General features: G+C 54.2%; 7 protein-coding genes across 7 annotated transcripts in view; 3 read left to right on the forward strand and 4 right to left on the reverse strand.

Moving 5' to 3' along the window:
• Positions 1–2,396: 2,396 nt before the first annotated feature.
• On the forward strand, positions 2,397–11,465 carry FBXO41 (F-box protein 41; the record flags this gene model as incomplete). The annotated part of the gene is made up of 12 exons (XM_079534445.1): positions 2,397–3,118; positions 5,532–5,742; positions 6,269–6,348; positions 6,450–6,760; positions 6,926–7,167; positions 7,583–7,698; positions 7,892–8,044; positions 9,256–9,351; positions 9,619–9,737; positions 9,964–10,122; positions 10,560–10,675; positions 11,403–11,465. 12 exons carry the CDS (start codon positions 2,397–2,399, stop codon positions 11,463–11,465), a joined length of 2,388 nt encoding a protein of 795 aa, XP_079390571.1.
• A 5,147-nt stretch (positions 11,466–16,612) lies between these two features.
• CCT7 (chaperonin containing TCP1 subunit 7) lies at positions 16,613–24,566 on the reverse strand (the record flags this gene model as incomplete). The annotated part of the gene is made up of 11 exons (XM_079534447.1): positions 24,419–24,566; positions 24,193–24,299; positions 23,673–23,798; positions 22,794–22,846; positions 22,152–22,323; positions 21,024–21,188; positions 20,436–20,624; positions 19,764–19,861; positions 19,189–19,321; positions 17,835–18,041; positions 16,613–16,837 (listed from the first exon to the last, which is right to left on the reverse strand). Exons 1-11 carry the CDS (start codon positions 24,444–24,446, stop codon positions 16,613–16,615), a joined length of 1,503 nt encoding a protein of 500 aa, XP_079390573.1. The 5' UTR covers positions 24,447–24,566.
• A 1,808-nt stretch (positions 24,567–26,374) lies between these two features.
• Positions 26,375–28,485, forward strand: PRADC1 (protease associated domain containing 1; the record flags this gene model as incomplete). Its single annotated transcript, XM_079535001.1, has 5 exons — positions 26,375–26,474; positions 26,914–27,014; positions 27,233–27,342; positions 27,981–28,148; positions 28,365–28,485. 5 exons carry the CDS (start codon positions 26,375–26,377, stop codon positions 28,483–28,485), a joined length of 600 nt encoding a protein of 199 aa, XP_079391127.1.
• A 2,038-nt stretch (positions 28,486–30,523) lies between these two features.
• On the reverse strand, positions 30,524–37,683 carry SMYD5 (SMYD family member 5; the record flags this gene model as incomplete). Its single annotated transcript, XM_079534570.1, has 13 exons — positions 37,526–37,683; positions 37,339–37,447; positions 36,142–36,281; positions 35,817–35,938; positions 35,041–35,110; positions 34,500–34,604; positions 33,961–34,023; positions 33,686–33,756; positions 33,268–33,374; positions 32,866–32,922; positions 31,753–31,847; positions 31,428–31,498; positions 30,524–30,662 (listed from the first exon to the last, which is right to left on the reverse strand). The coding sequence occupies exons 1-13, from the start codon at positions 37,619–37,621 to the stop codon at positions 30,524–30,526; spliced, it is 1,245 nt and encodes a 414-aa protein (XP_079390696.1). The 5' UTR covers positions 37,622–37,683.
• A 2,528-nt stretch (positions 37,684–40,211) lies between these two features.
• Positions 40,212–42,448, reverse strand: LOC306945727 (homeobox protein not2-like; the record flags this gene model as incomplete). Its single annotated transcript, XM_079534521.1, has 3 exons — positions 40,212–40,370; positions 40,724–40,932; positions 42,301–42,448. 3 exons carry the CDS (start codon positions 42,446–42,448, stop codon positions 40,212–40,214), a joined length of 516 nt encoding a protein of 171 aa, XP_079390647.1.
• An 8,799-nt stretch (positions 42,449–51,247) lies between these two features.
• Positions 51,248–53,218, reverse strand: LOC306945564 (homeobox protein Nkx-6.1-like; the record flags this gene model as incomplete). Its single annotated transcript, XM_079534303.1, has 3 exons — positions 51,248–51,490; positions 51,863–52,047; positions 53,008–53,218. The coding sequence occupies 3 exons, from the start codon at positions 53,216–53,218 to the stop codon at positions 51,248–51,250; spliced, it is 639 nt and encodes a 212-aa protein (XP_079390429.1).
• A 9,783-nt stretch (positions 53,219–63,001) lies between these two features.
• RAB11FIP5 (RAB11 family interacting protein 5) overlaps positions 63,002–69,211 on the forward strand; it is a gene marked incomplete at both ends in the record, with an annotated part of 23,015 nt that continues 16,805 nt past the window's right edge. The window contains one exon of the mRNA XM_079534188.1: positions 63,002–63,390. Coding sequence (XP_079390314.1) covers positions 63,002–63,390 — 389 coding nt within the window. The remainder of the gene's footprint in view (positions 63,391–69,211) is intronic.

Consider the following 69,211-nt stretch of genomic DNA (forward strand, 5'->3'; position numbering starts at 1 on the left):
GAGCGCTGCTCAGCTTGGGGGGGGGGGGGGGGGGGGAGGAAGGGAGGGAGGAGGGAGTGAGGGATGGTGGTCTCCTTCAGTCTATTTTTCATCGTTATTTTGGGGTGGGAAGGAGGAAGGTTTGTACGGACTCACGGCCGTGCCCAGGGCTGGGACCATGCGGCGTTCAGAGCAGCCTGGGCTGGATGGTGGCTCAGGGCTGGAGAACACAGAGCGAGGCGGGTCGGCACCCCGGGAGACACGGGCAGCGATCCAGGCCTGGAATATCAGCACTGCACGATGCTGTGGCCCCGGCCCTAAGGGTAGAAAAATGCTTTATCATCCCACCAAAGGCGACCGATGGAAAGCAGGTTGGCTTTGTGCTGGGTGGGCTCAGCCAGGCGGGGTTAACATGAGGGGATGCGTTTTGTAACGACCCCAAAATACAAACCAGGCCAGCAGACAGCTGCAGGAACAGCCAGGCAGCTCCATACATCCTCCCAGCGCATCTCTGATGTGGTTTATTATTACTGTCATTACCATCATTGTATTTTTACGTGGATTTCTTTCCCTTCCTGATTTTTCCCTAAAAGAAAAACGGTTTGGAGGGGTGTGTTGAGCCACCCTGGGGATGGGTGAAGGTTTAGTGATGGATTATCCCCTCAAAGTTCCATGGTTTTGGGGTACGGAGGGGTCTTAGGGCGATGGGATTTACCTTTTGCAGGATATGGCTGGGGATGTTGCCACACTGGGTCCCCTCGGTGCTCTGGGGAGGGAAAAACCACCATGGTGTCTCTTTGGGGTAGAAACACGCTGTTTTATTTCAAGCTGGAACACCGTTGCCAGGCCAGTGGTTTCACGCATGGTGACGACCTGAAATAATTAAACCAAATTCCTCGAGAGAGAGAAGGAGGCCATAGCTGGATGCTCCCAGCCCTGTGCGGTGCTGGTGGCTGGGTTTCAGCTGGCTTCTCCCATTTCCCAAAGGCTTGGTTGCCCCCTGATACTTTGGAGGGTTTGGGAGCAGTGGATAACCCCACGGAGAGCCTCCCTGCAGCACTGCAGCGTAGGGGTCCCACAGCCCTGGAGGGGGGTTTTGAGACCCAAAACCTCATGGGGAGAAGGGATCCTTCGTTTGTGGATGTCGCATCTCCGTATCACATCTTTGGGGTGAATCTGGGTGTTTATGCCCAAGCAGCAAACGGGCCAAACCTGATGGGTCTGGGTTGGCCTGGGGGGAAAATGGGATGGAGGAGCATCGGCTGAGCCTGCAGCAAAGAGGGAATGGGAGAGGGACAGCCCAGCAACCCATGGGGTGATGTTATCATAGGTGTGAAATGGGGACACCCCCAAGGCAGTGATGAGACTTAATGGTTGTGGTGAGGAGCAGAAGAAGTAGCTGTGGGAGACAAATTCCTGATGTGAAGCTGCATGATGTAAAATGGCTGGGTTGCCCTGTGCTGGGAGGAAATGAGACTCATCTGGAGACAGGGATGCTCCTTGGGCTGGAGATCCCTGCTACCACAGTGGCTCCTCGCAGCATGCTTGTGCAGGAGGCACATGAAACACCTCTCAGCAGCAAGCTGAGGGCTGATGCAATGGACAGAGATTTCCCATGGGTTGTATGACTGTGAATCCTCCCAATGACTGTGAGCTTTCACAAGGGTTGTGCACCTCCCAAAGAGCTTTGGATTTTCCCAAGGGTTGTGGATCTTCCTAAAGCTTGTGGGTCTTCCCAAGGGTTGTGGATCTTCCCAAGGGTTGTGGATCTTCCCAAAGGTTGTGGATCTTCCCAAGGGTTGTGGATCTTCCCAAAGGTTGTGGGTCTTCCCAAGGGTTGTGGATCTTCCCAAGGGTTGTGGGTCTTCCCAAAGGTTGTGGGTCTTCCCAAAGGTTGTGGGTCTTCCCAAAGGTTGTGGGTCTTCCCAAAGGTTGTGAATCTTCCCAAAGGTTGTGGATCTTCCCAAAGGTTGTGGATCTTCCCAAAGGTCATGGATCTTCCCAAGGATTGTAGATGTTCCCAAAGGTTATGGCTCTTCCCAAGGGCTGTGGATCTCCCCAGGTGTTGCACACTTTCTTCAGTGCTGTGCACCATTCCCAGGGTTGTGTATGAGTGGGAAAAACATGGGAGGGATGCAGACTGGGAACTGAGAAGGACCAAGGAAGGACTTTTGGGGACCCGTCATCCCCGTGTCACTAACACCCCTCTCCCTTCCAGTGCCCAGCACCACCTGATGCCGACATTCCACAAGACTTGCCGGAATCCCGCTCCTGCCCCAGCACTCCCACCCCGCCATGTGGAGCTGTGACCCCATCGCCCAGCATTCCCCAAGCCATTCTCCGCTCCACCCGTCCGTCCGTCCCTCGCCATGAGCGATGCTGCACGGTTTCCCTGCGTTGGGGCACGTAGCTGAGGGATGGCCTCGCTGGACCTGCCCTACAGGTGTCCGCGGTGCGGGGAGCACAAGCGTTTCCGCAGCCTCTCCTCGCTGCGGGCACACCTGGAGTACAACCACACCTATGAAACCCTCTACGTCCTCTCCAAGACCAACAGCATCTGCGATGCCGCCGTCTTCCCGCTGGCCGCTGACGGGGCCTTGTTGACACCGGCTGCCCGGCGGGATTACTTTGAGAGCACCTCTTTCCAAGGCAAAGAGCAGCGCTTCTCCTGCGACCTCGTCCCCGCCGAAGAGTTGGAGCCGGCTCCATCTTCCTCCCCTTCGCCTCGTTATGTCCACGAGATTGAGATCCCACTGACTGAGATCTTCACCCGGGGCAAGGCTGTGGCTCCAGCCCCAACGCCGCCAGCCGCTATGGATGCAGCCTACGAGGAAGGCTTGGCTCGCTTGAAGATCCGCGCCTTCGAGAAGCTGGAGGTGGACAAGAGGCTGGAGAAGCTGACGGAGGAGGTGGAGCAGAAGATCGCCTCGCAGGTCGGCCGGCTCCAGGTGGAGTTGGATCGCAAGAGCTCGGAGCTGGAGAAAGCCAAGCAGGAGAGCCTGAGGCTCAGCCGGGAGAAGCAGGAGCTGGAGGACCGTGCATCCGAGCTGTCCCGCCAGGTGGATGTCAGCGTGGAGATGCTGGCCTCGCTCAAGCAGGACCTGGTGCAGAAGGAACAGGAGCTCACCCGCAAACAGCAGTGAGTTCTTTGTTCCTTCTCCGTGCTGTGGGGTGGGAGGAAATGAGTCCTGGTGGAGAGCTGCAAGGAGCCCATTGCTGTCACCAAACAATGCTCATTAGCACCATCCCTCATTAGGGTTTGCATCTTCCTCCACACGTGGAGGAAGTGTCCATATAGATCTGAGCTCCTCCATGTTCATGTCCAAGCTCTCACGAGAGATTGCGTCCAAAGGCACCAGAGTCCCATGGCCAAACTGGGGATGCTTATGGCCATCCTGCTGGGGATGCTTGTGGCCAGCTGCAGGACACAGTAGTGCCCACGCTGTTGCAATGAGTGTCCCCCAGATCAGGGCTGGATCACCCCTGTGGCCCCACAGCTGAGTCATGCTTATGCTCATGGTTATAAAGACGAAGAGGACAACTCGGCCATGCCTAATTCAGGATTGTTCTCCCAGAAGGAGTGGTGTAACCTGAGTAGTAATACCTCAACTCGCTGTTTAAGACTGTGGCATTGCCCTCTTCATTTTCATCCCATGTTGCCCATTCAAACCCCTCTTTCCACTCCAGTGCTGTTCCAGGGATTCCTCCAGTCAAGCTTGGGATCCTTTTGTCCATCAGAGTCTATCACCTACACAGGACCTTGTTACAAAAGAGTTTCTTAGCAAAGCTGGAGGTCGTGGCAATGCCTATAAAGTCAGTGAGGATCAGGTTAATGGAGGCAGTCACAGTTGTGCTGGACTGGTAGCACTGGTGGGATTCCTCGAGGACCTGTCTTGATCCTCAGTGTCTTTTACACATTCATGAATGATTTTGACTCCAAAATAATGACTGTGGGTAGGAAAAAGTGCTCATGTCCATGGGATTTGCTGGTGTTAGGGATGGTCCTGGGGTGCAGAGCAGGATGATGCCAGGTGCTGGATAAGGACAATAACTCTTGGTTGGGAGGTGTGTGTGTGCAGAGCAGGAGATTCAGGGGCTGCCATCAGCTGCCCCATGAGTGTCCAGAAATGTCCAGGGGCATTTCTGGGGTGGGCAGCAGAAGGACAAGAGCCAATGGCATGGACAACTGAGCAGGGCCTGGAGGGATGTGAAGCAGATGGAGTTGGCCAATGGTTCAGATGTGGCTCATTTGGTTCATGCACACTGTTGCCCGTAAGAACCTAGTTATGCACCAAAGACACCTCTCGGATTTGCGTCCCCTTAGAGAAGTCCTCCTGCCCATCCACCATCTCATAGGTCTTCTATGACCACAAGATCCCCCTGGCTTAAATGACTCATTTCCAGGAGGATCAGCTAGGAGGTAGGAAGCTTGTAGCACCCAGTGACATCCCAGAGCCCTCGCTGCAGGCTGGTGACATCTATTGCTGGCAGCCTGTTTGCACCTCAGCTCTGCTGGCTTTGCTGAGGGTGTTTTTCCACCCGTTCCATGGGAATGAGAGATGCAAGAGATAGCCATCAGCATCTCCTTACAGCACCAGCCACGTGCCAGCACCCTATTTGCTCTCCAAAGCTCTGGGGCACCTTGCCAGGAGCCTTCCCAAATTATTGCTGCTGAGCTCACTCTGCAAGCAGCAGGGTTAGGGGCAATTAATTGGTCATCGAATGGCAGTTAATAATCGATGGCACGAATTGCATCTCTATGGGCTGCTTCCTTCTCTTCTTCCTCTTCGTCCTCCGGTTCAGCTCAGTGCACGAGTGTGGCCGGGTGTATTTCTGTTTCCATGGTGCTTCTGCATGCAAGTGTGGCTCTGCATGTGTGTGTGTGGGTGTGCTCAGCAGCTGTGCATGCCTGAGTGTGCAAACGTGCATTTATAGGGCACATGCATTTGCAGGGATGTGACGGCAGTGTGTTTGATGCATGCGTTTATAGGACTGAAGCAGCACCTCAGCAGGGCCAACCTCATTTGCCTGAGTCCGTCCATTGGCTCAAGGCTCCCAAGCTCCTTCTAATTAACACATTAACGACAGTGCCTCTGAGGCTCTGTACCCGCTGGGCATACCAGGATATAAAGCTGAGCAGGATTCAGACTGCCCATAAGGCTTTTTCCTTAAGTCTGCCCTTCTCACACGAGGCAGCGTGCTTTTCTCCATCATCATGCTATGCCGTCACCATCCATGCTACACTGTCACCATTCTTCTCCCTCTGCTCCATCGCATGCCTGGCCCCAGTCCTGGCAACGGGGGCTTAGGCTGGGCTGTGCATCCCAGCAGAGGCATTGGAGATGCTGGATCCTCCAAAATGAGGCGGTCACATTCATCCTGCATGCAAGAGCACCTCCTGCTGCCCTGTATGCCCAAATTAGCCCCAGACCAGGCTAGATTCAAGGCACATGGGCATCCCTGGCCAGTCGCATGATGGAAATGGAGTGGGGTTGAGTGGAAGAAGACGCACTGAGTGTGGATGAGTGTCACTCGCTGTCCCTCTCTCACAGGGAGGTGCTGCAGATCGACCAGTTCTTGAAGGAGACGGCCGCCCGCGAGGCCAACGCCAAGGTGCGCCTGCAGCACTTCATTGAGGAGCTGCTGGATCGGGCGGACCGGGCTGAGAAGCAGCTTCAGATCATCAGCAGCAGCTGTGGAACGACTCCGAACGGCAGTTTGGGACGCTGTGGAACGCCAGGCGCTAAGGCTGCCGGCCGAGCGGTACCCACACGGGCACAGGCACGACCATGTGGCTTCTCTGGTTCTGGATCTAAAAGGGTTCAGTGGGGAGGGATGGGGGCACCCGTGGGGATGGGGGGGATTCATTAATGGTCTTGGTTGGTGTCCGGTTGCTACATGCAGTGAACACGGGCAAGGCACGGGGGACGATGCCGGAGATGCACTTGGGACAGCCCAGAACATTGGGTGGGAGGTGACGGCTTCAACCAGGGGAACTTCAGGTTGGGTACTAGGAGAAATTTCTTCTCTGAATGAGTGGTGGGTTAGGATCAGGGTTAATGACAGGCTGCCTAGGGAGGTGGGAGAGTCACTGTCTCTGGAGGTATTCCAGAACTGTGGAGATGTGGCATTCAGGGATGTGGTTAGTGGGCATAATGGGGATGGGCTGGAGATCTTGATCTTAGAGCTCTTTTCCACCATTAATGACTCCATGAGCCTAAGTCCACCTGCATTTCTCACATCTAATGTATTTCTCCATGTTAGCTCCTTTTCTCATCTATCCCCACAGAGAGACCGGCACCCAGGGCTGGGGGCAGCCGTGCATGGCCCCTATGCCATTCCCAACCAGCGCTCCTCTTCCAGCACTGGGTGAGCGTTTGGGTTTTTAATGGGACAACGGGCTCACGGGAAGGGGACACCCACCCTCGGGGATGATGTTGAGCACTGAGGTTGGATATCATCAACCCCAGGGCTTCGAGCCGGGCCAAAGCGGTGTCGCAGAGCTCGGGCTGCTACGACAGCGACAGCGCAGAGCCGTGTCCCACCGACGACACCGCCGATGGACATCCGTATGCGGCGCGGGACGGCGGTCGGGGCTCAGGGCTGCGGCGCCAAGCCATCCAAAATTGGCACCGCAGACCCTACCGCAACAGCACGGAGGGCGAGGAGGGCGATGTGTCCGACGTGGGATCCCGCACCACTGAGTCAGAGGCTGAGGGCTGGGAGCCGGAGGTGCCTGGCATCGCCGCATCCCGGCCCGCTGGCAGCTGTCGGCTGACGGGTGAGAGTGCACTGGGGGGGCTCAAGGATGGGGAGGATGCATGGGGGGACGGGATGTCACTGTGATGGGCAATGGCAACACGACACGTGGTTTTCGGTTGTCCTTTTCCTCAACTCCACGCGGAGCATCCGTTTGTCCATGGCACTGATGGCCCCTGTCCCACAGCCAGGTCCGAGGGGGCTATGAGCAAGGGGGGCCGGATGGAGAGGGGCAGCCCGGGTCACTGCAGCGAGGTGATCAGCCCTGAGATCCTCAAGATGCGGGCAGCGCTCTTCTGCATCTTCACCTACCTGGACACCAAGACCCTGCTGCGGGCGGCTGAGGTGTGCAAGGACTGGAAGTTTGTGGCCCGGCACCCGGCCGTGTGGACGCGGGTGCTGCTGGAGAATGCCAGGGTCTCCTCCAAGGTATGGGGACAGGGGTGGCACAGTCTGGGGTGAGACCTCAGAGTTCTTTCTTTCAGAAGGACGAAGCCATTCTCCTGGCTTGCATTGTGTGCCCATGTGTGCAGGGTTCCTGGTGTCACCATCAAAGGGACATCAGTACGCACACTGATGGGTGCACTCGTGCATGAGTGTTTGTGGGCATGGGCCCACCTGTCCTCACATTTCCACAATGTATTCACATCCACCCATAGCTCTATGCATAGTTCTGTCCACGCATGCCCTTACGTATGCATTGTCACCAACTTATGGCAGAAACACCCATGTGTGTGCACGTGTGCGCTGCAGGGTGTCCACAAAGGCCCCCCAGATAGCCAAGGGTGGGTGGTTGGGACATCACCGAGGATATCCCCCCGTGACGGCCACCCCTGTCCCCCAGTTCCTGGCCATGCTGTCCCAGTGGTGCACCCAGATGCACTCCCTCACACTCCAAAACCTCAAGCCACGCCAGAGGGGGAAGAAGGAGAGCAAGGAGGACTACATGAAGAGCACGCGGTGAGTCCCCGCGGCCCCGGGCACCCCCAGCACCCCTTCAGAGCTGATGATGTCCCGTGAGCACCGATGGCCCCTCTCCACCATTCACCACCCAACGGCTCCTGCTGAGGGTTTTGGGCACCGACACCAACACCCACGGGTCACATCACTCTCCGTGGATTTCCAGCACCTAATTCTGCCTCTATCCCTGCAGGGGCTGCCTGGAAGCCGGCTTGGAGTCCCTGCTGAAGGCGACGGGCAGCAACCTGCTGATCCTACGCATCTCACACTGCCCCAACGTGCTGACCGACCGCTCGCTCTGGCTGGCCAGCTGCTACTGCCGGGCCCTGCAGGCTGTCACGTACCGGTAAGGATGGCCCACACAGACCCTGCAGTTCCCCACTGGGAGATGACAGGGAGTATCCCTGCAGTGTGCTGGGACCCCTCTGTTGCCCTTGGCTGTGTCAAGCATGACACAGACTCACTTCTCCGTGTCTCCAGTCCGTGTACTCAAGGAACAATGAAAGGTTTCCTATAACCATCACGCTCTTCTCGCACGTTCCCATGTAGTCATTCCCCTTGCTGGTCCATCCCCACCATCCCGTTACCCATCTTGCCCACCTGGCCCAGCAGGGGTCTTGGTACAGGGACACTGCTTTGTGTTAGAGATGGGCAAAGGAGAAGAGCATCAAAACTGAGTCCCAGTGAGGCTTCACCTGATGAGGTCACCATCTGACTGTCACCATCTGATGAGGTTTCCTAATGGGGAGTAGAGAACTTTCGGTCCCTCTGTCTGGGGCTGGAAGCAGATGATCTTTAACAGACCTTCCAACCTGAGTCATGCTGTGGTTCTATGATAATTCTGTGACTCTGTCCTGAAAAGGAGGAATGGCTCTGCTACGGAATCACAAAGACCTGACTTGGAGACCTTGCCCAACAGCAAGGACACAAAGTCCATGGCAGTGCTCAGGTCCTGGAGGATATCACAGGCTGCTCCTCAGGCTTGGCCACTTCTCAAGGCCTTCCAAGTGTGCTCAGGGGGCTGCCTTGTGTTGAACCAAGTGAGCTTGGCTGCAGCTCTTGTAACCCCACGCTGCGAGACAGCCTGGTGCCGCCAGGTTTAACCCAAAGATTCAGCCATTGCCCTTCCAAAGGCGTTAGAGCGAGTCCAAGCTCCTGGCACATCATTAACCTGTGATTCTGACTCATGCTCTAATTAACCCGTCACACTCATGAGGGGCTCTTGGCAGGCGCCTTCAGTGGGTACGTGTGAAATGGTCACGATAACACCCACCACTTATTTTCAGGCTTGTCTGAAGTTTCAAAGTAGGTCATTCCAAGTTAGAAAGCGTGGCCTCTGTCTTCAGGATGGAACAGTAAGGAGAGGCCTGGGTTGGTGATCTCAGGACTGCTGTCTTTGACACTGATCCTCAGTGCCTCTTGTCTTTCTTGACGTTGCACATCTGTAAGCACCATTCCTGATGACAATGGTTGTGTTTTGGTTATACATAATGACCAGCTCCCAGGGCAGCATCACTGCCAGCTGGGCCCACCAGGTATGTTCTGTGTTCATTCCAGGAGCTCTACAGACCCCGTGGGTCATGAAGTCATCTGGGCCCTCGGGGCAGGCTGCAGGGACATCATCTCTCTCCAGGTTGCACCTCTGCATCCCTGGTAAGAGCCACACTGAGCTATTGGGGTTTGTGCTGAACATGAGGGGATCACTGGGATGGGGAGAAATTGGGTGCCAGATCCACATTGGCTTGTGGGATCCTTGTGAGTTGAACAGTGATCGTGGAGGTCAGCTGGGGGATCAGGAGCTTAGCCCTATCCCCTGCTGCAAAGATGGGGAGCTGTTGAGTAGAAGCACCTCCTTCCCAAGACAGAAATATTATGAGGAGACTGAACATTGAACATCAAACACTTTCTTCCTCTCCCCAGCCAGCAGCCAACACGTTTCAGCAACCGCTGCCTTCAGATGATTGGGAGGTGCTGGCCACACCTGCGGGCGCTGGGCATTGGTGGGGCAGGCTGTGGTGTCCAGGGCCTGGCATCCTTAGGTAGGTGGCTCTCCTCCAATGGGACAGGAGAAGGGAACTTTGCTGAGGGCACTGTATACCCCTGAGAGATGCCCTATGAGGATCTCAACGGGCAAATCCACTCCAGTGACCATGGGTGGGCTTTGCTCCTCCCTGCTGCCCCCCATCCCTCCTAACACCCCGCTCCCATCAGCTGTCCCCAGCCCTTCCCCATAGGGTGCCGACAGTGGGTTCTTTGTCCTTCTAGCCCGAAACTGCATGAGGCTGCAGGTCCTGGAACTGGACCACGTGGCAGAGATCAACCAAGAGGTTGCGGCAGAGATGTGTCGAGAGGGGCTGAAGGGCTTGGAGATGTTGGTGCTGACCTCCACACCCGTCACCCCCAAAGCCCTGCTGCATTTCAACAGTGAGTAGCAGCGCTGGTGGAGGAGGAACACAGCGTTGTCTGCTGACCAAAAGGCCATGAGATAAAAAAGATCCAGTGGGGCTTTCCAGCCCTACTGGGAGGAATACCGCATTGACACTGGGAGGTGCTGGGAACTCCGTGATGGAAGGTTTTTAAGGGGAGACTCAACACCCTTCTCTCAGGGATGGGTCAAGAAGAGCTGGGAGAACGCCCATGTGGATGGGATAAAGTTTCACAAGGAAGAGGTGGGGTTGATGAAATGAGATAGGACAACTGGAATCCATCATGGAGGTGGGTCACCCATCCAGAGTAGGTCTACTCTGTCATCAGGATGAGGTTTCCCCAACTGTATAACGATGGGTTGGAAGGTAAATCCCAGATGTTGGGGAAGCTGTCCCCACAGTCATGGCAAATCCAGGTTGTGTCTTTGCTCCCAGGTGTGTGCCGGAACCTGAAGTCCATCGTCGTACAGGTGGGCATTGTGGACTACTTCAAGGAGCCCCACAGCCCCGAAGCCAAGAAGATGTTTGAAGAAATGGTGAACAAACTCCAGGTAAAGGACGCTGGTTCCAGGACACTCATGTGCCTGCAGCTCCCTTCCTGTGGGACCCGGGGACAAATTCTTATCCACTGCTGAAGTCACTCCACACAGAACCTTTTAGCTCACTGGGGATACCTTGAAGACGTGCTCTGCTTCATACACGTCCTGCAGTCAGCTGGGTTCCACAAGGGCACAAGGCACTAGATGCAGGGCAGGACATGGGGACATGTTCAGCAGCACAGCTAGGTGAGCTGAGATGGTTTATGTGGTCTGTGCTCTGCTGAGCCCACACGCAGGAGCAACGGTGGGCAGCAACCCCAACCCACATCCAGCCCCAGCCTCAGGGACACTCTATGGAAAAGGAGTTTTGGAAGGTCCTTCCCTGCCCACCACCACGCCATGCAAACCCTGCACATCCATGTCATCTGTCACAAGCTATCAGTGTCCCCTGGAAATGGTTGGACTCGATGTGGTCTTTTCCAACCCTAATGATTCTATGATTCTACGAGGTTCTATGAAGGATGTTTTTCACCAAGCAGAAAACAAATCCAGAGTTGGCTTCAAGGGCATGGGATTAGGAGGCATTGAGGCAGTCCTGTGAGGAACAAGGTCTTCACAGGATGTAGGTGGTGGGGATGGGACCCGTTCCCATAGTTGCATGCCAGATGCTCTCCCCTTGCTGGCCCCATAGGACCAGTGCTGGCTCCCACACCAACCCTGCCCTCTGCTCCTCTTCCAGGCCCTGAGGAAAAGACCCGGCTTCTCCAAGATCTTACACATCAAAGTGGAAGGAGGCTGCTAGACCTTCAGGGAACCACAAAGCACATTCCCTCTCTTGCCCTGTGGAGCCAGAGGCCCTGCACAACCAAACCCATCGCTGCTGCTCCTCCGTTGCCGTTGGAGCTCGGAGATGCCAGCCCATGCACAAAACCCCAAACTCTTGCAGGCCTTAGCGAGCAGCCGGCGCTCGCCCCAGGGCCGGCTCATGGACGTGTCACGGACAAGAAGGTGCTACTTATGGAAATTTTCCAGCTGCCCAACAGGTCCATGCTGTTTCCCAGGAGGGAAGATGGCTTCGAAGCCCACGGCTGCTCATTGCCAAGGATCCTTTGTTTGGGAATGCCTTTTTCTTGGAACTCTCTTTTTTGGGGGGGCTGTTTGTTGGCATGGAGGCTGAGGATGGCCCAGCCCATCCCATGGGCTCTTTGCAGAGTGCTGTGCTCAGTGCATCACCACTGGAGTGTCCTTGTTCCTTCCATGGGCCGGTGGATGTGGGGTGGGAAGGGCCACTGCTGCAGGGCTCCCGTTCACTTTCATTTCATTCATTTGAGAGGAGCACCCAAATGTGGGTAAATGCTGCTCAGAACCAGCAGCTATCACAGCACAAGCCCAGATGGCAGAGCTGCATCCTGAAGCTGCAGGAGTCAGAAGACACTGGAAACAATGGTTGCTCTCCAGAGATCTCCATCCTCTCCACTCAACCCTTCTGCCAAGGCAATAAATCACCACATCCCACATCCTCGTCCACCAGGAAACATGGATCACTCTCCTGCACCCATCAACATCCACCACTTGCTCTCTGGAGCGAGTTGTTGTGTGGAGAGAGGAACTGGCCTGGGCTTCACCTTTGTCACCTCATCGGGCAGCTTGAAGGAGAAACCCTGGCCAAATAATCCTGACATCCAATGCAGCTGGTTGAAGCACCAGCCCAACTGCCCTGGTAGAGCCCATATCGATATCCACAGCTTATTTTATTTCTGGTTTTTCCTTCTGGCTATCTTCTTCCTATAAGGACGTTACCCCATCTCCCCTCAAACACTCATCTTTTTTTCCAAAGGAAAAAAGGCTCTTGAAAGGCAACCAACAGGGTAAGGTGTCTCCATCCTCTGCCCTGGTGAGAAGATGCCAAAGGTCCCCAGGCCATGGGGAACACTTGTCAGAGCACTGCCAGCAGCACGGACATGTCCTTAACCACAGTTTCCTCCACCCAACCAGGTGTGCTCAGAAGCTGAAAGAAGCCAACTGGGAAGAGCAGATCTGGGGAGGATTTTCCCCTTCTCCTGGGACACTGCTGAAGGTTTTGGTGCCTGTTGGCTACAGGGCTGCCCATGGTGCATGCACGGCTGGGAGGAGCCAGCTTTTCCCAGAGCATCTCCCCATCCTGCTGGGTGATGGGCTGCCGTGGAGCATCTATAGACTCATTTTGGTACCACCATCCTCAACCACATCATGAAAGCATCAGATTTCAGCCTGGAGCTCCCACCATGCTGGGAATCAATAGGAACCTTGAAAACACCCAAATCACCGAGGCTGGTGGTGGGCTGGGGGCAGCTGCTGCCTCTCCAACCCCGGAAGACCATTCCACCCACTCCTCACCCCATCCACGTTGTCCCCCCACCAAAGCAGGGTAGGGTTGCATGCCTTTTTTTGGCTGTAACCCCTGATTTGAAGCACCTGAAGTCCCCCACTGACAGCGGCCTTCCAGGAGAAGGCTGCTCCCTCTACGCACCAAACTCGGGAACCCAAAAACTGCCTGTGAGAAACTACCACGTCCTAGGGATAAGATCCACCAGGGGTTACCTCCACCCCAGGGAGGCCTGGACACACATATTCCAGGGGCAGAAGAAGCAAGGGATGTCTTGACCAGCAAAAAAAACACCAACCACCAAAGCTTTGGCCCTGTGTGCCACTTTGTCACCATCCCACGAGCGTGGCCCCGGTGGACGTATCACCATTGGAAGCGGCCCAGAGACTCTGTGAAATCCCCTTCAAAAGAAACAAAGTAAGTATTTATTTCTATAAAAAACAAAGAAGAAGAAAAGAAAAAAAAAAAGAAAAAAAAGATTTTAAAGGAAAACGATATACTCCGCATGTTTATACGCTCTATGCTTAAAGACTATCCCATGGGAGAGCCGTGTCTGAAGACTGCAGCCACGGAGCATCGGAGGGTGACTCGGCCACATGGGATGTCCCCATCCCCCATCTCCACGAGGGTTTTGTCACAACAGAACAACCTCACCCCACATCGGTGCTGAGATCAGACCAAGCCATCCGCCTCCCCTCGGTACCTTCCCAAAAAAAGTCAGATTTCTGGCTTTGCAAAGCCACGTTTTTACCAAAATCCCGTGTCGCGAGAGGATCTGAGCAAGTTCAAGGCTCTGAAGGTGGGAAATGAGCTTTTTCTCCACCTTTCTCAGTGCCTGGGTTTGGTTGTCTCCCTTCCTCCTCCTCCTCTTCCTCAGCTGGGGATGGAGGTATCTGACACAGTGACAGTGGTGGTAATGAGCCCTGCGTCTCTCCAGCCCTCCCAGTGTCCCCTCATTGCCCAGGTTGGTAATGGCAATTAGCTCGTTAATGGCTCTGTACTCCTTCCACTCATTGATTCCCTCCCCATCCCACCAGCGTGGCCCCACTGGGTGCCCATGGCCATGGGTTTCCCCACCACAGCATCAGCTCAACCCCACACCAGACCCCAGAGAAGCCCCTCGGGGGCTCTGCGATGACAATCCCCAGCAAATTCAGGGGTCCCAGGGTGAAGAAAGGCAGTGATAAGCTTTAGCTTGGGATCCTGGCAGCTTCCCACAGTTTGGAGGAGCTCTTTCTTTTCTTGCCCAAAGTTCTTCCACAGCCAATGTTAGCAGCATTCTCCTTCTCCTGAACTTTGGGGCTGGACAGGGGTCTCAAGAGGAACAACACCAGCAAAGCTTGGGGGCCAAATCCATCCCAAATCCATGTTTTTCTGCCTCTCTTGAGTGTTGGGTTTTGTGTGCACCCATCAAGGAACTGGTGGCATGGAGCCCTGGCTGGGGTTGGCTCCATCTAAGGATTTCAATGGTCAAGCAAACAAGGCAGGTGGCAAGAGAAAAATATCCAAAAGGTCAACGGGGCTCACAAGTCAGAAGGCACAGGACTTACGTGGCCAAAAAGGTCTGAATTCAGTTTAAAAACAAAACGAAACAAGAAACAAAAAAAGCCACGAGAAATGTTGATAAAGGCTCCTCTCAAAGCAGTTCTTTCAGCTCTAAGAGGAGCCAAGATGAAGCTGGCAACGTGGGAGTTTGCACATGGCTTCTTCCTATCATTTTGGGTTGAAAACCTGCAGGTTCAGGTGGAGTAAAGCATTTGGGAGCCGGTGCCAAATGACAAAATGCTTTAAAAAGAATTGAGGAACGGGGAGCAGGGTGACATTAGCAGCTGGAAATGGCTTGTCGCAACCAAAGCGCAGCAGGATGGTGGCACAAAGGAGAGCAGTGGCAATGAGCGACTGCCCCACGGCAGCAAAGAAATGGGAGAACTGCCCAAAAGCAGGAAGATGGGGTTTTCTGATCCAGCCCCAGGCTGGGGCCGGGGACAGGCATGTGCAATGGTAGGGGTTGGTGGAATTGCTCTAGGGAGCGAGCGCAGCAACGCACATTGCTTTGAGATAATCAGAGAACACGCTCCCCGACGGACAGCTATCCAGAACGGCAATCGTTTCCCTCAAGCACTTCTCCTGGTGGCAGCTCAGCCCCAGAGAGCCGTGTCTGAGGCGCCCTGTACAGCCTGCCCCCTCCTGGAAGGTAGCGAGTTGGCCTCCTAAGTTATTTTTTTAACTCTATATAAATCTAGGTCTATTTTAGTCTTTCGCAGCGATGTGCCAGTGTCTGGAGAACCAAACGTCCCTACCCCCCATCCCACGGTCACCCTGACCCCAATGCTCAGCGTGCTGGAGAAGGGGACACGGGGGTGGCCTTGGGGGCAGCAGAGGTGTCCCCATGGAGCTGCTGCCCACCCGTGGTTTTAGCACTTTGGTTGGTACTATCACCTGTAGACGCACTTTGATGTTGTTGCTTTGAAACTTTGCCGAGTGTAAACAATGTGTATTTAAAGAATTACAGGAAAAAAAAGAAAAGAAAAAAAAAAAAAAAAGGTGTAAAGAGCTATTTTATGATTCGGTGTTGAATAAAGGCTCTCGAGAATGAGGTGGGGGTCTTGGCTCACACAGGTGGCACAGCGAGCACAGGACAGTGCTTGTCCTGAGTGCTCAGCAAGAAACCAGTGGCACCAGTCACCCACTCAGGGCTTACTGGAGGCAGAGCCCTCCTCCTAATTTCCTTTCTCTTGAGGGCACCACCTCCACTCCCCAGCTCACGAAGCGAGTTGAAATATCACTGAGCAGCATCAAATAAGTGCCAGTTATAAATGGGAAGGTGGGGATGGCCTCTTCTCCCAACAGGCAATGGGGTTAAGTTGCACCAGGGGGCATTCAGGTTGGAATTAAGAAACTTCTCTGAACAAGCAGTCAGGCACTGGCACAGGATGATGCTCAGGGAGCAGGGGGGTCACTGTCCATATAGATGCTCCAGAACCAAGGGGATGTGGCACTTGGGGACACGGTCAGAGGGCACAGGGGGTGGGTTGGGAATCTTAAGAGGTCTTTTCCAACTTGAATGATTCAGTGACTCTATGAACAAATGCAGAGATGAAGCACTGTCACGCACTGGAATCAGTCCTGCTTCCCAGCACCATGAGTTTTAAGAACAGGAAACAGTTTGCAAGCTACCCGAACCACAAGCTGTTACCTCAGAAAAGAAGCCAAGCTGGCCACCAAAACTCTGCATTGTTTTATTGTTTGAACCTGGGTTCAAAACCCCCAGCAGAAAGACATATAAATATCAACCCACCGCAGGCACACCCACCAGCATCAGAGCGGGCTCTGCTCAGCACGAGGTGAGCCTAAAGGCATCAGTGCTGTGCACGAAGGGCTGGGCCACGACACCTCACGGGAGGCTGCCGCCGCCAACGCCAAGATTTGACTCGAATTAAACAAGGCCAGCGGTCGCCCGCGAGCCCTCAAAACGACCATCTGGTAAACGACCTCTTAATTAAAACTAGGAACCAACTCTTTCCCAATCTGCACGTCGGAGGTGAGCGCCAAACCCCGTCAGGACAGAGCCACGAAACGGGGTCTCAGTGGTTGTGGGGTCTGCCCCGACCCCGGCCCCGACCGCCGGCTGGGGCATCCACTGTGGAGCGAGGGTTCTTGATGGTTTCATCTACTGACACAATAAGACAGGCGGCCTCGGAGGCGGCCGTCAGCGCGTTGATGCGCACAATGGCCGGCTCCCACACACAGGCCTCAAAGTTATCGGCGATGTCCTCATTGTTGACATCCACACCGTACCACATGCCTCCCTGTGAGAGAGGAGGGAAGAGGGTCTGGTTACACGGCACAACGGGACCCGAGGGCAGCGCACCGGCAAGCAAAGGCATGCAAATACTTCAGGAGAGGCAGAGAGCAGCTGGCAGCGTTCCTTCACACGAGGGGATGAAGCGACAGCAGTTAGAAAACAGGGCTTAACATGGGAAGTTTGCTCCACTTCACAAAGAAGTCGTACAAGACTTCGTGACTGCTTTCCACCTCAGCACTGAACCACAGAATGGCCTGGGCTGAATAGGACACAATGATCATATATATTTTCAACCCCCCTTGCTGTGTGCAGGGTCACCAACCAGCAGACCAGGCTGCCCAGAGCCACATCCAGACTGGCCTTGGATGCCTGCAGGGATGGGGCATCCACAGCCTCCTTGGGCAACCTGTGCCAGGGCTTCACCACTCTCTGAGTGAAAAACTTCCTCCTCATATCCAGCCTAAACCTCCCCTGTCTCCGTTTAAAACCATCCCCCCTTGTCCTATCACTATTCACCCTCACAAACAGCCATTCCCCCTCCTGTTTCCCTTTCCCTTTAAGTATTAGAAGGCCACAACGAGGTCTCCCCAGAGCCTTCTCTTCTCCAAGCTAAACAATCCCAGTTCCCTCAACCTTTCTTCATAGGAAGGAAGACCTTCATGAAGAGACAATGATCTCAAGCATTCAGGACCTTCAGTCTGCAGCTCCTCTGGAAAATACACCACAGAAGCAACTTTTATACTAATTACCTCAATGTTTAATATAGAAGCCTCCCTCCTGACAAACGATGCATTTTTAAATAGCAAATGAGAACTCCCAGCTCTAAAAAAGTCATCCGACAGCTGTGATCAAAGGGAAAACATATCACTTCCTTTTATAGAAACCTGCCTCAAGCCTACACTGGATCTGAAAACAAACCTCGGCATTTAATGAAGGAGGACAGGAGCCCACCACAAATCCAACCGCAGGACACCAGCTCTGCAGGCTCTCCCTGCACCTACCTGTGCATGCTTGGCTCGCAGCTTGTTCAGTATGTTGGTGGCATCAAAGCCAGCGTTGTCACAGAGCTGGCGGGGAATGATCTCAAGGGCTTTAGCATAAGCACCGATCAGCAGCTGCTGCTTGCCTGGAATGGTCCTGGAATAGTCACGGAGGTATTTGGAGAGCTCCATCTCTATGGCACCGCCACCAGCGACAACTGAGTCGTTCTGGAAGAGAAGAGGAAAACAGGCCACGCTCACTCTTTGTTCCAGGAAGGGGGAGAGCAGGAAAGCTCCTTTCCCAAGACCCTACAGCACGCTGGGGTAATGCACATCCACCAGGCCCAGGGGAATCCATCCTGCCCAGGCCGCTGCCATCCCTGCTGGGAGCACCTGCCAGCTTTGCTGGGTGCTTCAGAAATAGGTTAAAAACCTCAGGTGGCCTCTGCCAGCAGCTCCTCCCTGCCACCTGCAAGCTAGGGGGATGGTGTGCACTGCTGTGCTAGCAGACCTCAGCCTCCCTTGTGCTGGACAAGCTCCCCTCATTGTTGTGAAGCATTCAGAACAGAAGAGATTTGCAGCAGCACTCAGCGGCCAAGTTCTGCTCCTAGTTCTTTTTTCCCTCCCTATCTGCTTCAGCAGAGAGATCAGGATGTTCTTTCTGAAAGCAAAGCAGTTCCAAAAATCTTGACATGCTTCTTCCCATCCCCCCAGGGCATTTGAGCTTAAAGAAAAAAAAAATCATCCCCACACATTGCGCACAACCCAGAAATACCCACATGCAGAGAACAGCCATCACACAGGACCAGCAGCTCTGCAAGTACAGCATGGTCACACGGGCCTCAGGCTTCCCTCTTGGTGCCACCTGCCCACTTCCACAGCAAGGGGACAGCTGCCCCTGCCAGAAGTCACCAACAGAGGCAGCAAGCAGCATGAACAGGCACACAAGAGATTGAGAAGCTAACAGGCACATTAAATCAGCCCTGCTATTCCCACTGCACACCCACCCAGCACTCCCAAAAGATTCCATTCCCCTTCTTGAAGGTGTTTACAGAATACACAATCCAGCAAGCACAGTTAAGTTACAACACTTTAACAGAGGAGACAAAACCAGGCGTGCCTGAAAAGCAGATGGCAATGCTGCAGAGAGAATTCTGCCACAGCCAGGAAACAGCACTTGAGTTAATCAATTAGACACTGCTTGTCTGCGTGCTCCACTCTACAGGCTGAGAGCATTGGGTTTCTCCCAAAGAGACCTCAGCCAAATGCTGAGGTGTGAAAACATTGCTGGAAGGAGCTACAGCTGTGCCAGGTGTGATCAACAGCCTCGGTGCCAGCTCAGCCCCAGCAGGGAAGGGCTTCTGCTGGCCCTTACCTTGATAGCTCTCCTGACTATCATGATGGCATCGTGCAGGGACCGCTCTGTCTCTTCCATGAACTGCTCTGCACCTCCACGCAGGATTATCGTGCAAGTCTTTGCCTTTGGGCAGCCCGTGAAGAAGTTATACCTGCCAACACACGACACAAGAAGGGCTAAGGCAATGGAAAAGCAGGTTTAGCACTGCTGGAACACTGCATGGGGACAAAGAAATTCCTTCCAAGCCAGATGTATGGCTGCAGCTGTCCCACCCCACAGTGACCCTATCAGATCCGGAGCTGAGCCAGGTAACATACAACACCCCAAAAGGTGCTGCTTTAGAGTTATGAAAACACCACTAAGCCTTCTGTAGGGTACTCGAGGAACAAAGAAACATAAATGCATCTAAAAGAGGTAAGACTTCAACGAAAGCTTATTCCTCAGGCTCATGAGAAGAATTAATCATGCAATCTTTGTTTTTTGCACCATCACCCTGAGAGATGCCCAAAGCTGCTTGTGCTCGTACCCCAACTTTCCAAACCAGTATCACCAGTGCTCTCACAGGACTGTGGGCAGCCTGCTGGCACATTTACCTGTCTCCTCCAATTTGGGTCTCCTCGAAGAGTTCACACCTGCCCAGCACATCATCTGACAGGGCATTCACACTCGTCTGAATGGAACCTCCGCAGGCCTGCAGGGAGGAAGATAAAATGTGGCACGACCAGTGCTGACAAATGAGACAAATCTGCCTAGCAGGCTCCCACTCTTCCAAAATAGCCCAGCTTTTAGCTGATGCAAAACCACCCTGCAGGATAGATAGAAGAAAAAAAAAACCCATCTTCTACTTTTCTCCCATTGTGCATCCTGGCTGGCTACCAGCAACAGAAATGATCCTGGACAGCAAAAGATGATGATGATGCTACTAATAGCTGAAAACCAGTGCCAGCAGAACAGGCAAGGAGCAGGGAAAATACACTTCTACCAACACACAACATACAGCACCAGAGGAAAAAAGGCAGCACAGGTGCAATCAGCCTGCAGTTATTCATTCCACCAAGGAATAGTTTTGTCAGTATGCTGCAGTTCTGTATCGTAACCATTTGGGGGAATAGTAATAAAATAAATCAGTGTTCTTTTCATTTTACATCCTTGTAAGGAACAGCGTGTTCAGTAAATGATGGCTGTTTCGTTTTGGGAGAGGCCTGACCAGCCTGGCACCATTCAAGCTAAGTCTAAAGTCTTAGTGCCAAAACAGGGCAGCTCACCATCATAGTTCTCTTGAGATCTTCCTCTGGGACACGGCCAGCACAAAACATGTCTCTATCTGCAAAGTACTGGGTGGCCACGTCACCAATAGGCAGCTTGGACAGGACAACTTTGGCTCCAGATTTATGGATTTTGTCTAGTTTGTCATACAGGATGTTCCACTCAGCATCCACGATGGCCTGGTAATCCTAGCAGGCGTGAGAAGAAACAAACACACGTTACACAGGATTTGTAATGGAACTGCAAATGCCACCCCACAGCATCAGCCAAGGGAGAGCTCTTCTAAAGCAAAGGCAGCAGTAACACTGCTCCACGCAGCCATTCATAGCAGCTAACTGCTTTCTCAGAGGCAATTTTAGGTCATTCTGTGACAAAGAACCACATCTGTCAAGTGCTTCCAGCAGCAGAACCAAGGATACAGAGGATGACCCGAGTAAAAGATAACAATATTCATGCTCTTCCCCCAGAACAGACAGCATAACACAGCACGTATCTCCAGGAAGGAAGACGTGCAGATGGCAATCACAGGGTGCCCAGCTCCACAGCAGGCACCCAGGGGGGGGACAAGCTCCCATTTCAGCTCTTACCTCCACTGTGTTCACTCGGACTTCAGCGTTGTCCTTCTCAGCTTTGAGCTCCAGCTCCACATTCAGCAAAGCAATCTTGGGAGATTGGTATTTCTTGGGCTGCATTTCAAACCCAGCGTAAGAGAATGTCTTCTTAAAGGCAACTCCAGCCACCAGCTGGGAATCCTTGAAGAGAGGGATACTCGTCAGGCTCAGCCTCCCAGGGTTTTCTCAGCAGGGTTAATAACTCCCAAAGGAAACTCCCTGCTACAGAGTCCTCGTTTACAAAGCTTCCACCAACAGCTGTCTCCTTTGATTAACCCACTTTTGAAGCAAATAAGCAGCAGATATTTCCTTCTCTCTGTTCACAAAACCATCTTCTATCATCTCCTTTCTATCCCTCAAGACGCCACAGAAAAAGATGCTATTCACAATCTCAAGATCAAGGGAGGGAGCAATCTGTTCTCTCTCTGTTGTCTTTCCCATTTCTATCCTTCGAAGACAGGTATTTCTCATTCACAGCCCTGCACTTCAGGGTTTTTTTCCCATGTGTGAGTGCCCTGGTTTGCTTTCACAAGCTCTGCAGCAGGACAACCCTGCCCAAAACTGCCCCTTAAGTGAACAAGCAAGAGGCCAAACTACATAGGATACAGGGAGGAGAAAGCACCACGCACCAGGCTCTCTCCCACAACCCCCCATCCTACAGCTTCCTACCTGCACACAACAGGTATTCCAGCACTGTGCTATGAAGCAGAGTCAACCAGCAGACCAGGCTGCCCAGAGCCACATCCAGCCTGGCCTCGAATGCCTGCAGGGATGGGGCATCCACAACCTCTGTGCAACCTGTTCCAGTGCCTCACCACCCTTTGAGTGAAAAACTTCCTCCTCATATCCAGCCTAAACCTCCCCTGTCTCAATTTGAAGCCATTCCCCCTTGTCCTGTCACCATCCACCCTCACAAACAGCCCTTCCCCCTCCATATAAATGGTGTTTGGATCACCAACAATACCTGCTGTGGAGGCAAAGAGATAAGAGCATTTTGCTTTGCTGACTCCCCAGCAGGTGTTGTTATCAGGCTGCATTTATGCCAGTGTCAAGTGAAAGGAGCTGCAATCACTGCCTCCCATCCCAGGCCCCAGCAGAACTTACTTCCAGAGCACCTCCTTGCACCTTCTTTATCCCAATCATTTTGAGCTGCAGCAAGTCATCCAACATCATGACAGCATCCACGACCATCTTGGAAAAAAACTCCTTGCTCTGGGAGATCAGCTTAGAGCTCAGGGCTGTGGCTGCACACTTCTCCAGCAGGCTCCTCTGCTCGCTGCAATGGGAGAAAAACAGAAGAAAACCTTGAAATTTTAATGGAGGTGTTATTTGTGGTCTGATCAAGACACAGAGCTTAAAACTTAATCTGAATAATCATCCCAGCAACACGATTAGCTTGAACTGCAGTTATTCAACATCTGAATACTGAGATAGTTTTCAGAGAAGCACTGAGCATTGAACACTGATTTCAGCAAAAGCCACATCTTCACCATCACTTGAAAAAAGAAATCAGGCCACTTATTTCAGTCCTTAGCTTCCCCTACATGCACATGGAAACACTGGCCTACATCCCTGGATGCAATGGCAGCCTGAGGGAGAGCACAGCATCATTCCCAGAGGAGCAGGAAGTTCTAATAGCCAGCTCCACCGTGGGGCCAGAGCTGCTCATCCCAACCTTGGGACCTCAGCCACAGTGACAGCAGAAGGCAGAAAGGCACAACCAGGTCATCCATAAAGGAAACTTACTCTTTATCTTCCTTCTTCACTGAAACAGCAATATCTTTGATCTTGTTTACAGCCTGGCAAAACACAAATCAACAGCTGGATTAATGATTCATGCTTGTCAGTTGATCAGATCTCCAACTCCTTTTTGTATTTTATGCTATCTTTCATTCCCTCCTTTAACATCACTGCAGTTTCAAGTGTTTGAGCTATGTCATCCTTCCCAGTACAGCAACTGTAAGACACACCCAGAAGCAGCACGTAAAGTTCAAGCACCTTTACATGCAACCTCAGACACAATCCAAGCAAAAATCGCTCAGATTCCAACAGCTGTAAAGTTTCCTGCTGTAATGATTCCGTGCTAAACGAATCACAGAAAGGCCTGGGTTGCAAAGGAGCACAGTGCTCATCCAGTTCCAACCCCCTGCTGTGTGCAGGGTCACCAACCAGCAGACCAGGCTGCCCAGAGCCACATCCAGCCTGGCCTTGAATGCCTGCAGGGATGGGGCATCCACAGCCTCCTTGGGCAACCTGTTCCAGTGCCTCACCACCCTCTGGGTGAAAAACTTCCTCCTCATATCCAACCTAAACCTCCCCTGTCTCAGTTTAAAACCATCCCCCCTTGTCCTATCACCATCCACCCTCATAAACAGCTGTTCCCCCTCCTGTTTATACGCTTCCTTCAAGTATGGAAGGCCACAATGAAGTCTCCCCAGAACCTTCTCTTCTTCAAGCTAAACAATCCCAGTTCCCTCAACCTTTCTTCATAGGAGAGGTGCTTCAAAGTAGTTTCCTCCTTTTCACACCATAGAAAAACAACTTTTAACAAACTCTGGTGGGATTTCACTGTGATCCTCGCACGTTTAAAAGCCTTCTAACCCATCCTGCACAGTGATGCCCTACCAGCTGCGTGGCCGTGCGGAAGGCACGGATGATGATCTGAGGATGAAGGCCTTCCTCCACGTAGGGCTTCACCTGTTTCAGGAACTCGGCAGCAAGCAGAGTTACAGATGTGGTGCCATCACCAACCTGCACAGACAGAACACTCTGTGTCACCTACGTAGTGCAGAGGCTTCCAGAGGTAAACAGATTTCATAACTCTTTGCTCACAGAACCGTGGCTGGTTCTTTCAGTGATCAACACCAGGCTGGGTTCAGACTGCACTCTGTTTGAGGGTGCAGTGAGGTCTGCCATCTCCGAGCCACCTCTGTTGAAGTCATTTTGCACCCGTAAAATCTCCAAACCCTTTTACCAAACCTGGCTGAAAACTCAGTTAAGGGTTTTAAAGTTATCACGAAAGAGATGGTAGCAATAAAGAAACCAGGATAAACAGCAGCACACCACAACTGAGTCTGACTCCTTAACACAAAGCACACACAGCTGCCACCGTGCTGCTGCATCCTGTCCAGGTTATCCCTCCTACCTCTGCATCCTGAGACTTGGCAATGTCCACCAACGTCTTCGCAGCCGGATGGACAACATCAAGGAGCTTCAGGATGGTGGCACCATCATTAGAGATTGTGGCTTTGCCTAAAAGTGATTCAGAAAAAGAAGCTAAATAAAGTCCTTCCCACCTTGAAACACACAACCCCAACATCGAACAGGGCTTTTCCAGCCTTGTTGCAGAGAGGCTGCTGTGCAACGCTCACCCCTGTCGTCCACAATGAGTTTGTCCATGCCCCGAGGTCCCAGGGTGGTGCGTACAGCCTCGGCGATCACCTGGCAGGCATTGATGTTGCTGACAAGCTGGGGAATCCCCTGCGAGGTGTCAGTGCCCTCCTTCAGCAGGATAACTGGTGTTGGCTGAGGAGACAGTTAATAGCAGAGCTGTTATTCCAATTTCAACAAGCAGCCCAGCAAGCTCACACTGCACTGAAAGGCCAAGAATAAAACCTGCATCCTCCTTGAGTCCCTCTGCTTAGCAGGTACAACCCACACAGCCCACTTTGCCTCCACCACACCAAGGCAGGGTGTCACATGCTTCCAGAGCATAACTGAAATTCACTCAAGTGGCACCAACACACACCCCACAAACTAACTAAGCTTGGAATCATAGAATCACAGGATGGCCTGGGTTGAAAAGGATCACAATGATCATCCAGTTTCAATCCCCCTGCTGTGTACAGGGTCGCCAACCAGCAGACCAGGCTGCCCAGAGCCACATCCAGCCTGGCCTTGAATGCCTGCAGGGATGGGGCATCCACAACCTCCTTGGGCAACCTGTTCCAGTGGCTCACCACCCTCTGAGTGAAAAACTTCCTCCTAGTATCCAATCTAAACTCCCCCGTCTCAGTTTAAAACCATTCCCCCTTGTCCTATCACTAAAGCTTCCTTCTCTATTGCACAGCCTGTGAAGTCCTGATTTCAGCACCAGATTGGAAAGGACTGACCTGTTCAGCAGAACAGCCACAACAGCCCTTTCCCCATCAGATCTCAGAAGGATGCTGAAAAATGCGCTCACATTGAGCACGTGGTAGGTGAACGCTGTCAAAGAGGTTACAGCTGGCTGACAGCAAACTGTGGTGGAGTCAGCTCAAGCATACAGGTAGGGGCTATAAAATACCAAAGGCCATAGCAAAAGCTCCTGCGCTCCAGGAGAGCATCTGCCCTTTGCATTAAAATGACCAGACGCCCTGCAGGCAAAGCTTTATGTCCAAGCACTGCACAGTTTTGTTAGGTACCCAGATTTAAGTAATTGCTTGAAAGCACAGCGGAATAATACGCGATGACTGCAGCACTGAACAATGACTGCTGCACTGAAGAGTGCTGCCGAGGGCCTGGGGTGAGCAGAAAAGAGGTGTGAGCATCACCACCGACTACACCCTGAAGACATCTCATGAAAGGAAACACGCCGGATCCTTCCACACCCCTGTGCCCTGCCTGCTCCCCAGCAGCACTGCGGTGGCTCAGAGCAGGCACAATGAGCGACCTCCACACTCTGTTCCTGGACTACAGGTCCCAGCACACACCGCTGTCCTCCAGGCTGGGACCCCTGGGCCTGTTCTCTCACACAACCCAGGCCCAGAGCCAAACCCAGGCCCAAACCTAGACCCAGACCTAGGCCCAAATACAGACCCAAACCTAGACCCAGACCTAGGCCCAAACCCAAGCCCAGACCCAGGCCCGCCATCTCCATCAACCCCAATCCCCAACCATCCCGCCGAGCCGAACGCCCATCGACCCCGCCACAATCCCGCCCACAACCCGGCGGAAGCTGAGCGGGCAGACGCCCAGCAGCACAGCACGACAGCGGGGCGGATGGCGGAGGATTGCGCTCACCATCATCTCGGCGGCGCTCCTTTCTGCCGCTCCCGCTGCTGAGCCAGGCGCGCACCCACAATGCCCCGCGCCGCCCAGAAGCTTCCCTGAGGGCGGGAGAGGAAGCGCGCATTGCTAGGAGACAACTTCCGGCCGCGCTCTATGGTGCAGGCGGACAGAGCGGCCGCAGCGAGGCGCCCTTCTTTCCCCCAATGACCATAGAGACGGAGAAACGGAGGCAAACCGCCGCGCCGGAGTGAAGTGACAGGACCGGAGCTCCCGGCGTCCCTCAGGCGATTGACAGCAGCGAAAACCAATAGGAAGGCGCTCTCGGAGCAGCGCCGCCAATGGGCGCGGGGTGGGGCGGGGCGGCGGTGCTGCCGGGCGCAGCCATGCTCCGCCGCTCGCTGTGGCTCTGCCTCTGCCTCTGCTCCTGCCCGGGCCGCGGTGAGTGCCGGCCCCTGTGCCCCGATCCGGCTGCATTTTCCCTCGGTGCTCCCCGGTGTGGCTGCGTTTCCCCTCAGCGCACCCAGGCCCGATAGCGCTTCCCCTCGGTGCTCCGTGGCCTAATCGTCCCCTTTCTTCCTCTTTCTGCACCTCAGTCTGGCTGTATTTCCCCCCAGTGCAGCCCGGCCTGACTGCGTTTGCCTTCTATGCACCCCGATCCGCGTGCATTTTGTCTTGGCACACCCTGGCCTGGTTGCATTTCCCCTTTGTGCACCCTCATCTGGGTGCATTCACCTTCCATACATCACAATCTGAGTGCGTTTTCCTTCTACGCGTACGAATCTGGGTGCGTTTCCCCTCCGTGCTCCCTGTCCCCTTGGGCTATTTCCCATTTATTTTCACAAGTTTCCCCTTTCCCTCCCTCCCCTTCTCCACGCAGGTTTACGTATCCATGAGTACCTCTATTTCCAAGTGCTGAGCCCTGGAGACATCCGCTACATCTTCACCGCCACGCCGGCCAAGGATTTTGGTGGGGTGTTTGTAAGTACGAAGCACTAACTTCAGCTTCCCCTTCCTTCTGTTTCTCCACCGCAAGGCCTTAAAACCGTCTATTAAAAATGGAGCTGATTGCTTTTCCACAAGCCTTCCCTTTGTGTGTGCTGCAGAGGCCCCCCGTGGGGATGAGCGGGGTTGGGGACAGCGGTGGCCGTGCTCCTGAGCCCCGATTCCACTCACCCCTGTTTGTTTCATCCTTGGAGAACACAAGGTACGACCAGATCCACCTGGTCCCAGCAGATCCCCCCGAAGCCTGCGGAGAGCTGAACAATGGTGTCTTCATCCAGGATCAGATTGCCTTGGTGGAGAGGGGGTACGTGTCTGTTTATTTTCTATTTGTCCAGTGTTTGAGGTTTTTTGAGAGAGGCATGGTGCCAGGGAAACAGTCCCTGTCGTGTGCATCATCTCCTGGGCAAGCTTTGGCATTAAGGCTGGAAAAGACAAGACATCAAGTTCAACCATCAACCCACCACACCATCCCCACCGACCACATCCCTCAGTGCCATGTCTCCATGGTTCTGGAACACCTCTACAGATGGTGACTATCACTCCCTGGGCAGCTGTGTCAGTACCTGACTGCTCTTTTGGAGAATAAATGTTTCCTAACATCCAACCTGACCCTCCCCTGGCTCCAGCTTCCTTTCAGTGAGTTATACAGAGCCTCAAGGTCTCCCCTGAGCTTCCTCTTCTCCAGACTGACCCATCCCAATTCCCACAGCCGCTCCCCATTAGAGCTGTGCTCCAGACCCCTCACAGCTCTGCTGCCCTTCTTTGGATACACTCCAGGGCCTCAACGTCTGTCTTGTAGTGAGGGGCCCAATGCTGGGACACAGACCCACGCACATCCCACCTGCCCTTCTGTCTGCCAACGCCGTCAGTCCTGCTGCAGTTGGAGGGCACAGGAGGTTTTGTAGGCAGCTGCCAGCCAAAGATTTGTCCCCTCTGTCCCAGGGGCTGCTCGTTCCTGTCCAAGACACGTGTGATCCAGGAGCACGGAGGACGGGCGGTGATCATTGCAGATAACGCCTATGATAATGACAGCTTCTACATCGAGATGATCCAGGACAGCACCAGGAGGACGGCTGACATCCCCGCTCTCTTCCTGCTGGGCAGGGATGGGTAGGTGCCTTGGTTGAGAAACATTTGATCTGCACCTCGTGGGAAGGGACAGGTCTCATTCCCAACTAATCCCAGTGGTCAGTGTGTGCCACCTGGGCTTTATGAGACAATTTGTTGGTGGATTCAGTAACTTTGATCCACATTTTCCCATGGAGGCGATGTCCATTGGGTCTCAGGTCTCCTTCATACATACATATCATTCCCTTCCCCTTCCAGGTACATGATCCGACGCTCCCTGGAGCAGCACGGACTCCCATGGGCTGTCATCTCCATTCCTGTCAATGTCACCAGCATCCCAACGTATGAAATGATGCAGCCTCCCTGGACCTTCTGGTAGAGGTGGGAAGACTGCAGCAGTTTGAGGACTTCTTGGTGGATCCCAGGAGCTTGCCCAGGAATCAGGTGTGAGGGAAGGGTCCTGGCTCCAGAAATCCCACCAGCCTCACCAGATTTAGCAATGGTTAAAACCTTTATGCTGCCGCTGGCGTGTAGCTGAACAGCAGAACAGCCCAAGGTGGTACCTTGAGCCTGGCACTGAGCAAACTTCATTGTGACTCTCTGGGAGGGCAGCGCAGGCCAGTGCTTCCCTGAGAAACATTTTAACAGTGCTGAGATACCAACAGTAGTTTGCATTGCCGATTTAGAGGGTTGCAGTATTATATGGATGCAGTCCAAAGGGGAGGGGAGGGAGCATTTGGCACGGGCTTGGTCTGTTCTAGCAGGGCTCGTCCAACATCTGTATATTTTTGTCTGAGCTAATGAAGTGTGAATGAGTTTTAGAAAAACGGGAGTTGCTCTTTTTTTTTTCTTAAGTAGTCTTGTCCCTAACGATGGTTTTCCCAATTCACTTCTTGCACTCCCTCCCAGTACACTTGCTTCTTGCAGCTGGGGCAGGGCGCATGTCAGATCCTCACAGACCCAGAGCCCAGACCTTGGGGGACACTTCTGCCCTTGTCCCTCCATCCCACTACCAAGACCAGCCCCCATTCCCTCTCTGCATTCAACCACCATCCATTTGTAACAGTACAAACAACACAGCCCCAATTCTCACCAGTCTCGGTTTATTACGAACACTGAAGGGCACGTGGCCCTGGGACACCTGAGGCTGGGGACAAGCAGCGGGGTGCAGGGCTGGCAGTGATGGTCATGTCAGAGGTGCCCATCCACAGCATCACCTCCATTCCCACAATCCAAACCCCACAGGCCCGAGGGAAACGTGGCAGAAAAGCACCCTCCCCAAAACCCAAGATGGGGAAAAAAAAAATACCCTGGGTGCTTCCCCAGCCTGCTGTCAGTCTGTCATTTAGAGCTGTCCTCTCCTTCCAGCTGGGCACCGCACACCCCAGAGCTGCTCACAGCATCAGTGGTTGGCAGTGTGAGGTGGGTTGCCAGTGACAACTTCATGCTGGGTGCTGTGGACAGACAAACTGCTTCACATGTGGAAGCACAACGGCTGCCACTCCTATGAGTCCTCCCAACGTAGCCCAAGCTGGGGAGTTCACTCTGCAAAACCCAAAACAGTTTTTGGGATTTGGAGGTGGCTTTGCTTATGCAACGTGGTAATTTGTGTCAGGTTTGTGCTAGCAGCGTGGCACCTCCCCCTCCCCAAACAGCCCAGCAATCACTGCATGGGGCTTTGCATCATATCCAGGATAAAGTTGAGGCAGGAGGGAGATCTCTGCCAGGGTCAGCCCCTCTCTCCCTGCTAGACTCTGGCATCTCTGCCACCCCTGAGGCATCTCTGTCCCACCTGCAAGATCATTCTGACCCTCGCTTGCTGCTCACCAAGTCAAGGCATGGAATGGAGTATATATAAGGACCCCAGCTCCTTGGTGTGTAGATAGTGCTAATATAGACATTAAATAGTACCCCTTGTGCACAAACACACGTACACACACATATTCCCCTCATCCCTGCAGGGTAGGAAAGGACATGCTCCTCCACACCCATGGCCAGTACTGACACGGGAGGAGCCTCGGAGGTGGCCACAACACGACCACTACCATGTCCCCTACCCCAGCCCAGGGCCCTGCTCTCCTTCAGCTTCCCCTACAAGCACCAGCTGGCCCCTGGGGTCTGGGATATGGCAGGGGGGCTGCTGGCTCACAACCTCACAAGGGAGGAATGGATGGGCTGGTAAACACACACACACACACACACACACACACACATACACACACAGAGCACAAGGGCAGGTGGAAGCAGGGCCTGCCTCCAGCTCCCCCTGCTGCCCCACTCTGCCAGACCTCTGCCGGCACACACAGCCTCCCACCCGACCCCACAACACAACCCTGTTTGTAGTATTAAAGCTGCTGCCTCTGGGAGGACCCTCCCCCGGTCCCATCCCATCTCTTTACTCTCGCCCAAGGCCAAGATCAAACATCAGTCATCTCATCCTCCAGCTCTGCATCATCCGTCTCCCCTTCGGCCTCCTCCTCTTCGTCCGATGTCACATCGGGGTCGTCAGCTTGTGCTAGGCACTTGGGACACGAGCAGGTAAACAAGTAGTTCTCCCTGAAAAGAGGGTCAGGAATAAGTATAAGGTAGATGAGACAGGCACAACTCAGACTTGATGACGCTCAGATGAGGTGGAAGTTGTCTGATTTGAAGGGGTGGGGGGTGTTCTCCACCCTGCAGGTGCGACTGGACACCAGCATGGTGATCGTTAGCAGAAGGATGGAGATGGAAAAGGAAGGTGGTGAGGACAGCAAGGGTTTGCCAAGTCAAAAGAGGGGGCCAAATGAGCTGCAGCCCACGAAGGGAGCATGTAAACAGGAAGGGGAACAGCTGTTAACTAGGATGGGTAGTGACAGGACAAGGGGGGATGCTTTTAAACTGAGACAGGGGAGGTTTAGGTTGGATATTAGGAGGAAGTTTTTCACACAGAGGTGGTGAGGTACTGGAACAGGTTGCCCAAGGAGGCTGTGGATGCCCCATCCCTGCAGGCAGTCAAGGCCAGGCTGGATGTGGCTCTGGGCAGCCTGGTCTGCTGGTTGGTGACCCTGCACACAGCAGGGGGTTGGAACTGAATGAGCACTGTGCTCCTTTTCAACCCAGGCCATTCTAGGATGCTATGATATGACAACAGCACGGAACCCCAGGCTTGCTCAGAGATAAGTCTGACAGTAGCACAGGCAAAGCTGCACATCAGACTGCCACAAGCACACCAGCTTGCACACCAGCCAGCTCACAGCCGCATGGCAGGGCCCTAACAGAGAGCCCAGGCTGTGACTGGAGATGTGTGTGTTACCCCCACGTCTCTCCAAACAGCTCCTATACCTGAGTATCTTGTTGCGGCTGTGTCTGCTCCGCTCCCTCTGACAGCAGTCTAAATAACTGATGCAGATTTCCTGTCAGCAAAGAGAAACAGGCCAGGCTGAGTGCTTCCTCCTATGAACCCAAAGCAGCAGTTTGTACTGGTCCCCCTGAAAGCCAAGTGGGTCTGGTAATTCCCACACAGAATAAGGTGTGAATCCACCAGTGCCAGGCAAAAATAATGCAAGAGGCAGAAGATACTGGGCTGGGGTCTGTGGGGAAAGAAGGGGACACGGGGACTGCTAAGGTACGATGTCACCTCAGGTTCATCTGCACCCCAGTGTCTCACCTCTCCTGCTTCAATGTCCTCCAGAGCAGTCAGATGCAAAAGGAAGTTGTTGTCTGGGAAGGATGTCTCAGCATTGGGGATGCAGCTGTGGTTACCTAAAAGGAAGAGAGGGTAAAGCTGCTAAATGTCAGTGGCCTAACTCTGCTCTTTTGGCTATTGGTGACAAGGGCATGCAGGAGCCAGCAGCTCCAGCTGGGAGGGCCGTGCTGTGGCTAAGGATATGGCAGCACAATGCTCAGCCACACCATCTGCAGTAGGGGCACCAGCATTGCACTCTTTGCTCACATTACAGAGTCCCAGGCGCCCTGCAGAACAAGGTGCAGGGCCAGGGCTCTCTAAACAAAAATAAAACAACACTCGAGGAGACAGGGTTGTCTTGGATCAACCCCTGGGGTGCCCAGCACCATCCCATGCCTTTGTGTGCCCATAGAAGGGTGCACAGGGTAGCACTGCTCCCTTACTTCCCAGCTCTCACAGCAGCCACTGACCAGACCCCACTGTGCTGAAAACACTTTGGAGTGACACAAGGAAGCTCTGAGTGCTGGGTCAACCTTTCCCACATCCTAGCAGCCCAGATAAGAAAGGCTCCTCCCTTGCTTTAATGGCTCATTCAGCTCCATTACACACAGACAAGGCAGGAGATTGTCTCTTCACTAATTGCACATGATGTTCCTGGAGCCCACATTACATCTGAGACCATTCAAGCTAGGACTGACCATTCCAAGGACAGGCAGGATGCCAGGAAACAGTGAGAGAGCAACCAGGCCACAGGACAGCAGCAATCCCATCCCAACTCACCAATCCCATCCTGCCCACTGATGGGAAGCATAAACCCACTTTGCCAGAGGCTATTAGGGATCATTCAAGTTGGAAAGGACCCTTAAAGGCCATCTAGTCCAACTCCCTGCAATGAACAGACACATCTGCTGCTCCATCAGGTGCTCAGAACTCAGTCTAGCCTGACCTTGAATGTCTCCAAGGACAAGGCAAGGCATCCACCACCTCCCTGGGCAACCCGTTCCAGTGCCTAGAGGTGAGTCTTTCTAGCACAGCACAACTCCCTCCTTACAACTAGCTCTCCCCCCAGTCCTTGTCCCTGTAAGTGTTACTTACAGCAGCTCTGAAGCATGTAGAGACCTGACCCCTCACAGTTCAGGAATTCACCAGATTCTGCAGAACAGAGAAGGGTGATGGTTAAAGCTGTGCATGAATTTGTCTGGCTCAACCAGGCATTCAGCTCATGTATGTGCTGACAGACAGTGCTGCTCTGGGGTCTGTGTGCTGGAGGGTCGTTTTCAAAGCACCTTTCCCTTCCCACTGGGAGGGACAGAGGGCACGAAGATCTGCACTCCTTGTTCAAGCACACACTCCCTGACCTGTCCCTGTACTCATCCAAACAGACAAATGCTACAAGTCTTTGAACATTGGCTATAAATGGTATTTTTATGGACAGGATCCTCAGATAAGCCTTCCAGCTGGCTGATGCTACTACCTACAGCCACAGCAGAGCCTTACCCTTCTCAATGTCCTTGTAGAGCTGGTCAATGAAGGCGTCCAGCTCCTCTCGTTGCAGCATGGGGAGATCTAATGCATCACAAGCATGCACCCACTGGCTCAGAGAGCTACAGGGAAGTAAAGGACACCATTAAAAGACACCATTACAGCCCCACAGTGCTGCCAGTACACAGTGGGAGCTCACACAGGGGATCTAAGGGTTAAACTCAGGGGCTTCAAGTGGCCAAGGTCTGCCAGGGGGATGCCAAAGGGTTGGACAGTGCTGAAATAAAAGACTGCTTTTACGTTTGTCTCTCCAGCCCCACTTCCCACGTTTGAGCCCAGCCACTACTTAGACCAGTGCAGATTTGCAGGCTGTACACACCCTCCACGCTTCATCTTTTCTGCCCTGCAAGGAACACCCAGAAAGCCCCATTACCTGGTTCCTATGCCTTGGCCATTGGTCCCAACGAGAGCAAAGAGAGATCGAAAGCCTTCTGGAGTGAACCACTGCAGAAGGGAGATCAGAAAACAGCTGAGTTCAGGCCAATCTGCAGCAGAACTCCAGTCTGCATGCACCTCAAACCCCACAGGAAGCTTTAGGGGAAGCAAGAAATGGGCAGAGTCCCAGGAAAGCCCTGGCCTTAGGGGCAGACAATAACCCAAAAGGACTGGCACCCAAAAGAAGGTCCCACTTCTCCTGGCTCAACTCACCCTGCTGAGTTGTTCATCATAAAGGGCTTCAGTGAAGAGCAAACGCAGCAGCTCCAGCTGGCCCTGGCAGAACACAACAACACCATCAGGGTGGACAGACATTGCTGGGAATCAGACCCAGGCCGATAGCCAAGCCCAGCACAGGCCAGGAGGCTCAGAAGTCAGACTGCTGGTCCTTCTCTGCAAGGCTGAGAGCTGCTGCCCTTAGAGCAGCGAAAAGCCACTCACTTTAGCAGCAAAACCCACCTTCTGAGGTGATACTCAGCAGCTAACTAACACCCTGACCCATTTCCATAGCTGAAACATCCCCGCAACAGGAAGGAACAGCATGTTCTGCTGTAGGACTGCAACTCCAAAGCCCTCTCAGCAGCCCATTTCCTCTCTATCAGCTGAGCTGGCCCCAAACAGGGCTCTGTATCTCCACTGTGCTTGGGATTTCCATTGTCTCCCATCCCAGCTGCACCCACAGACTCACAGATGCGGGCAAGAAGAGGGCAGGTTCAGGGATTCCAAGTATCCAACATGCCCAAAGCTCTTACCTTAAATTTGTCCCCCAGTAGTTTGTGTGCAATCTCCTCCTCTTCGTTTGCTGTCTTACTGCAGAACTGGGAGAAGGCCTTGATCCACCAGTCCTTGTCTTTAGCCTGAAACAGGAATCAAGCAAATGTACTGCACCAACACCTCTTCCTTCCCCAGCTGGGAGAGAGAGGGAGGATGAGTCCCACTGAGCTCAGATATATTCAGCCTGCCATCAAGAACCATCAGAAGCAGTTGCACAGTAGTAGCTTATTGGAAGTAAACATTGAGATTGCCAGGCTGAAAAAAAAAAAGGAGCCAAAGGGAAGGTTCAGCTCTGCCTAATTAATTTGGTATGGAAAAATGATCTGCTTGGCTCAGGGCATAGATGCATCCCCTGCTGCCTGCTGTCTCTATGGCCAGGGATCATGAGATGTTGACATCTATTCAAGCAGGAAATTGCTCTGCCAGACACTTGAGAAGAGATCAGTCCTTGAGAATAACAGCCACAACAGGAAAAGGCAACCACATGCTGGCAGCTGCTGACTCAAACTGCAAACCTACCTGTTTGACTGTGGCAACCATCCGGGCCATCAGCATGATGCTGGAAGTCTCTGGTGGATAATGCATGTTTCTGAGGAACAAAAAAGGACACCGATGGTATCAGTGCTGGTATGGAAATAAAAAGCTGGAGGGAGGCAGGAGCAGCTGCCATCCCTGTGGGCAGGCCTGCACTCATCTGTCACAGCAAATCAGCCAAGCCAGCACCGCTGCATGGAGACACGATGGCAAGAAGCTGGCACCCACCTGGCTGCTCAGAGCACACAATAATTCCCCACTATTCTGCCAAACAACAGTCCTAAGAATACCTATGGTCCCAACAAAGCCCAACACTGCAACAAGAACTGGGGTTTGCGACCAGCTTTGAGGCAGAGATGTCGCTTCACCCCTCTGTGCCACTTTAACATTTGCAAGCAGGGACAAGAATTCATGTATCCACAACGGTGCTGCTTGGCAGATCCTAGGTTGGAGATGGCAGATCTCTGAAAGATTGGAAACGTGCAGACACTACAAAATTGCAGGAGTGAGGGGCACGCAGCATAGTGCTTGATAGCCCTTTAGTGGGTGACAAGAAGTGCTCAGCCCCAAGTGAAAGCCCCACCACAGCCAACACGTATCCTGGCAGGGCTGCAGAGCAGAGCAATGTCCCACAGCCTCCATGTCCCTCATGCAGAGATGCAAAGCAACAATGGCCCTCAGGCCTGGTCCCAAGCCAGCGTCACCCAGCCTGGGACAGCCACTACCTCAGCCTGTAAGCAACAGGTGGGTTGATCCCCTACCTCCATGCCTCCTGCAGCTTGTTGAGGGGGTGCGTGGGGTCATCACGGGATGGGCCAAGGCAGAGGACTTGGTGGTACTGCTCCAAAGCAGCCTGCCTGCACTCAGCACTGCAGTATGTCACCTAGAGCAAGAGGCACAGCACCCGGCATTGGCTACAGCAGCAGGAAAAGGGCTTCTCGGGCCCAGCCGAGCCCCAGCTCTTTAGCAGAAGGAAAAAGCGGTCATCTATTATAGGGCAGAAAGTCACACCAAAGGCCTGCCCGGATGCTACAAAGGAGTCAGCGACCCCAAGAAGATCACAGTCCCCCCCGACAGCCCCCATACCTGGCAGCGAGGACACTGCTGGTGCAGGTCTTTGCGGATGCTGCACTGCTCCGGGTGAGGCAGCACCAGAGAGCTCCTCCCCAGCAGTCGCTGGGCATTCTCCTCTGCTGTCTCCAAAGCCCGCAGGCAGTGATCACAGGCTGCAAGCAGAAAACACAACCAGATGCCCCAGTGTGTTTAAGGGCCCTATGACAAATGACAAGCACACCCCTGTCTTTAAGGGCCGCATGATACACGCAGCAAGTATCCTCCTTTTGCTGACCTGCAGCAGAGCCCAGCAGACAGCACAGTCTACGTAGGACAAGGCCCAGCTTGCGTCCAACCCTACTTTTGCATTTCTTCTCTCCATCCCCTCCTTTTGTCCCAGAAGACCCAAAAGCAAGAGCCCAGTGGAACAGCTTAAGCCACACACGTCAAAATAGACCGGTTTCCACTTTCACACCTCTGAAGAACACCAGCAACCCCACAGGCTGTACTCCATAGACTCATGAATCACAGAATGGCCAGGGTTGGAAAGGGACCTCAAAGGTCGCGAATCTCCAACCCCCCGCCACATGCAGGGCATAAAGATTGGAAAAGATCTCTCAGATCACCAAGTCCAACCCCCACCGTGCCTCTCAGTGCCACATCTCCACGGTTCTTGAGCATCTTCAAGGATGGTGACTCCACCACCTCCCTGGGCAGCCTGTGCCAATGGCTGATCATGTGGATTAGCACCCACACCACTCAGAAACTGTGGTGTCCCCAGCTTATTTTGCTTTTTTCCAGCACGATGGTTTGGTTGGCGGCCTCCTTTAATCTGTGCCTGCTCTTCCACCTTCTTAACAGTGTCCAATGAAGGTGTGAAGGATCTGGAGCACAGATCTTACGGCGAGAGGCTGAGGGGATGGGATGGTTGAAGGAGGCTCAAGGGAGGCCTCACGGCTCTGCACGGCTGCCTGAAAGAGGCTGGGGCGAGGTGAGGCTCAGCAACAGCAACAGAACCAGAGCTGATGGCCTTCAGCTGCATCGTGGGAGGGTCAGGTTGAACATGAGGAAATCAGGCAGGCAGTGACCAAAGGAATGGGGGTCCCTGGGGGTGCTCCAGAACCGTGGGTTTGTGGTGCTGAGGGATCGGCGAGCACACACGTTTGGGGACGCTGGAGCTGAAAGCAGCAGCGGAGCCCAGCCCACCCCGACCCGCAGCCCGCGGCTCACCTCGGTAGTTGTACAGCGCGTTCCAGAGGAACTGCGACGAAACCACCGGCTTCTCCACGAACACCGCCTCCCCTTTGCGGATGCTCCGGGTGGCGAACAGCCCCTTCCCCTGCCACGGGGGACAAACCCGGCGTTAAGGGGAAACGTTAATCGGAGCTCGCCCCGCAGTGCGGCGGGCACGGCTCACCTTAGCGCTGCTGATGAACCGCGATTCGGCCGCGGCCCCGAGCCCCGGCCGGGCTCCCAACGCCGCTCCGCGCGCGTCCCCCGCCGCGGCGGCCATCTTCGGGCGGCGACTTCCACGCTCTGACCCACGGGGGCGGGGAGTGCTTCTTCCTCCTCCTCCTCCTCCTCTTCTTCTCCTCCTTCTCTTCCTCCTCCTCCTCCGCGTCCCTTCCCGCCCTGCCCGGCTGGAAGATGGCCGCCGCTCCCCACATAGCGCTGGGGCTCCGCTCCCGCCGCCCCTCAGCCCACAGGGCGGGCGGCCATCTTGGCTCCCCCCACCCCGCCGCCCCCCCCAAAAAACACAACACACACACCTCAAAAAAGCCCCATATCGGAGCTGGGGCTCTTCCCCAGATGGACAGACAGCAGCTGGGAGCTTGCTGGTATCTCTGCGATCGGTTTTATTTCAATTTAACCACCAGTCCGTGCGAGAACGCACCGTACCCCTGGGCACCTCCTCAGCGTGCTGCAAACTCTTTTATTTTCCACAAAAAAAAATCATTAAAAATTCCCTCCAGGGCATTAACACACGCCTTGCTTTTCCCCGTAAACGCCTAAAATGCACGCAAACACCGAGTTGAGCAGCATTGCATCGCTCTCTCATTCACGCCTGCTTGCCTTCATCCCAGCTCTGTCTGGATACGGGAAGGAGGGATTTACAATTTCGGGGCGTTTTCAGGTGTTTTGAGTCACTAGGTGTCACTGCCGGCACGAGTTAAAAACAAATCGTGGTTGTGTTGCGAGCCCCCATAGGGAGCGCTGCTCTGCTGGGCCACCCCTCCATCCTGCAGCCGTGGCGATCCGTGCTCCTTTTTATGCCAGTTTTCACCACTTATGCACATAACAGCAAAACACTGCGATGCGACCACGGCACATTCCCTTTCTGTAAGGTTTCGGTGCAAAGATGCATTGTGGAGCATCCGCTTGCACCGTGACCCAAACCCTTCTGCCTGCCTAACGCCTTGTGGCATTTCTTGCTATAAATATAGGGCGAATTCTGCAAGAAATGGGCAAAAGATGCATTCGTGTTGTACTTCACCAGCGATCAGGCACTGGTGAAGGCTGCCCAGGGAACGGCACTTTCCCTGGGACGCTGCAGAGCCATGGAAATGTGGCACTTGAGGACACCCAGGTGATGCTGAGTCCTGCTGTCCTCTCCCAATCTCATCTTCCCTCTTAAACACAGTTTCTTTCTTTATTAAGAAGCAAAGCAAATAAAGAAGCGATGCTTGGCAAGGAGAAAAGAAAAAAAATGTTATTTCTTTTCTCTCTAACACTAGAGGAAAGCAATATACAGTTTTTCACTCAGAGGGTGGTGAGGCACTGGAACAGGTTGCCCAAGGAGGCTGTGGATGCCCCATCCCTGGAGGCATTCAAAGCCAGGCTGGATGTGGCTCTGGGCAGCCTGGTCTGCTGGTTGGTGACCCTGCACACAGCAGGGGCTTGAAACCAGGTGATCATTGTGGTCCTTTTCAACCCAGGCCATTCTATGATTCTGTGGTCGGAAAGAGAAGTGATGAATTACCCTGAGCTCATGGGACGTTGCGCCTGGTGCCCTGGGGATGAGGTGACAGCCTGAGCACTGTCTGCATGGCCAAAAGCTGCTGCTGCTGTGCACACCAGCCCCTAGGAATTACTAAAACACAGAGAAACTCAAATGCTCAGTCCTGACCCCTCGGAGCCCTCCCACCCACCAGGAATATGACGGTAAGCTGCAGTGTGTGGTTGCAAGTGTGCTTGCTAAGCTCTCCAGGTGCTGCTTCCCACAGCACTGCAGTGTATAACGAGGAGAGAAGTGAGCAGCCGCCATCTGGGCCAGGACCAGCACATCTGGATGAGGGCAGGGGGCCGTCTGACACAGCAGAAGTGTTGGAGAGCTGCTGGTTTATAACAGCCCCGGTCTCTGCACCTCTGAGAGCCTCATGAGACCCTTGTTCCCCATGCAAACCATGGTGAAGTAAGGCAAAAAAACACACTCTGAAAGGCAAAAGAAAGGCAGGAAGACAGCAAGGCACAGGACAGGAGGAGGAGCACTGCTGCTCTAAGGGCAGTCAGACCCTGTTCATCATGTTGCATGAATAATATATGAAAATAAATACAATAATGATAAAAATGATGCAGGCAGGAGTAAAGGACTTTTCAGTTTCCGCTTTTTTTTTTGTTCTTGTTGTGATCTCAGCATCCAACACAGGAATCAAGATGACCAGGAGAAAAAAATCAGAGCCAAATCTCCTCCCAACACAGCTCTCCCTCATAGGAGCACACAGTACCTGCAACAGGAGTGACCCCGTGTTCAGATGCTGCCGTGCTCACAGCTGTCAGAGACATGGATTGACTGTCACCCCAGCCTCTCTATTGGAAACTGTGCTTCCATGCACTGTGATAACAAATGAAATCATGCGCTTTGCCACGGCGATGGAACCATCAAGCATCAAGAGTTACAGCACTGGTTACCAAACAGGGCATCTCTACACTTGGATGTTTCTTCCCACCCAGTGGCAGTTTAGTTCTGTAGCTCAAAACTCTCAGAGCAAGAACTTTGAGTCCAGCTTGGACCAAGCAAGCGCAGACGTGCCTGCATCCCCAGTACCTCCATTAGGCAGGCATTGCTGCAAAAACAACAGTGGCAGCTGCATCCCATCAGCTCCTCAAAGCTCAACGTCCACTGTGTCCTCCTCATGCTCCTTGACATCTGTGGGGCCAGCAGAGGCAGGCTGCATCACCCCAAACTGCGACAGCTTTGCTTTCTTCTGTTCCATGCTTTGCTTCCTCCATTTGATCCTCCGGTTCTGGAACCAGACTTTCACCTAGCAGAGAAATGGTCTTCAGAAACAGACAAGGAGGAGCAGGAAAAATTCAGATCCTGCATCATCCAAGGATCCATACTGCACAAAGCGCCTCCAGAACACCTTAATATAAATCAGCCCAACTCAGCTTGAACTCCAATGCAAACAGGTTTGTGCTCCCGAACGCTTTTTGTTCTACTTCATAAATGTCAAGTGTTATCATTCATAAATCTAAACTTATCTTGCAACGTTCTCCACCGTTACCTCGCAGCACGTCACTCTGCATCAATTCCTGCTTCCCAAGGGAGGAACCCCCACCAACTGACCCCAGATCCCAGCTCATTGCAGCCGTGCCCAGCTCCCCGATCCCTCACCTGGGTCTCTGTGAGACGCAGTGTCGCAGCCAGGTCCACTCGCTCTGTGCCCACCATGTACTGCTGCTTGAGGAACTCTTGCTCCAGCCGCTCCAGCTGCTCTGGTTTGAAGACTGTGCGCACCCTCTTCATTTTGCAGGGCCCTCCGGACCTCCATGGCACAGCAGGGCCCAGCGGGTCGGCCCCTGTGCAGTGAGACAACTCCAGACCTGCATGCAAGAAGCAGGGATTTAAGGGGTCTCAGTGGTTGAGGCCATTCCTCCAGCCCTGCTGAAGAGCCAAGCTCAGCTTGCATGGGCTGTGATTAAAATCCAAACGCAGCTGCTCTACAACTGTAAGGGGGTGGGAGGAAGGAGCACCAAAAACAAAAGCAGGGATGTCCCTTTGTGGCACTAAAGGACGTGGTTTAGTGAAGGACTTGGTAGGTCAGCTTAGTGGTTAGGCTTGGAGATAGTGAAGATGTTTTCCAATGCAGATAATTCTGTGTTTCTATGACAGGTACCACCTACAACAGTCCTGGACGTGCAGCCAGACCCAAAGTCAGCTCTAGCGAGCGGATTTTAACCTCCCATCTCCACAGAATCTTTATAACAACGCCCACCAAGAGTTGGTGAGTGAAAAAACACCATCCCCACTTTCAGGAAGCCTCTCATCACTGATATCCAAATGCTGGGGAAGCTCTGCCCATGCTCAGCCAGCACTGGGGGGAGGATGCTGAAGCTGGCAGCATCCTGCAGGACGGCCGTTCCCAAAGTCCCCTTCAGCTCCTTAGGAAAGCCATCATCTCCCTTTCCTGGTCCCTCCGCGGGACTGAATGGCCCAACCTGTTCCTTTTGTGCAGGAGTGACTTCAGATCTGCTCTTTGTCTCTAGCACAGCCCTTTATCTAGTTGTGACCTGATGATAACAATAATTAGCTCATTAACAAACAGCTGTCACAGGACCCACAGGCCCCAGCCTAAGAGCAGTGCTACGCTGTCAGACCCAAGCAGGCACCGTGACCTACTTCATGTCATTAATTAAGGTGTAAGTTCTGCACGTGTTTAACGATTTGTGGGCTGGAGAACTGACAGCTCAACAGCCCTAATTGCACTTCAACTATTTGCAGCCCTCAGATCATTTTACCAGTCACACCTTTTTTTCCCCTGTTTTGATACTTGAATAATAGCGAGTGCAATTACTGACGTGCGATAGAGATTGTGGATAGAGACATGTATTTTCCTATCTTCACATTCAATATAATACACAGAGTAACATATGCAGCTATACAGACGCTGGCTGTTAAAGGAAGTAAGACATTAAGTAGCTGTACGATGTAGCTTAAAGAAAAAAAAAAGAAAATCAAGTGTAGCAAATATTTGTGGTCTGAATATTGCAGCTCTCAGACCGGACCAGAACTCCCCACGCAGCTGCCAGCTGTGCTGAGCTGCCAGTTTTGCTCCGAATGCTAAGAGACTTAATGTCAAGGACGGGGGGAGAGGGGGGAAGCCTATTTTCGGTCAGCCCGTCCGTTCCAAACCGCGGGGCTCTCCCATCCCCCGCCCCCCCGCAGCCCCGCACCCCGAGCCCGGCGCTCACCTCCTCCCCAGCGGCAGCCCCAGCTCCAGGCTCCCGGCCCCGGCATGGGGAGAGGGATGGGAGGCGGCGGGCCGGGGGCTGCGTGGCCGGGCCGTGGGGGTTCGGCGAGGAGAGCATCGATGTGGAAAGGGGTCTTGGGGGGAGGCATGGCCGGCTGGGTGCCTCTGACCGGCCCGGCGCCTTTATATGGGGAGAGGGAAAGGGAGAGCTGCTATGCAAAGAGGGGGCGGGGGGCCGCCCGACACCTGCCGGCCCGCGGCGACAGCGAGACAACACCTCCCCCAAACCCTCCTCCCCAAACAACAGTCCCTGAAAGCCCTCCTTCTGAACCGACGGCCCTCCTTCCGAAACTACACCCCATGGTAGTTTCCTCCCATTCAAACAAGAGCCCCCAGAATGCCTTCCTCTAAAGTAACACCTCCAGGATCACCCCTCTGACCAAAGGTACACCCCTGGGGCCTTCCAAAATAACACCCCCCAACACTCCTCCTAAAACAGCACCCTTTAAGGACACTTCTCCTTCGAAACCAACTCCCCCATGGACAATCATCAGCTTCCTCCCCGCCAAAACCCAACACCCCTCCTTCTCCACCCGTGTTCCTATGGACACCCCTCCTTCAAGGCCAGCACCTCCACTGACACCTCATGGACACCCACACCTTTCCCCATGGACACCCACACCAACACCCACCCCTTCCCCCCCTTGACACCCACATCTGTTCCAGCTGACCCCCAGAAGGAGAAGTGCAGCTGGCACGGACGCATGGCCGATGTGTGAGCGTGCCCAGCAAACAGCACTGGGGATACGCAGCCCTGCATGCACAAATATCCCTGCATGCACAAATATCCCTGCACATATCTCTGCAAGCGCAACGTTCACACTATAAACTAACTCCATTGTAAGCAAACACAGAGAAATCCCCAGCACACAGCGTTTGGGTCAATAAACACAAAACAAGAATCCCCCCATGGCTTAATTATCCGGCATTAAGCATCTCTGTGTGCAGGGCGGGCTGTCTGTCCCGAGCAAATCCTGCCTTAAATCAGGGATCCGTGCCCTTCTCACACACTTTGAAGTTCCTTTTATAAAGGAGCATCTCTATATGTCAAGCAATTGGAGGGAAATGGAAATTTTGGGACAGCGCCGGCATCGCTCCCCCCGGCGAGGCAGCACCCTGCTGTTGGTTATGGAGCCTTTGGGAGCAGGATGCCTGCAGGACACAAAGGAGTCCCTCAGCTTTGCCTTTCAAACACTTTTTCCTCCTGTTTAGCATCCTGCCTTCCACGGCAGCTTCAAAATAAGTGAATAAATACAGCTGCTGCTTTATGGCTCCTTATCCAAACACACAGCCCCAACCCTGCCGGCATTTAACTCTGTGCTTAATTGAAATCACACGTTCAAAGCTGGGCAAGCACTGAAGCCTCTCCCCGAAAAGCCCATTGCCGAGAAGATGATGCTAAGGATTCACAGCTCCTGGCTTGAGTTTGGCTTTGGGTTGCAAAGAGCTCGTGGGTTAAAACATGCTTAGATAGGAATTTTTCTGGCCAATTGCTTTTTTCTCTTTTTAATAAGTCACCATAACCCAGTCATTTCCCATGGGAAGAGATGGGAGGGGAGCTCTGGGTGTTCAGTTCTCACAGAATTGGAACGTTGAACTGTTCAATCATAGAACCATGGAATCGTGGAACTGTGGAGTCATTGAATCATGGAATCATTGGGTCATTCAATCATTTAATCGTCGAATCATGGAATCGTGGAATCATTCAGTCACTGAATTGTTGAATCGTAGAATCACTGATTTGTGGAATTGTTGAATCATGGAATCATTGAAGCATGAGATCATTGAATCATGGAGTCGTGGAATCATGGAATCATAAAATCATAGAATCATAGAATCGTGGAATCATTGAATCATGGGAACATGAAATCATAGAATTGTGGAATCGTGGAGTCATGGAATCATGGAATCACTGAATCAATCATGGAATCATTGAATCATGGCATGGAATCACTGAATCATGGAATCATGGGATCATGGAATCGCTGAATCATGGAATCACTGAATCATGGAATCATTGAGTCATGGAATCATGAAATCATTGAATCATGGCATCATGGAATCATGAAATCATGGAATCATTGAATCGTGGAATCATGGAATCATGAAATCATAGAATCATGGAATCATGGAATCATGGAATCAATCATTCAGTCACTGAATTGTTGAACCATAGAATCACTGATTCATGGAATCATTGAATCATAGAATCGTTGAGTCGTTGAATTGTTTTATCATTGAATCATTGAATCATGGGATCATTGAATCATTGAAGCATGAAATCATTGAACCATGGAGTCATGGAATCATCGAATCATCGAATCATCGAATCACGGAATCATAGAATCATGGAGTCATGGAATCATTGAATCATTGTGTCAGAGAAATTGTAGAATCATTGAAGCATAGAATCACTGGATCATAAAGTCATTGGATCACATAAACACTGAATTGTACAACCATGAAATCATGGAATTACGGAATCGTACGATCGTGGAAATGTACAATCGCTGAATCATAGAATCATCCTTGAATCCTAGAATCCTTGAATCGTGGAATCATCAAACTGGAGAATCACAGTCATAGAATCATAGAAACACTGATTTGTACAATCCTTATATTGCAGAACTGCAGAATAACAGAAACATGGAAGTGTGGAATCATAGAAACATGGAATTGTAGAATCACAGAACTATGGAACCACGGCACCACAGGATGAAATGCACGGGTTGGAAGGGACCTTCGAGATTTTACTCGGGGATGAGCAGCGTGGGCAGAGCAGAGCTGGGAGGAAGGACAGAGGGACGGAACCCCACGCACGGCACAGAGGGACGAGCGGCCACCAAAGCTGCTTTTCTATTCAGCATCCCCGGCTTGGCGCCCCGCGTCCCATCAGCGCTGTGTGCTCAGCTAATGCATTTCAGTTCAAAAGCTGGCAATTTTCACTCGCTGGTAATGACTTGGGAAATGTAGCACCCAGCAGCCGGCCGGAGAGGGGCTGCCCTGCACGTGAGGTTGAACGGCTCCATCCCATCATCCAGCCCCTGAGCCCCTGCTCCCCTTGTGCAGGCGCTGTAAAGGGCAGATGATGAAAGGCCGGACCCTGAGCCTCCCGCCTCTTCTTCTTCTTCTTCTTTTTATTTTTTTAATGTTTCCAGTTTTGTTCTTCAAGAGTACCGAAAATAAAAGGGGAGGAGGGGGGGAGTGGGAGTCTCTTTGGGGGTTGGGGGGGGAAAAGAAATCCCAACAACAAAACAACAACAACAAAAAGCCCCCAGCTCTTTGTAAACATCCCCCCTGAGCAAAGGGAAGGGGGTGAAAAGCATTTCCTGATAACTCCATTAAAGAATGAGGCTGCATTAACATTCCAAGTACCTCGACAAGAGATGAAAGTGGGGAACTTGAGCTCAGCCTCTCCTTGCTCCAGATGTTATTATGGGCTCCCTGAAAGGTTTTTTTATTTCTTTTTTGCAAAGAGACAAAGATGTTGCCTACTTCAAACGGGGCTAATTGATGCTAATGACTATCAGATAGAGTGGGGGCCCTTGTTCCCCCCTGCAAAGGGAAAAGAGAGAGCGCATTTTACAATCCCCTCATAGAAAAACGCCTCGGCTCGCTGCTTTGGGGATTTGCGTCCCTCTTTGGCCGCTGTTTTCTCTCCCTCCTCGGCTCCCCCCTTTTCGGTTCCCCTTCTCCCAGGCACCCCGCCGCTCTCACTTGTTTGCCCATGAGAAATTTCACACCTCTCCTCCACCACCCGGCTCCGCTGCCATCCCTCTCCAGCCTTCCCGGCAGGCAAAAGATGGGGAGGAAATATCCCCAAACCCACAGCAAGCACACGTGAAAACGTGATCGGGGTTTGGCCCGCATTTCTAATCCGGGCTGCGAGTTGGTTCCCAAGTGGGAAAATATCATCTCAGCACTGAGCATCCCGCCTGCGGGGTCCTATGGGGGAGGAGGTGGTGGCACGATGTGTTGGAGCTGCAGGACGTGCTTCATGGGCACGGTGGGGATGGGATGTTGGCTGGACTCGGTGACCTTCTTTTCCAACCTTAACTCTTCTATGAGTGGTTGCTTGGATGGTTGGACTCGATGCTCTTAGAGGTTTTTTTATCCAACGTTTACGATTCTACAATTAGGATAACTTGCCCAGCATCGCCACCCTAAGGAGCCTGAGCTCATGACCTCGTGCTTTGGGCTCTTGAAATCCAACAAAACTGGCTTAGAAATAAGAGTACTGACAGTCAGATTTACACGTGTCAGATTTTTTGCACTCTTTTTCCTCTGCTCACCCAGGTGGGGATGGATGCCTGCAGAAAGGCAGTGGGGGATTTCCCTACATCTCCTGGTTTGCCCCTTCCCAAACCAGGTCTCACCAAATCCCACTGGAGGAAGGGAGCAGGGCCTTCATCTTCACCACGAGAAGAGGAACGTGAGGCTCTCTGTCCACTGATACATAGAATCACAAAATGGCTTAGGTTGGAAGGGAATCGAAGATCCTCTAATTCCAATCCCCCTCCCATGGACAAGATTTGCCAATATGTCGGTTCACTCATCAGAAAGTCTAGAAAAGTGATTACTGAAGCCTGCTGTTCTTTCTGCCTGTGCTTTCTGTTCTGGGAGCACGCAGCTGTGCTCGGACATTGGAGTGGCCACCATCTGCTTCACCTTCTGCATCCTCAGCACCTTGCAAGGTCTCATTAACACACCCAAATTAGGGGGAGGACAGGAGCCGTGGCATCTGGGAGCCCAGTTTGCAGGCAGCAGGGACACGACCAGCCCAGTATATGGTGGCTGCTGGCTGTGAGAGATGCTGCTTCTGCCCAGTTCCAGCCATTGGCTGCTGAAATGGTGAAAGCCCCGTGCAAGCAGCAGGGTGGGGAGGAAGGGATGGAGAGGAGGGGACGTGGGGACATGTTTTCTCCAAGAAAAAGGCGACACACTGCAGCCCTTAGAGCAGACAGCCCTGCTCCCCTCCCTCCCCCCCCCTCCCCCCCCCCACCCCCGTCCTCTCCCTTCCCACCGCCTTCCTCCAGCCCTCGGGATGCTGATCCCAATGCAGGCACGCCGCCGAAACCCACCCTGCAAGATGCAAAAACGCTTTCTGCAAAGGGAGACAAGGCAGAAGGGCAGCATCCTTCTGCCCCCGGCTTCAGACAGCCAATACACAACTCAGCCCTCCTTCAGACGTTGGCCTCGGCTGCATTGTCAGGTTAATTTGGGGTAATGGCCTGCAAAGCACCCCAGCCCCATCCAGGTCTCATTAGCACTTGATAATGTCAAGCATCCTGAGGAATTGCTTCTCCCCCCGCCGTCCCCGGGGCACGGAGCCGGGGTGTCCCCGTGTGCTGGGGACATCGCTGCGTGTCAGGATCCGATTCCCCAACTTTTAGCCCCTAATTCCGGGCTCCTTGGAGAATCCCCAGCCCCAAATCCATGGCTTTGAGTCCACGTCATCATCAGGCTGACACCAGGAGCCCCAAAATGCTCGCAATATGGATGCGGTTATTAAGAGCATCCCCAAACCACGCATTTCAAATTAATTGGGAATTACCGACAAACTGAGGCAGCGCCGGCACAGCCCTGAGTGCTGCTCCCTTCAATTATCTTTCCTCCCCGACATTGTTCTCTCCTAATGAGGAGGCTAATGACCAAAGGATGGTTCATAAGTGGTTCCCAGACTCTCCTTGCCCAGGGCAAACACCGTCCACAATAGGATCACAAATTGTAGGGAGAAGCCCCGGCTGATCACATCAGAAACGGTGCAGGGATTTATCTCTCGGCCTTAACAATAACAGTATGTTCTTAATCGCCACTCCAAAGGGACAGCTAGCAGGGGATCTGCCCGGCCTCATCATTAAAAGCTGGCAGCATCTTTGCTAGCGCTGCCCCTTTGTTCATCTTTCATTATCCCAATGCTTCGGCCCCGTTAATTCCCCTCCATCTTATTAAATCAATAAAGAGGGACGGGGGGGGGGGGGGGGGGGGGGAGGAAGGATGGGGCAGAGCGGAGGCCGGGTCCTGCCGGGTTCTCGGCAGGGATGCGAAGAGTTGGGCTGATAGGACCAGGCTGCGTTTCCCTATCTCTGGAACGGGGAAACTGAGGCACGAAAGCACGGCAGCCCTGAGATGCTGCTGCCGCCTGGGGTGCTTTATCTGCCCGCCGACCCCGCGCCTCCTACAAGATCCCCTCCTGCCGTTCATCCCATCCCACCCCATCGGGACTGGATGGAGCTGATGCAATCAAGATTTGAAATAAAATGAGCTGCGTTGTCCGCTGGGAACCCTTTTGCAAAAGGTCGGGATGTTGCCGTGCACAGAGGGGAGAGCAGAGGGGTGAGCGCTGTGCGAGAGCCCAGCTGGCTCGTGGTCGACCTGACCCGTATCCAAAAGGGACCAACGGCACAACCTTAAGAAGGAACGGTCCCGGTGCAGAGCATCACTGCGAGCTGAGTCCCCACCTCAGGAATGCGACTCCAAATGCAGGGATTTAGCCCTCTGCAGCCCTCGTTCTCATCGCATTCCCAGGCAGCTCACCCCGCTTTGCCCCTGTTTTCATGTACCAGCCAGGTGCTGCTTCGCAGCTGAGAGCTTCATGCTGTCAGTCGGTGCCTCCTCTCTTGGCCAGATGTGATTCGAGCGGGAGAAGCTGATGTGTGCCTGCAGGCATTCAAGGCCAGGCTGGATGTGGCTCTGGGCAGCCTGAGCTGCTGGTTGGCGACCCTGCACATAGCAGGGGGTTGGAACTGGATGAGCATTGTGGTCCTTTGCAACCCAGGCCATTCTGTGAGTCTCTGTTCCAATGTGAGCTCAGGGGGATTCCACCCCAGAAAGCTGCAGACGAAGGGACACGGTGCCCATTCCTCCTTTACTTCCCAGAGCAGGTGGAGCTGCTGGCAGCCCCCGGTGGCTCTATTTGATGTTTCAATCGAGAATTAAAGGGGAGGGAGAAGGAGGGGGGAAATGCTCTCTGATCATTTAACAAGATTACACGATGAGACAGAGCTGGGAAATGTGCCTGGCTGTCCCCAGCACCGCCGCCCCTCCGAGGCACGCTGTAATCCCATTTAGCAACCCTCCCCCCCCCCCAAAAAAAAGGGAGACGAGGAGAGCAGGGCTGCCATCTTAGGAAAGAGGCACAAATGTGCCCAGGACAGGAGGATTTGGGGGCTGGCAGCCGTTCCAGCATCCTGCAGACTCCTACATCCCCATGCAAACACGCCGCGTCCGTCCGTCGCCCTGTGCTCAGCAGGAGTAATCTTGGCAGGAAGGACACTGGGGGGGGGAAGGGGGGGGGGTATGGGGGATTATCCACCCGATTATCTCTCCTGCTATCTCTGCTCCTCTCCCATCCCACGGATGCAGCCACCCATTTGCACCTATTCACCCCTATTCGCAGTCTGGGGCTGTGCATCCCTCCCCAGTCATCCTTCCATAGGCAGCCTGCGCTTCTCTGAGCAGATCCATGCCCCCATTTGTCTCGCAAGGAGCCCCGGTTTATCCACCTGCAGGCACCAGGTGAGATTTTGCTCAGGCAGGCTTGGTGTTGCAACCCTGATAACCTTTATCCCCTTAAGAAGGCCTCTCAGTTCTCGCTGCCTTGCAATTAGCAGCCACTCCACTGAAAACCAGCTTTTCTCCATTTTGTAGAGGGGTGACAGAGCAGCTCGGTGATACAGAGCAGCTCAGTGATACGCAGCACTGGGGAAGGGGTTGATGGGCTCTTTGGGTGAGGGGCTGCTTGCAGAGCACAAGGATGCAGCCAAAAAAACGCTGCATTTCTGCACTGGGTTCGTGGGAAAGCCAGCAGCAAAGGCTCAGTCCAGGATGAGATGATCCCAGACCTCCCCAAGCTCTCAGTGCATCATTCTCCTTTATTTCCCGTGGTGGGTTTGATCCCAACTCTATAAATATGAGGAACATTTTCACCTTGCTCTGGAAACCATCAGATCTGATTCCCCCCATCATCATGGTAACAGCTGCTTTGTCCTGCAGGTCCTCACCCTGAGGACACTGAAAACATATTGGTTAACTAATTGCCGGGGGGGAGGGAGGCATCCCCAGCACCCATCCATCCCACAGCAGGTGTGAGATGGGAGCTGAGCACCCTGAGCTCTGAGCACCCACCTGGACAACAGGTTGCTCAAGTGCAAAAGTGGAGCGGAGCTTCATTCAGCTGCCATTTGAAGAAGGCAATCGAAGCCTCCCATTCTCATTACAGCTATTCCTCTCTTGGAGCTGCAGAGCATCTCCTGGCTCAGGAACCCCAACACAGAGCATCGCCAGCTCCTGGGGATTAAAGGTGGCCTGAGAGCGACGTAACCCCCTCAATCAGCTCAGCCCCCAGCTGAGCGATATCAAAACATCCCCATAAACCCCGTTGTCTCAGGGATGATTGCAATAAACCCAGCGGTATGCGAGATTAGTGCTTAAACCCGCTGGCACTTGGGGCTCTGTCAGACATGGGAAGACATTATTAGCACAGTTTGGGCTCTTTGAGAAGAGCCGGCTAATCCTGGCCCTGAAAAACAGCCAAAACAAAGGGCAGCTTCCATCACATCTCCATCCATCCTCTCTTTTTTTCCTTCGTCCTCTCCTCCCATTTTCTCCCTACGTTGTCCCTTTCTCCATCCATCGTCTCCCCCTCTCCTTGCACTGCCCTTTCTCCCACCCAGGAATTAAAGGACAGACAAACAGGCCGTGAGACAGAGGGACAACAGAAAGACCTGGGCTTTCCTCTAAACCAAGAGTAACATAAATAATTTATTTTCGCACCGCAAAAATAATCGAAGCCCTGTATATATTAGATACCCTCATTGCCAGCTATGATACATTCATATATAATACACAGAAAAAAATAAAAACAACAAATAAGCAGCCCTGGCAGCTCAGCAGCACTTTGCCACAGTCTGTGCAGAGGGAGGTGCAGCCCCCGAGCCCAGGGGTGAGCCTGTGTCCTCCTGGATGCCCTCAGTCCCCATTGGGCAGTCCTTGTCCTCGTCACCACGGTGGCTCTGGGAGTCAGGGCTCCTCTGTGAGGTGGCCAGGCCCATCTTGGCCAATTTGGCTTGCTGTTGTTCCAGGCTTTGTTTTCTCCACTTAATTCTTCGGTTTTGGAACCAGACTTTCACCTTTGGAAGAAATGAAGATTGGTTTGGAAACTCAGATTCTCCATGTCCAGACCCTACACTGAGCCTTAATAGTGCACAGCTTCATCATCCCCTGACCAGTAAGTGCCCCCCTGACCAGTAAGTGCCCCCCTGCCACGCTCTGTCCCCAGCATGGAGACAAACTGCCCCCCCAGGTGCTGACTTCATACAGATAAGCTGCAACCGAGACCCAAATTCAAGCTGGCCGCAAGCCCGATGCTTCCATACAACATCAGGATAACCACCCTGTGACTCAGTTTCCCCAATCATAACATCGTAACAGCTTCCATTCCTTTCATATAAAGCACCAGCAATCACTTGGAGACCCCCCCTCCTGCACCTCCCACATCTCACCTGCTCCTCAGTGAGGTGCAGTGCAGAGGCAAGCAGGCACCTCTCCGTGCCCACCATGTACTGCTGCCGGGCAAACTCCTTCTCCAGCCGTGCCAGTTGGTCACTGGTGAAGATGGTACGCACCCGTTTGGCTTTGCCAGCTTTGGTTTTGAAGATGGGGAAGCAGCACTTGGAGAGCAGGAAGCCTGGAGGCGAGGGAGAACGGTGGTCAGGGGGCGAGGGGTTGATAGAGGGGGACAGGAGCTCTTGGAGTGGAGGAATCCCATGGAAGGGGCAGAAGGGGTCTCTCGGGATGGGGTTCTCCATTTGGAGAAGATTTCTTTGAAGGTGGGCCCTCTTGGAGAGGAATCCTTTGGAAGGGGCCACCTTGAAGAGGTGGGAAGGAGGTCCACCGTTTTAAGATGTCCCCATGGGAGAGGTGGGCAACGGTCCCTCCTGCAGAGGTGAATTAATGCCCACAGTTGAAGATGTCCCTAAGGGGGGGAGAGATGGAAGGAAGTCCCTGCCCTAAACCAGCCTGTATCAATTCGAGAGTGATCCTATGAGTGGAAGGAGATCCCCATTTGGAGATGCCCATATTGGAGAGCTGGAAAAGGATCCCATTTGGAGGTGGGGGGGGGAGAGGGAGGGGGGTCTCCTGGAAAGAGCTTCCCATTTGGAGGTGTCCCCGTGGGAGTGCTGGACTGGGGTCCCATCTGGAGAGGTGGATGAAAGTCCCCAAGTTGGAGATGACTCTAAGGGAAGGGTCCTGGTTACAGAATTGTAGAGAGGTCCCCATTTAGAGGAGACCCTACAGAAGAGATCCCCTTGAGAAGGGCTTTCCCAGTTGGAGTTGGATCCCCTTGGGGGGAGTTGGACAAAAGTACCGTGGGGAAGTAGAAGGAGTTCCCCATTTGGAGATGTCCCTATGGGAGAGGTGGTCAAGAGTCCCTGCTGGAGAGGTGGAATAAAGTCCCCAGTGGAAAGGGGAGTAAGGCAGCCAGATCCCTCCTGGAAAGATGGAAAAAGTCCCCCGGTTGAGGCGTTCCTATGGGAAATGCGGACACCGGAACCCGGGGCGGGGAGAGGTGGAAGAAGGTCCCCTTGTAGAGACCTCCCCATGGGGGATGTTTTCCCTCCGGAGCTCCCCGCAGCCCCGGCCCTACCTGTGGCCCCGAGGCGAGCAGCCCAGGCGGGCGGGGGTCCGCAGCACGCAGCGCAGAGCGGCCCGGGAGGTGCCCCCCAATGCGGCAGAGGTGGCAGCGAAGGGGTCGGTGGTGGTGGAGGTGCCGGGGGGGGCGAGGAGCGTCCCAGCAGCGCTGCGATGGTGAAAGCTTGGCCGGGCCGGGCGGGGGGCGGAGGGGCCGGGGGCGGCATGGCGGGGTGGGCTCAGGGATGTGCCGCCCGCTTTTATAGGGCCGGCAATGGGAGCGGGGGGGGGGGTGGGATGGGATGGGATGGGATGGGATGGGATGGGATGGGGAGGGCGGGGACCGCCCCGACGGCACCTCCCGATGGCCGCCCTGGCTGTGCCCTCTGTGCTTTGGTGCTGGAAGGGCGCAGCCCCCAGAGCTGTGAGTTTAGCCCCATTTTGTGGCTCTGTAATCCGGGATATCCCAGGGCGTCCAAAGCCAAGCAGTCCTCCTCCAGGTGGACATCCTTCTATGGGGCCGCACTCCTTCATTTTTAGGGGGGCAGAGCCGGACCCGGTGCCATCGAGGCAAAGGGACGTGACAGGGGACACGCAGAGATGCGGTGGCAGAGGAACCCAAAGATGCCTTTCCCCCCCCTCCCCCCCTCCCCACCCAGACCTCACCCCAGGCCCCCCACCCCCCCGGCGTCAGAGCCCTGCTGATGGGATTCAGATGGTCATTAAGGGTTGAGATGCTTAAAACCGAACGGCTTTTCCTAATGAGCTGGGAAAAGTCACACCTCGGCCCAGCGCGGCGGGGAGCACGGCCCGGTCAAAGGACAGCAACCGGGCTCTGCGCTTTATGGGGGAGGAAATGGGGCGCGGGGGGGGGATCAGGGGCACGGGGCCCTACAGGTGCTATTTGAGCCCCCCACCCCTCCTGCTTGGTTTTCCCGATGGAGTGATTTATCCCCCGCCTTGGGCACGGCAATGGGAATGGGGAAAACGGTTGTGCGTGGGGATGGGTGGGTGATGGCTCCGTGTGTTTCATAGCAAAAGAAGCTTGTCCCATGGACGGCACCCCACACAACCGAGGGCAAATAAAGGCTCTTGGGGGGGGGGGGGGCAGAGATGAAAGGGCAGATTTGCCATTATTAGTTCCTAATGACGGCCTTGAAAGGGCCGAGATAAAAAGGCAGGAGGCTCCTTCGTGTTTGGGTGGGAGGTGCTCTCCTTTTTTCTTTATGCCCTTTTTCCTCTCTGTCCTCGCAGAGCTGTGTGATGGCACTCAGCAAACACCCCAGGCCCCAAACTGGACCCCCCCTCCCCCCTCCCCGATGTTTCTCTTTGCTTTTTGGGCTGATGGCATCCGGGGTTGGGACCAAAAAGTGGGGACAGCGGTGCTCAATGGGACGGGTGGGAAGGAAACCCCGTTGGGGGGGGGGGGGGAGGGGGTTGGAATTTAGGATTTTTGGAGAGGTGATGCTGCGGGTGAGGGCTGATGTGATGCAATGAGGACCCGGCCCAGGAACGTGAGCTGACATTCGGATGGCACCTGGATGGCTCCTTGGTAATCCCCAGCCCCAAGGCTCTGCTGGCGGAGGAGGAAGCTCCTGAGCTAATTAATAACAATGCTGCTCATTAAGCTCAGCCCGGGCTGTCTGGGTGCCGTGTGGATTGCGTGTCTGCATGCCAGGAATGGGGCTCCCAATGTCACCCCGTGTGCAGGGGACACCACCGCTGTCCTTGTGCCCATCCCTGTCCTGCGGTGTCCATCCTTCACTCTGCACACATAAATCCCTTCGCATCCCCATGGTTCCCAATCCACCGCTGTACCGGGAACCTGAGGACACCCCCATTTTTTTTCTGAGGGGGGAAAAACAGCGCTTGGAACCAATTCAGCTGAAATTATTGAGTGAAACAGAGTTGCTTGGATGCCCACTGCCATCAAGTGGTGGAGGAGCGTCTGCCCCGCGCTGCTGGCAGGTGCAAAAGCCGGGGGTTATTTCCCATCAACTCTTCAATGTTTCAGTCAGCTTCTGTTTTATGGCTTTTTAGAGCAGTCTCGTGGGGTTCGTGGCTCAGGAAAGGTTAGTGGGCATCACAGTTAGTGGGCATCCCTGTTAGTGGGGTTCCAGTTAGAGGGCAACACTGGTTATGGGCTTTCCAGTTGATGAGCATCCCAGTTGGCCAGATCCCATTGAGTGGGGACTCGTGTTGATGAGCATCCCAGTCAGAGCACTGTGGTCTGTAGAGATCTCAGCTCCATCCCTGTTATCAACACCAATCCCAGCCCATAGGATCTCAGCCGAGGATCCCGGTTAGCAGGAATCCCAGTTAACAGGCTGTAAGTGAGGATCCCAGTTACTGGAGATCCCCAGCTTTGTGGCTTCCTGTTTATCGGGGTCCCAGTTAGGAAGCATCTCAGTTAGCAGGCTCCCGATCTGATGGATGCTGGTTAATTGGGTCCCAGTTAATTAGGATCCCAGTTAAAGACTGTCCCAGTTAGAGGGAAGCCAAATAGTGGGATTAACTGGAATCCCACTTAGGGGGAATCCCAGTTAGTAGGGATCCCAGTTAGTGAATGTCTCAGAGGGCAGCCAAATAGTTGGGGTCCCAGTTAATAGGAATCCCAGTTAGGAGGGATCCCAGTTAACGAGCATCTCACTTAATGAGCATCCTGGTTAGGAGGGAAGCCGGTTAATAAGCATCTCAGTGAGAATGGTCCCAGTTAGTGGAGTCACAATATGGGCATCCCAATCAGTGGGGTCCCAGTTTAGTGGGTGTTCCAGTTAACGAGTAACCCCACTGATGAGCATCCCAGTGAGTGGGGTTAGTGAGCAACTCAGTCAGCAAGGCACCCGGTCAGTGCATACTGCAGTTAATGAGCATCCCAATTAGTGTGTGTGTGTGTGTGGGGGGGTCCCGCTTAATGAACATCCCGGTTATTGGGGATCCCATTTAGCGGTTGGCAGAGGTTCCTATTAGGACTGATGCCATTCCTGTCGGGTCGCGGCTGTTCCCCCCTCTGTCCGCCAGAGGCCACTGCCAGACCGCGCAGTGACACGGGGGGGTGGGGGAACGGACAGCCGGGGAGGGGACACATGGGGGCTGGGATACACTGCGATGGAACAGCCGGGAATGGGACACTTCGGGCTGAAAAACACCGGGATGGGACGTCCTGTGTGGTTTCTCCGACACGGGTAGAAGGGTCCCGGTGGTGGGTGCTGCTATGGGCCGTGCACAGCTTGGCTGAGCTTCCAGGTGGCACCAAATGGCTGAGGAGCATCCCCAGGAGACACCCAAGGACGTGTCCTCCCCACACACAAGGGGGGGGAAGGACCAAAAAAGCGTTGCTGCCCCAGAGGGTTGCCAGGGACACAAATGGGGGCTCTGACCCCCAGATGGGGGCTCTGACCCCCATTTGCTTCAAGTGCAGCGGGGATGGGGGCACAGCAGCATCTCCAGGAAGGTCGATGGGACCTCAGCACCGTAAAACAATGTTATTCCTCCCATTTTTCACCCCGAGATGATCTGGGATCTGTCCCAAAACTCCAACCAAAGCATGGGGCTCCAGCAAAACCACATGAACCATGTGGGGACGTTGGCCAAGCGTCCCACATGTTGGCTGTCCCAGCGCTGCTTGAATTTAACCCAACACCAACTGGGACAGCATCTAGGCTGCAAGCAGCTCCAAAACCCATCAATCAGCTCATCAAGGACACATCACCTAATGGGTGGCACCAGCTTGGGGCTATGAATCACAGAATGGCCAGGGTTGGAAGGGACCTCAAGGATCACCAAGCTCCAACTCCCCTGCCACATGTAGGGCCACCAACCTCCACCTCTCATACTAGGCAGGTATTAATCATAGAATGGCTTGGGTTGGAGGGGACCCCAAGGCTCATCAAGCTCCAACCCCCCGTGGGATGGCTGAGATTTGCTTTTCTCTTGGCTATGAAGCAGCAGGGCTACAAGAGACAGGGATTCCACAGAATGGCCAGGGTTGGAAGGGACCTCAAGGATCACGAAGCTTCAACCCCCTGCCACATGCAGGGCCACCAACCTCCACATTTCATAGCAGACCAGGCTGCCCAGGGCCCCATCCAACCTGGCCTTCAACACCTCCAGGGATGGACGGGGCATCACAGCCTCTCTGGGCAGCTGTTCCAGCACCTCACCACTCTCTCTGTCAAGAACTTCCCCCTCACATCCAACCTCAATCTTCCCTCCCTGAAGATTCCACTTCTTTATTCCTTATGGGAAAGTGGTGCAGCTCTGCCATTCGGGGTCCCAAAAGGAGAAAAGGGGGGGGACCCCCCCACCCCATCCATCCCTGGCGGTTGGGAATGTCAAAAGCAGTGTCATTGCCAAACCCGGAGCCGCCGGCGGAATTGATGGCAGCGGATTGCCTCCTCCTTTTGTCAATGAAGGGCGGCCGAACCCCGGCCCCGTTAATCTCCCCTACAATTGCAGTTTGCTGTGCAAACAGCTTTGGGGGCAGCGCGGGGGGCTGCATGAGAAACGTGGCATTTGGGGGCATTGTGGGTAAGCCAGCGGGCGGACGGCGGCATCGCTAACCGCGGATTGAAGCGACGGCGAAGCAATTGCCCTTCAATAACCCTAAATCCTCGGCCGTGAATGGGGGGGGGGGGGGGGGTTTAAACTCCGGCCGTGATTCCCTGCTTTATGATCTATTGATTGACTTTTAGGAAGGGTAATCATGGGATGGGATCGCTGCTGGTCGTGCGATGAGACGGCGGCGTCCCGAGGGAAAAGGGGGGAACGTTTTGGGTTCCGTACGATGACCGATGTGGGATTTGGGGCTCAATGTGGGATTTTGGCCTCGTTTTTGGGGTCACGGCCTGGCGGAGAAACCCCATTTGCTTCAAGCGCAGCGGGGATGGGGACACAGCAGCATCTCCACGAAGGTCGATGGGACATCGCCACCATAAAACAACGTTATGCCTCCCATTTCCACCCCGAGATGAACGATAAACGGTCCATCCCCACTCCAAAGCCTGATAACGCCTCCAATCCTCCCCACAGCCCTGGCAATGCCATTCTGGGTCCCTCCCTCCCAACCTTTGATGGCTTTGGGTTGTTTTTTCCCTCCCACCCCCCCTTTCCTTTTTCACTTTGAAACTGGAAATGCCCCCGGAGCTACAAACAATGCACAAATAAAGCAAAATCATATTTTAGTCAAAATAGGCAGACGGCGCTCGCAGCCAACTTTCAAATTAGCATTTTGAGGGCAAATATGCAGCCAATTTGAGATAATGAGGGCTGATTATTCAATCCAATGAATGTTAAATAGGCGGCGAGGGCGCCCGCGCCTTATCTCCCCCGCTTCCCATTTCTTTTATTGTGTTTTATTTTTAATCGTTTCAACATTTGAACTCTTGATTTGTCTTAGCTCCAACCTCCCCCTCCCCGCCACCCCCTCCCCCCCCAGGGGGGGCAGCAGCAGCAGCCGCTCTGCAGATGGGTTTTGCAGAAGGGAAAGCTTTTGCAGAGCCCCAAAGTGGGGGCACATTGCAGCTGCCCCCACAACGTCACCCCAGTCGCTCTGCCCCATAGGACTGCGATGGCACTGCGCCGGATCAGCCCAATTTCTTGTCCTCTATACAAATGCAACTCCTTCGCCTCACCTACGTGTGATTTCTTTGCCCTGAGTGCAATTTCTCTGCACTCACTCGAGTGCAGTTGCTTTGCCCCTACGTAAATGCCATCGCATCGCCCCGCATAAACGCCATTGCTTTGCCCTGTGATGAGGGATGTCCCCCTCACCCCGGGCACCTCGGTGTCCCCATGGGATGAATGACACCACAGCGGGTGACACCCAGCACCCCGTCCTTCCAACGACTTTCCCAGCCCAACGGGACGCCGTGACGATAACGAATCCAGGGGTAATTAAAAACCTAAACCACCTAAAGATGCGAAAGCGGAAGGAAACGGGCGATGCCAGAGGTGGGGACGGAGCGAAGGGAAAGATAATCAGAGGGAAAAGGAGAGGAAAGAAAGCAATCAGAGCCGGGGAGCGGGGAGGCAGATGCTGCGCAGGGATAAGCAGCAGAGCAGCGCAGGGCAGCAGCGACTCGGAGCTATAATTGCATTCATCGCATCGCCGCCGCGATAAGAAATCCCCCGTGTGCCGATGCTGTTTGTTTCCCCGTCGGATGCATATTTATTGGGGATTTGAATAGGGCCAGGAGCTGGAGTAGGTGCAAAGGGTTCGCAGCCCCGTGTCCCCGCCGTGTCCCCATTGTGTCCCCACTGTGCTCCCACCGTGTCCCCAGTGTGTCCTCATCATGTCCCTACCATGTCCCCAGTGTCCGCGTCGTGTCTCCATTTTGTCCTTACTGTGTGCTCATCACATCCCCACTGTGTCCCCACTGTGTCCCCATCATGTCTCCATCATGTCCTTATTGTGTCCCCATCACGTCCCCACTGTGTCCCCACTGTGTCCCCATCATGTCTCCACCATGTCCCTACTGTGTCCCCACTGTGTGCCCATCACATCCCCATTGTGTCCCCACTGTGTCCACACCGTGTCCCCATCATGTCTCCATTGTGTCCCCTTCATGTCCCCACTGTGTCCACACTGTATTCCCATCACATCCCCATTGTGTCCCCGTTGTGTCCCCACTGTGTCCCCATCATATTTCCTCCCCATTGTGTCCCCATCATGTCCCTACTGTGTCCCCAGTGTCCACACTGTGTTCCCATCACATCTTCATTGTGTCCCCACTGTGTCCCCATCATATTTCCATTTTCTCCCCATTGTGTCCCCATCATGGCCCTACTGTGTCCCCACTGTGTCCACACTGTGTCCCCATCACATCCCCATTGTATCCCCACTGTGTCCCCACTGTGTCCCCATCACATCCCCTTTGTGTTCCCACTGTGTCCACACTGTGTCCCCATCACATCCCCATTGTGTCCCCACTGTGTCCCCACTGTGTCCCCATCATGTCTCCATCATGTCCTTATTGTGTCCTCATCGTGTCCCCACTGTGTCCTCATCACATCTTCATTGTGTCCCCATTGTGTCCCCACTGTGTCCCCATCATATTTACATTTTCTCCCCATTGTGTCCCCACCATGTCCCTACTGTGTCCCCACTGTGTCCACACTGTGTCCCCATCACATCTTCATTGTGTCCCCATTGTGTCCCCACTGTGTCCATACTGTGTCCCCATCACATCCCCATCATGTCTCCATTGTGTCCCCATTGTGTCCCCATCACGTCCCCACTGTGTCCCCGTCATGTCCCTTCCATGTCCCCACCATGTCTCCACAGTGTTCTCATTGTGTCCCCACCATGGCCCCACCGTGTCACTACCATGTCCCACACTGTGTTCCCATCATGTCCCCATTGTGTCCTCACCATGTTCCCACCTTTTTCACATTATTTCCTTATCGTGTCCCCACCATGTCCCCACCATGTCACTCCTGTGTTCCTGTCATGTCCCCATCATGTCCCCATTGTGTCCACACTGTGTTCCCACCATGTCCCCATCATTTCCCTACCATGTCCCACCATGTCCCCACTGTGTTCCCATCATGTCCCCACTGTGTCTGTATTGTGTCACCACCTCACTGTTTTCTCCATGTCCCCACCACATCCCCATCACATCCCAATTATGTCCCAATTGTGTCCCCATCATGTCCCTATTCTGTTCCCATCGTGTCCACACTGTTTTCTCCCTGTGTCCCCACCACGTCCCCATCACATCCCAACTGTGTCCCTATTGTGTCCCCATTATGTCCCCACTGTTTTCTCCCTGTGTCCCCACCACATCCCCACCACGTCCCCATCACATCCCTATTGTGTCCCAATTGTGTCCCTATCATGTCCTCATCACATCCCAATTGTGTCCCCACTGTGTCCCCATTGTGTCCCCATTATATCCCCAGTTTTTTCCCTGTGTCCCCACCACATCCCCACCATGTCCCCATCACATCCTAATTGTGTCCCCATCGTGTCCCAATTATGTCCCCATCATGTCCCCACTGTTTTCTCCCTGTGTCCCCACCACGTCCCCATCACATCCCAATTGTGTCCCAATTGTGTCCCTATTGTGTCCCTATTATGTTCCCACCATGTCCCCATTGCATCCCCACAGTTTTCTCCCTATGTCCCCACTACATCCCTATCACATCCCAATTATGTCCCCACTGTGTCCCTACTGTGTCCCCACCACGTCCCCATCACACCCCAAATGTGTCCCCATTGTGTCCGCACTGTTTTCTCCCTGTGTCCTCACCACGTCTCCACCATGTCCCCATCACATCCCAATTGCATCCCCATCATGTCCCTATTACATCCCCACTGTGTCCCCACTGTTTTCCCCCCGTGCCCCCACCACATCCCCATCACATCCCAATTATGTCCCCCTCGTTTCCCCATTGTATCCCCTCTGTTTTCCCCCTGTGTCCCCACCACATCCCCATCACATCCCAAATGTGTCCCCATTGTGTCCGCACTGTTTTCTCCCTGTGTCCTCACCACATCCCCATCACATCCCAATTATGTCCCCCTCGTGTCCCCATTGTATCCCCACTGTTTTCCTCCTGTGTCCCCACCACATCCCCATCACATCCCCGCCATGTCCCACTCTCTCCACACAGTGTCCCCATTGATCCCCTTGTGGGTTCCCACCCCGCCCCGCCGTGTCCCCGCCGTGTCCCCGCGGTGGAGCAGAACGCCGATGGTGCCGATAGAGCAGCACCGCAGCCCCGCTGCGCTGACCCGTGGCCCTGCCCTTATCTCAATGGCATCAGCACGCTGTGATCGCTGTGTGATAGCACCCAAAGGGCCCCGAGGAGCAGCGTTTGGCTGTGACCTTGCTGCAGGGGCCGGGGAACTTATTAGAGACGTTGGGGAGGTTTTTAATTGCTTATTAGGAGCCGGTCCGGGTGCATTGGGCTGCCTGCCCCGACTGCTGCGTGGGAAATGAGTTTAAAGCCAAGGGAAGCTGTGCAGAGACACGCGCACATACGTGCACACATAGCATGCGTGGGCACACGTGCACATGGACACAGCCACGTGCGTGCACATATATTCACACACATCCATGTGCACACACAGTGCACACCCTGCAGCACAGCCCAAGAACAGCAAACATCACCCCCAGGTGCTTTGCCCACATGCTGACTGCACCGTGGTGCCCATTGGGTTGCAGTGGGAGCGCTGCTGTGCCCCCCCTCATCCCACAGCGCTCTGCAGTGCAAACCCCATGCAGCTGGGATCTTTGCAGCCTGGTGCGTGCACGGCATGGCGCACGCACAGCACGGTGCAGGACAGCGTGGTGCTTGCACAGCTTGGTGCACAAAGAGGTGCACGCACAACCTGACGCAGCACAGCACGGTGCACAAAGAGGTGCAAACGCACCGTTCTGCGCACAGCACAGCGCGTGCATAGCACACTGCAGAGCAGCCTGGTGCACGTATAGCAGGTGCACGCACAGCACGGGGTGCCCACAGCACGGTGCAGAGCCTCGTGCATGCACAGCGTGATGCACGCACAGCCCCGTGCACATCACACTGCATTCACAGCACGGGTGCACGTGCAGCACGGTGCAACAGAACGCAGCGCAGGACAGCTGGCTGCTCGCAAAGCCCGGCGCGTTCCTTCACAGCTCTGCGCAGTGCAGCGGGCAGCGTGCAGAGCGGAGGGGGCGTGGCTTTGGAGGAGGGGGCGTGGCTTTCTAGCCAAGGGGGCGTGGCTTACGCAAAGGGACGTCGTTTAGAATGAGGAGGAGGCGTGGCTTATAGCAAAGGGGAGTGGCTTTGTTCACACTGGGGGCGTGGCTTATGGGGGGCTTTTAGAACGAGGGCGCATGGCTACGGCCATGAAGGGCGCGGGGTTCGGAGGGGCGTGGCTTTATGGGCGTGGCTTTATGGGCGTGGCTTTATGGGCGGGGCGTGCGGCGGTCGCGTTGCGGCCCGGCTGCGGCAGCGCAGCGGGGCGGTGCGGATTTGAGGCTCGGCCCGGTCCGGCCGCTCTCTGTCCCTTCCCGGCCATGGCGCTGCTCCGCGCCGCCGCGCTGCCCGCCGACGGCCCCCCGGCTTGGCTGCCCACCCACGTGCAGGTGACGGTGGTCCGGGCCCGGGGGCTGCGCTGTAAGGGCGGCGGCGGCGGCGGTGGGGGCAGAGCGGGCAGCAGCGACGCGTATACCATCATCCAGCTGGGCCGAGAGAAGTACTGCACTTCGGTGGCCGAGAAAAGCGGCGGCTGCCCCGAATGGAAGGAGGAATGCGCCTTCGAGCTGCCGCCCACCGAGCCCGGGGCTGAGGCCGCGTTGCTGCTCACCGTTATGCACCGCGCCCTGGTGGGCATGGACCGCTTTCTGGGCATGGCCCGGGTTCCGCTGCGGGCTGCGGGACTGCAGGGCAGGGCGGCCGAGGAGAGGTGAGCGGGGCGGAGCGGCTCCGTGAGCCGTAAAGGGGCTCCGCGGGCACCCGAGAGGGTGTCTGGGGGAGGGGGGGTCTGTGTGAGGCTGTCACGGGGAATTGGGGGTCGTGGAGTTATTGTGTGCCTCGGGATGTGGGGTCTATAGGGCTGTCATTGGGAATAGGGTGTCGTTGGGTCTGTGTGGACCACAAGAAGGGGTTGGAGGCATTGAGGATCCTGTGGTTCTATGATGTTCTATAGGATTCCGTGCTCTGGGAAGGTGTTTGTATGAGATGGGGTGTCACGGGGTCCGTTCGTTGGATATCACAGGGAATGGGACGTAATGGAGTCCTTATGTGGCTCGGGAAGGATATGGGGTGTCGTGGGGTCTGCGTGGGCACTCATAAAGATGTCATAGGAAGCAGGGGTCTCTTCGTACCCCAAGGAGGGGATTGCAGGAGATGGGCTGTCAAGGGATTCACCTGGGCCCAGAAAAGGGCACTTGTAGGAGGTGGGGTGTCACAGGCTCTATGCGTGGTCCCTGAAGGGTGTCACAGGGAATATGGCATCGTGAAGTCCTTTTCTGCCCCAAAAAAGGAGATGAGGTGTTGTGGGGCCCTCGTAAGGCTGTCAGAGAGAATAAGATGTCATGAGGTCTCTTTGTGCACCAAGAGGGGAATTGTAGGAGATGGGTTGTTATTGAGTCTATGTATGTCCCCAGAAGGGTGTCGCAAGGAGTAGGGTTCCATGGGGCCTCATTGTGCCCCAAAAAGGCATTTGTAGGCTATAGGGTGTCACGGGGGCCATAGAGCCCCAGTGGGTGTCATAGGGAATAGGATGTCACTGGGTCCGTGCGAGGTCTCTTCGTGCTTCCAGGAAGGGAGTTGCAAAAGATTGAGTGTCATTGGGTCCATTTGGGCTCCTGGAAGGGAGATGAGGGGTCACAGGGTCCACGCATGGCTTCACAAGGAATAGGACATCACAGAGTCCTTGTGTGCCCCAAAAAGGAGATGGGTGTCGCAGGGTTCATTGATGTGGGCCCTCCTAAGGCTGTCATGAAGTCCGTGTGTGTCCCATGAGGGGGGCTGCAAAAGGTGGAGGTCTTAGAGGGTCCATGCATGGTCCCAAAAGTGTATCGCAGGGATTGGGGCATCGTGGGGCCCTTGTGTGCCCCAATAAGAGTGTCACAGAGAACAGGGCATCACAGGGACCCTCTGTACCCCAAAAAAGGCCCCGTGGGCTCTGTCCCCCCGTAATGCTGTGCCTTGGGTTTGTGGATTGCATGCTTTCCCCTGACTTCTTCCCAGCTGCAACCCACTCTTCCCAGCCCTAAAATGGGAATTGAGGGGACAGCCCTGGGGGCTGCCACTTGGCTGTTCCCCCCGGCATTCATTTTGCTTTGATTTCTATTAACCCTGGCTGGAAAACGAGCTCCAGATCTTCAGTTCTGCCCTAATGCAGAGCAGCACCGTGGCTCCTTGCAGCCAGGCTGTGCGTGGAGAGTGGCTGCGGGGTTTTGGGGTGCGAGGAGCTCGCAGGCTGCGTCCCACATTGGCATAGCTGGGATTTGGGCAGATATCCCCAAAAATGGGCCCCTTGGCAACGCTGCAGCTTTGGGGCTGCAGTACTTCTGGGTTGGGTGCTAAGGGGGGTCTCTCTTGCACCCCTTTGTTTGCAGGGCCCCGTCTGCATCCCTTGCTTGGAGGCACAAAGCTGCTGCCAGCTTGAACGCAGCCCAGAAGAGAGGAGGAAAAAAAATAATACAAAAATAGAAAAAGCAACAAAGCAGGCCTTGGTTGTCAGCGTGGTGACCTTGCTCTCGTTTCACTGCTGATTTTTGTTGGGTGGAAACTTTGTCAGCAGTGCTTTTTCTTCGTGTTTTCAGCTCAGTGGAAAATGCGCCGTCCAACTTGGCCCCGTGTCACGGAGCGAGGCTGGGTGCGTCTGGCAGCATTTATCAGCTGAATGGCAACATGTTTGTCTGGGAGGGGAAAAGTCAGCTCTTGGTTTTGCCTCAGAGGGCTTTCGTGGCCTTTTTGGGTGTCTCCTGGCCTTTTTTGGTATCCTTGGGCTTATCCCAAGCTAGAAAGCTTCGGGTTGGCAATGCGGCAGCAGCCGTGACTTGCAGTGCTTTTATTTTTAAGTCGTGGCTTTAACCCTGTTGAGCTTTTCCTGCGTTGACTGTGATGGTGTGGATTTTTGGCTGGTGGGTGCCTGCAGGTTGGGATGCTCTCCGAGGGGAGCAGTTGGCTTTTATCATTTGTATCCGTGTTTTGGACAAACAGGTCCCCTCCAGCCCTTTCTCTGTGCCTGGGTGGCACCCACCTTTCCTCTGGTTGCCAACGTCTTTGGTCAAAGCCATCGAGCCAATGCAGGTTGGACCTTGCTGTGAATTTGGGATGGATTTGGGGTGGTGGAGGAGACCTGCATGGGGTCTGTCACCTCTGTCCGTGGTCCTGTGTGCTGCTCAACAGATGGGGACCTTAAGGCAACCCCACTTGGGGGCAAGGGACAGTCCCCAAATCCACACTGAGGTTCCATCGCAGTCTGTCCGTCCCCAGCTGTAGGTCCTGGCCTTGAAGATGGTCTGGGAGGTGAGAAATGTGAAAGTGGGGTCTTGGGTTGGCCGAGGGTAACGGGATCTGCTCAGGTGTGGCAGGCTGTGATGAAATCCTTGTTTTGGTTCTCTGAGGGGTTGCTGCATCTCGGTGCACGGCCGCTTGGCCAACGCAGGAAGTGCTGTGCTGTGTTGAAATGCCTCAGGGCGATGGAAGGAGGGGGGTTCGTGCCCCACTGCTTGGGTTGGGGTGCTACCCAGGCTGCCCCTTCTCACCCTGATTGGATTTAGATTCAGGGAAGCAAGAAGGCTGGAGAAGGCCTCTAGGATCTCCAAGCCCAACCCCAATCCATCCCACCATGCCCACTGACCACATCTCTCAGTGCCACATCCCCATGGTTCTGGAACACCTCCAGGGATGGTGACCCTGCCATCTCCCTGGCAAATTTAGGAGCTTCATTGCCCTGTTCTGCTCTGGGCTGGATGTCCTTTGCCCACCTCCATTCCCACGCCCAGCCCTGTTGACCACGTAGCACGTTAGAGCTGCAGGTGCTGGGGTATGAGCTCTCTTCAAGCTCAGGTTGTGTTTTGTTTTGTTTTCTTTTCTTTTTTTTAAAGATATTGATGCAGTTGGAACCCCCAACCTGGGTGAAGACTGGCATGTTGGCTCTGGACTCTTGGTGGCCCTCCCAAGGTCCCTCTGTCCCCTGACAGCCAAAGAACTGCAGGCACAGTCTCCTTTCTCCACTTTGCGCTCATCTGTAGAGCTCTCCCTGCCTCCAGCAGTGGTTTTCCCCTGGCAGCTACAGGAAAAATCCATAGGAGGCCCCGAAAACACCGTAAACGTTCTTTGTCGCCATCACTGAGTGCTCTGCTGGTGTGGGTTGTGGTCTGTGTACCACTGTTGCATGGGGTTTTCTAGGCAAGAGGAGTCCAAAAAGTCCTCAAATCCTTTCCTGCACATTTCTGCTGAGTGAAAGCAGCTTTAAAACCCTTGCTGGTGTCTCTTGTTGCTCCCCATGTCTTGTTGGAGCCTACAGATACGTGCAAGCAACCATGAGGGTTGGCTTTCTTCATCAGGACTTTGCAGCAGGGATGTGGGGTTGGAGTTTCTTCTCGTCTGAGCTGCTCCCTCAGTTCCTGAGCCTGGGGTGCTTTGAGTTGCGTGGTTCTCCCTGCCAGCCCTTCTCTTCAGAAGAGGATTTACAGCAAATCATGCTCTTCTCTGCACCCATTTCCACCTCCTGCTCAGCCAGTGCAGCAGGGAAACCTGCCGAGCAGCCCTGTGCCGTCACCCATGCTTTGCATCCCACCAAGCTGGGCCTCATTTTCTCCTTTTCTTTATGCATTTGAGGCTGGCAGAACAGGTCAGGGCGTATGGTGATCGTGGGCACAGTGGTTTTTTGGCTCATCTACTGCTTGGATTTGCAAACCGTGGGAGCTCTGGAGCATAAGCAGTTAACGAGGGCTCTGCTGTCTCTTGCTGTTATTCTCTTCATTCATAAATGTTTCATGCTCCATTTTACAGCTCCTTGAATCTCCCCGCCCGTCCTCTTCCTAGGGTCAATGTGACACTGAGGGATGTGGTTACTGGGCACAGTGGTGAGGGGTTGGTGGTTGGGGTCGGTGATCTTAGAGGTCTTCATCAACCTCTGTGATTCTGATGGGGGAAAACCTTTCATCTCATCTCTTTAAGCTGATTTGCAGTGAAGCTGCCTGTGGTTGTCCTCATGCCAGCGCTGCTGATAGCTCTTCTCCAGCCCTGGAGCCTGCCTTGCTCCTGTCTTTGTCCCCTCCGTGCCACCCTGCACCCTCAGCCCACCGACACGGGGCTGGAGTGGAAGCTTTGAGGCCTCTTAGAGAACCATTTGTCAGACTGAATTCAGTCTGCCGAGTTCCCTTCCTTCCTTCAGCCCATGTTTATTTTCAAGCTGTGCTCTGAGCAGCTCACGGGGATCGCCGTGCAGAGCAGCCTGTCCAAAACCAACACCAAAGGAACCGACGCAGCAGAAAAGCTTCCCGGCACCAGTGGGGGAAGCTGCATCAAAACAAGGTCAGACTGTGAGCCCGGGGGGCTGTGCTGTTTTCCACCCTTTGCTTCTCTTCTTGATATGGAGCTTCCTCCATGCCTCCGTGCCGTTCCCCTTGTGGCCCCAATGGTCTTTTTCTGCAGACGTTTGGGGTTTCCCTGGGTTTCCTCTTCCTCACCTGCCCATCCCTGGCTCTCTGTTGAAGTTGTCACTAATTAAAGACCTCTCATTAGCAGGGCTGAGCTTGTTGCAGGGTGATTCAGCAGTAAATGAGAGGCGGAGAGGGTTCTGTCTGTCCCTTGCTCTGAGCTGCAGCTCAGGCAGGAGCGCTCCTGCTTCATTCCAGGTGAACCCCAAGTGCATCCCTAAAGCTGCACCTTACTGAGTGGCTCTGGCACCCCAGGAAGCTCTGTACAGCCTGCTGCTAGCAAAGCACCGGCTCCAGTCTGGGAGAGAAACTGGGAAGGCATTGCTGGAGGTACCCAAGGGGATGGTGATGGGTTGGGCGCTTCGGCTCAGCGCGTGGTTTGGTGCTGATGGGGGTGCAGAAGGGACAGGAGACGGCGAGGCTCTGTGGGATCTCTTCTCCACAGTCAGCTTTGCCTTTGCATTAAGGGAGGGCTCCGTGTCCCGTTGTCTCCTCCGCTCCCATTTCCACCCCAGGGTGTGTTTTCCCTTTGCTCAGCACTTTCTGCCAGCAGATGGGGGGGAAACGCGTGCCCTGCGGGGGCCTCGAGCCACGGCAGCGCTTTGTGCTCCGCTCCCATCGATCTCAGCAGCAGCAGCAGAAAATAGCACTGTGCTCCTGCTGCCTTTTGGCAGCTCTCCTTGTCTCTTGGTGGAGGTGAGTGGGAGTGGAGCAGAGCCTTTGCATAAGGAAGGGGTTTTAGCCATGCTGGATGGGAGGTGGGGACCCATGTGAGCACACAGGCGATGCTGACGTGCGTTTGGTGTTGGCTTGTTTGGCTTCCCGAGAGCCCGGCGGGGCCCCAACTGTTTCCCCTTTGTGGGGCATCTGCGTGGAGTTCTGCTTGTGATTTCCTCTCTCAGCCCTGTGCTGGGCAGGCTGCTGCCTCCTCCCATGCATGCCACGGGAGCTGGGTGTCTCCATAGCCATTGTGGTGCCCCTTTTAATTTTGCATAGAATCGTTAAGGTTGGAGAAGGCCTCTGAGATCCCCAACCCATCTCACCGTGCCCGCTGACCCTCAGTGCCACAACCCCACAGTTCTGGAGCACCTCCAGGGATGGTGA

Source organism: Tetrao urogallus, assembly GCF_951394365.1.
Source record: "Tetrao urogallus genome assembly, chromosome: 4".
Lineage (NCBI taxonomy): Eukaryota > Metazoa > Chordata > Aves > Galliformes > Phasianidae > Tetrao > Tetrao urogallus.